Genomic DNA, 72,089 nt, shown 5'->3' with positions numbered 1-72,089 from the left:
GTGACATATGGAAACAACTCCAACTCTCAAATTCGTGGTTACAGAATTCTCACCAATGGAAATTTCTCTATCTCAAATGTGGCTTATGTAGCTGATCTGAAACATAATTTGATAAGTGTTGCTCAGCTCACTGATTCAAATCGACGTGTCGAGTTTTGTAAGAAGCACAGCTATGTAATGACTAAAGACCGAAAAGAGTGTTTAATCAAGTCCAACCGTAACAAGAACATGTACCCACTCGACATCAACATGATTGTTGGTAAACCACAACTCTGCCTCCTCTCCAAATCCGTTCCTGACGTCATTTGGTTATGGCACCGAAGGCTTGCTCATTTGAACTTTCGGTACATGAATGATCTCGTATCTGGTGAAATGGTGAGAGGTTTACCTCTTCTCAAATTCGAAAATGATCATTTATGTGCTGCATGTGAGTATGGAAAACAATCAAAGAAGGGTCATCCTGTTATCATCGAAAAATCAATCTCAGAACCAATGGAGCTCCTGCACATGGATCTTTGTGGACCATCCACTGTAAAGAGTCTTCATCATAAGAAATACATTTTTGTGATTGTTGACGACTTTACAAGGTTCACTTGGGTTTTCTTCCTCAGACTAAAGTCCGAAACAACCTCTGAACTCATCAACTTCATTAAAGGAATTGAAGTCCTTATCAAACTTCCTGTTAGGCGTATCCAAAGTGATAATGGTTCATAATTCACCAATCGAACCATTGAGAAATTCATCACCGAGAAAGGAATTGACCATAACTTCTCAGTACCGTACACTCCACAACAGAACGGTGTAGTTGAAAGACGCAATAGAACTCTTGTTGAAGCTGCTCGATCCATGCTTAACTTCGCAAATCTACCACTCTATCTCTGGGCTGAAGCCGTATCAACTGCGTGCTTCACTCAAAATCGGAGTATCATCAATCGACGTCTGACCCCATTTGAAGCAATGAAAGGTCGGAAGCCAACGAGCTCGTTCCTTCACGTTTTCGGATGCAGGTGCATCATAAAGAACAATCGTGATCAGCTTACCAAGTTCCAACCTAAAGCTGATGAATCCATCTTCCTCGGTTACTCCTCTAAATCAAAGGCTTATAGAGTTCTTAATCGAAGAACTCGTGTTTTGGAAGAAAGTTTTGATGTTACATTCGATGATAATTTCGTTCGGAATTCTGGCCCAACTCATGTTACAACTCACATTATGGAGTCTGATGCTCCAGCGCCACGATGTCCGAACCAGCAAACCATCCTTGAATTCGACTTTGAAACTCTCTTTGGACCTTCCGAAACCGCCTTTGATTCGGAATCTCGAACAAGGCAAAATTCAACTTCGGAAGCTCCTGTTTCTCAACCTATTTCCGGTCCTCTTCCCTCTCTTTCTCCATTTGATTTCGAACCGTTTCAACCTTCTCAGGTTGAGGGGTAGATTGGTCAACCCTCTCTTGAATCAAATGTGGATGGTTTCAAAGATGCAGCTGCTCATTTCGATGACTCCAATCCTATCAACATTGATGACAATGAAAATTTCTTTGAGTTCCCTTCTGATGATGATGTCAACCTTTCTGGTTCAGAAGTTCAGGGGGAGCATCATCCTCATGTTCAAACCATTCAGGGAGAGCAACTCAATCCTATTGTAGATATTGGATTGTCCGCTGCTCAAGAACTTCCAAGGTTACATGCCTGGACCAAGGATCATCCTCCGAATCAAGTAATCGGAAACCCAAACGTTGGTGTACAAACTCGCTCTGCCACAAGTGTTCAAAACAAATGTCATTTTTCGGCATTTATCTCCATGGTTGAACCAAAATCCATCAAGGAAGCATTAGATCAAGCTGACTGGATTACAGCCATGCAGGAAGAACTGGCAGAATTTGATAGAAATGAAGTTTGGTCTATCGTGCCTCCTCCTCAGAATCATCCCATTGTACAGTACTAGATGGGTGTTTCGCAACAAGTTAGATGATGCAGGAGTTATCATTAGAAACAAAGCAAGATTGGTGGCTAAAGGATTTACACAGATTGAAGGGCTCGACTACGATGAGACCTTTGCTCCTGTTGCACGTCTTGAAGCCATCAAAATTTTTCTTGCTTATGCTGCTCACAAGGGATTCAAAGTTTACCAAATGGACGTTAAGAGTTTTTTTCTTAATGGTGAACTTAACACTGAAGTATATCTTCAACAGCCTCCCGGTTTTGTCAATCTTTCATATCCAAACTACTGCTACAAGCTCCGAAAAGTTGTCTACGGCCTAAAGCAAGCTCCTCGCACATGGTACGAGACCCTCACAGATTTTCTCAAGCGTTCAGGTTTTCAAGGAGGAATTTTAGATCCCACTTTATTCCGAAGATCAAATGAAAAGCATCTCATGTTGGTCCAAATTTATGTTGACGACATCATTTTTGGATCTACGGATTCATCAATGGTTGCTGACTTTGCTAAACTAATGATCAATCGATTCCAAATGAGCATGAATAGAGAGTTAAGCTTCTTTCTTGGCCTCCAAGTCAAACAGACTAACAGAGGAATTTTCATTCACCAAGAGAAGTACATTTCGGAACTCCTCAAAAAGTACTCAATGGACACCTGTGCCTCAGCCAAGGTACCAATGGGCTTCGGACACAAAATCTTTGCCGACCCTTCAGGTGTAGCAGTTGATGAAAATAAGTACAGAGGAATGATTTGATCCTTGCTCTATCTCACAGCAAGTCCTCCGGATATCATGTTTTCCACATGTTTGTGTGCCAGATTTCAAGTCAACCCAAAGATGTCTCATCTCTTGGCTGTGAAACAAATTTTCCGATACCTCATAGGTACAAAGAGTCTCGGAATCTGGTACCCAGCAAACGAGAGCTTCCTACTTCAAGCATATTCAGATTCAAACTATGGTGGTCTTCAACTTGATAGAAAAAGCACATCAGGTGGCTGTCAATTCTTAGGTGATCGTTTGGTTAGTTGGTCATCTAAGAAACAGAACTGCATTGCACTCTCTACAGCCGAAGCCGAATACATTGTTGCTGCGAGCTGTACCTCTGAAGTTCTATGGATGAAATATCAACTTTTAGATTATGGTTACCGCTTTCAACGCATTCCTATCTATTGTGATTCTCAAAGTGACATTGCGATTTCACACAATCCAATTCAGCACTCCATGACTAAGCACATTGATATAAGGTACCATTTTATAAAAGATCATGTTTTAAATGGTAACACTGAAGTCATTTTTGTTCCATCTGACGATGAGATTGCTGATGTCTTTACTAAGGCATTAGATGAAACCAAATTCAATGGTTTTCTGAACAAGATGGGCATAATGATGCCAGATCCTCAGTTCTTTCAAGAGACTTGCTCTCTTTGATGGAATTATTCGGAAGAAAATTGGTTCCGATCTCAAAAGAACTTTTCATCTCGGAACTATTCTCTCCCGGGATACATAGGATCATTCTACTTGTCTTTATTTCTGACCATCACATGAGTTTAAGCTGTACAGTTCATCTGATCATTTGTTGTTCTAAGTCCACATAGTCATCTTGATCACATTTTGCATCTTGGAATATACCTCATAATGGCATCCCGGAATTCTACTCCGGAAAGGTATTGTATTCTATACTTCAGAATTTTCAAAATTCACTCCGGAAGTTTTCTCAAATTTTGTTCCGGAATGTCTTACAAATCCTTGTCCAGAAATTCTTTCAATCTTTCACTCCGAAACTTAAATCATCCCTTCGGAATTTTACTCCGGAATCACAAACAATTTTTGACTCCGGAATCGCAAACTCTTTTTGACTCCGAAAATTTTAAGCTTCACTCCGGACTGATCCTATTCCGGACCATTTCTTAAACTCTTCATAATCCGGAACTCAACCTTTTACCCTCCAGATCTCAAACTGTCCGGAATCGATCATTCGGAAACCCAAGAGTCAATAAGGTGAAACGTTTTCTTTGTAACGGTAACTTATAAGGATCCTTATCTTCCTTGAAATTCGTGCCATGATCGCACGTCTCCAAAAAAGCAACCATCAAATCGTTGTTTGGGTTTTCCATTTCTAGCTACAAACCACCCTACCTTTCCTTTCCCACGTCAATTCACCCCCAATAAACGGTTACTCATTTAATGCTACCCGGTTTGGCTTCGGATCCTCATCGTTACCTTTTCTAACCCGACCCGTTTCACTTACCTATATAAACCTTTCTAAAACCCCATTTACCTCTTTACGCGCTCAAACCCTCAAAAAATTCAAAATCTCTGTGTGTTCATCTTGTTCTTGAAGCTCTCATAACAACTTATCAATGGCATCCCAATCTTCAACTCAACAACCTCCTGCCACTGATTCATCACCAAAGAAGGCTGTCACCAAGAAGAAATCATCCAAAGGATCATCATCTTATCAATCTGCTGAACCATTTCATAGGGATACAACCTAACTGTTTTCGATTGATCCCATGGATTTTGACGATCCAATTCGAGTGATGATCGAGTTCATCGCTCATCATCCCATTGCCATTCCACTTACCAAAGTTCCAGAACCACCACTTCCACTTCATCTTTTGCATACTGCTTTCTCGAGGATCAAGATTGAAAATGGTATTTTAGAAACAAAGCTGACTGGTGATAGGATTGTGCCCATTCACAAATCGACTTTTTTTAGGGCTATTGGAGTGAAAGAAAACCCCAAGGGTTTCAAGGTTCAAAAACCAACTCCAGAGGAATTCTAGCTAATTTTGAACCACATTGGGTATAACCAAGACTATAGGAAAAAGGATTTCAAGAATTTGGCTGTCTCCGGCTTATGGACTGTGTTGATGCACTTCATTATTCGTGGGTTATCCGGCAAGCATGGAGGGACGGATACTCTCAGTAAGGACTGGTTGTATGTTGTATACAGCATCTATGCCGGACGCGACAATGTTGTTGATCTTCCGGAGGTGCTATGGCAGGACTTCCGAAAATTCGCAATCAAAAGGAAGACCAACGAGATTTCAAGCCCTAGGTTTTGGGCTCTGACGATTCAGGAACTCTAAAAAGAAAGATCTGAACCCATTCCGGTTTCAACCATTCTGAAAGAGGTATATGTTCCTTTTCGCGCAATCAAACACTATCGCATTCCGGACCAATCATCTTTTCGTCCTGTTAGAAGACTTCTGGACCATATGTTGGCCCTCATTCCTTCCGGATCTATTCACTTAAAAAATCATTTAGAGACTTCGGTTGTGTTTGACCCAACACAACCTGGCCTAGTCTCTGTTGAGCCCACTCCGGAAGAGGCCCATCCTTCCGTGTCCGGACCCAAAACCAAAAAGTCTGCCAAAAGGAAGACTTCTCCTTCGAAGCCAGAGCCTAAAAAGAAAATCAAAGTCAGTTCCTCCTCTCAACAGGAAGGAACACATGACATTCAGGCTGATTCTGGCCTTCCGCACACCCCTCCCATCCACTCTTCCGAGGCACCCTTCGATGTTTCAAAAACACATACACACACTCACGGTGAGTCCGCACATAATCCACCCTCACCTTCTCAAAAAGGTGATGCCGGTGTTGAACAAAGTTCCTTGCCCCCCCCCCCCCCGGAACAAACCCACGTGTCAAATTTGATATCCCACTCTTTTCATCATGCACACACTCTGGAACCCCTATTTCGGACCCTAAGCTTTCCGAGGCTGGAGTTGTCCCTCCAACCTCTGGTGCCTCAACTGGTCTGATACCCGGAAAGGGTACAGGACGACCAGGTATAAATGATCCTTTGTGGGAAGATTTTGTAAACAGGGCACACTCACGGCATCCGGAACTTACAAGATCCCAATTGCAAGCCACTCTCATCTCCATGCGGAACCGGGCCATTCAAAGCAACCTTCCTTATGTTGCTACTACTGATGCGCTTGCTGATCTTGAATTCACATCCGGACAAACTCCAAGGTCTGATCCTCATACCTCCAATCCTCAAGCTTCGGATGATGAAATTTCGGAAGAAGTGCTGCTGACAACAGATGATGCACACGTTGCTGACGCTAACGTGCTTTCCTCAGTTCAACTTCATCTTAAGCCATCTTCGTCAAAGCCAACATTTGATTTTGGATCCTCCTCCTCTACTCAACATGAATCCGAATCAACACAAAAGCTTCATGATGATGCCACCAACAAACCCGGGCCTTCTGTCATTCCAATCACTCCGGAATCTCCAAAACACACTCCTCAACCTTCCAGCTCAGACAACGGATCCTCAGCCGGAAATAATATTGATCTGTTTGCTCTGTTGGATATCCAATCAAATGTTTCGGACACAATGAAGAAGGCTACCACTCTTGAAACCTCAGTGGCTGAACTCAACACCAAACTTGATACAAAGGTGTCCTGACTGGACTCCAATCTTGACGCCATTCTCCAGTCCTTATCAAATAATTTTGGACTCTCCATTGCTGAAAGAGAAGCTCAATTAGATCAACTGATCTCCATCCGGCTCAAGCATTCGATCGAAGAAGTTGAAGCGAAGTATGATACTTCAGTTGAGCACTATCTTGACACCATCACCACAATGCTCAAAGTCCATGACGACTTGGTTGCTGCTACCAATGATCTTATCAAGCAGACCCATGTTCGCCATGAGAAACAGATTCAAAGGTTGGAGAAGGAAATCAAGAAAAAGGATGAAATGAATCTGATCATCCATCAAGTCCTCATCAAACTGCTCTGCTCCACTTGGAACATTGTTGACGTTCCGAATCGCAAGTTTGATGATATGCTTGCCATCCTTGGACACCTGTTTGATCATCTTTCCTCTCAAGCGCCCACTTCCGAAGCTTATGATGCGCTCACTCGTCAAGTCAACACCAGTCTTCAAAAGGTGTTTGACAAATTTGATGATCTGAAGGACTCATTGCTACTTGCAGCGGTTCCGAAAGCCACCGATGCAAGAGGGGGAGAAGGACCAAGTCAACCATGGAATCCTACCTCGGTTTTTCAACTCCGAGATGAAGATCTTAATTCCGATGATGAAGTACAAGTTGTTTCCGGACTTCTAGGAAACAACTCTGATGATGATGAAGACAGTGATGAAGATAAATATGTCACCAAGGGAGTTCTGGCTATTGGAGCTCCTTGGAAGCTTTTTCCTAAGCAAATGACTGAGGAAGAGAAAAGAATTGGGTCAGCAGTTTCGTGGCCATCTTCTTTACCGGACGTTCTTCAAAGAGGTATTCAAATGGCTAAGTCCAAATCCTTCCTCACTGCTCAAGCCTTTCGAGCCACACCTTCCATGTTACCACCTATTTCGGAACCAAAAATCACTCCAATTGATGAAGGTTCTCCTTTCTGGACTCCAGATGACATTCCGGAAGAACGTCTTCCATCCTCCCCTCCCAAGATCACTGTGGATAAGAACATGTTGCATGTAATCTCAGTCCTAAACAAAAGCAAAGATAAAGGCAAGAAGCCTATCACGAACTCCAAACCTTCACCAAAGCAAAAACTTGGATGGTCTCAGGAGGAAATTAACAAGGCTTTAGAGGACAGCATCCGGATCCAAGCACTCAAAGACAATCCTGATCTGATGCGTGGCATTTCTCCTCTCTTCCGTGAAGGCATTCTTAAGGATGTCGATTTAGTACCCTTTATGTACTACGACATCCCTTCCGATGATTTCGAACAGCTTGATCTTCCTCTCTCCCCCTTCAACAAATTTTACATCAAGTTTGCTCCTCTCCATCCCAATGACAATCTGGAGGTCACCATCCGGACAGAGCGTGAAAGGCTTAAAACCTTCTATGACAAGAATGCACTTCCTCTTAAGGAAGTATGGACGAGGAAGAAGATTACCAAAATTTCTGGGTACGGAAGAAAGGTCCTCACCAAGTTTGATCTTAACTGTCCACTCTTTCGATACCATGTTATCAGAAACAAACCATCTTATCAAACCATCACTGATGCTGACTTCCCGACGATAAATCCGAACGACATTCTTACTTTAGCTGCTCACTTTCGAGGACTTCAAAAAGATGATATCAGTATGGGTGCTTACCATGCTGCTATGAGCTTCCTCAAAGACTATTTTGCGGAATTCTGTAGACAAGACTACGAGTTGGCTAATCTATTCGAAACCGAAGATTTTTTTCCAAGATAAAGTATGTGCTTCCGGAAGCTGAACTTCTTGCTGAAGGCCCTATTGATGATCCGGTTCTAGGTTTTGTGTACAAGACCAAGAAGACAAACAAGAAGGACTTTTTCCGATTCCTTGACAAACACCTGGTTCCTACAAAAGCTCTTAAAAAGTTCATCAGCCGTGCGTCCAAGTCTGATGCTCCGGAACATGTAAAAGCAAAGTTTGTGAGTTAGCTGACCTGGTACATTGAAGTCCGAGAATGGTTGTTCAGAGCCTACTCATTCATCAAGGAAGAAGCTATCTAGATGACTTGATTGCTAAGTTCACTTAGGGGGAGATTGTTGGAACCTGAAAGTGAACCTCTAGCAATCTTAAGTCCCAATGTCATTCCGAAGTCAGATGGTGATCCAAAGTAAAGATTGGTCTGGAATATGTTTATGTCCGGACTTGAAGATATGTTGGTGATAAGGAGATCGAGAGTGAAGGCATTCCGGAATCGATGTTTATGTCTGGAATGTTTGCTGTTCCGAGATCAATATTTTGTCTTAGTGTATTTAATGTAATTTGTTTTTTGTTTGATTTAACATGTCATAGGATTTAGTTTTATTTTTCAAACACGGATATTCAGAGTGTCAGATGTGTAACTCTTTTATCCAGTCCTTTGATTGTAATTGGTTAGTACCATGTTTCATGCACTCCTATTTATAGGACCTTTCAATGTTAAATCAACGACGGATCATTTCTCACACACTTTTAGCAATTTCCAAGATACTTCATCTTTCTGAATATTCTCTCAAACATTCTTCTTGTTCTTCATTTATTATCTTTACCTTGATCTTTATTCTCATTCTTCATTTATGGCTTGATTATTTGTTGAATGCCTTAACTCAGACTTGACTGGTCTATCCAGGTTTGACTAGAACATTTATTAGTAAGTAGACATTGATCTTAAGCATTCACTCAAGGTTTGAGTTTTCAAACCGTGTCCCTGCGCATCAGATCATTTTGTTCTCTCACACACCCACTGGCAAGGTTGTAAAACTCGTTACTCGGTACCTGTTCGGCCGACTACCGAGTAGCGAGTACTCGGGAGTAATCGGGGAGTACTCGGATTCGGTAAGTCATGTATAAATATTTTTAGGGAAATTATATATGTCAGAATCATAAGTTAAAATCAAAAGTTGATTGAAATATGTAACAAAATTAGATACATGTGAATACAAAAAAACAGAAAAACGCATAATGGTCTCACTTCGTGAATAATTGTTGAAAATTTAAGATATATATGTAGTAATAATCACATGTGTGTGTGTTAAATAATAAATCATTAAGTATATTATACATATTAATAACCGATTTGACCGGGTTTTACAAGACCGCTTAGTTCAGTAAGGGGCCGATCGGGGAGTACTCGGGATTCTACAACTTGCCTCGGCAAGGTGGCGAGTAGCGAGTACTCGGAGGAGTAATCGGACAACTCGGCGAGTTTTACAACATTACCCGCTGGTATCCTTGGTTGCCACCGGGGTTGGTACTGCTGGCACCGCCCCTGTTTCCGTTTGTGTTGTTAGCGCTAAGTTGTACCATGATGGCTGTCACGGCGGCTGTTATGTGGCTTGAAATGTAGTGAGGTCCATTTGTAGAACTGGTGTTTCGCCGGTAGGCTGGTTACTTCCTTGTTGCGGCATGATTATGTCGTATGGTACGAAACGAGTTCGTAAGTAACTATGGTCATTGCTATTGGTATCTCATCTATATATATATATATATATATATATATATATATATATATATATATATATATATATATATATATATATATATATATATATATATATATATATATATATATATATATATATATATATATATGCACGCATATAAATTACATGTTTTGTTGTATGGTTCCCAAATGTTTCGACCACATCATCAAAATGTACTTATGGTGGTAAGTAGTAGTAGGTATTGTATGAACATTAAGTTATCAAAATAGAACATAGCCGTCAATACATTTAGTAGATTCGGGTTACATGAGTTCTTGGAGTGCGTACCTCTCTTGATTTACTACCACCAGTTGTGATGTAAGATGCAATAAACCTAAGACATAGTGTGAGTAGTGTAGTCACTAACTCACTCGGCTAGACTAGTCTATCATTTGCCAAATGGCGCACAAGGTGCCCAGCCATTTCACTCATTTCGCGAGTGGCCTCCTCCGCTCTCTGTTCTGCTAAGGCTGCCCTAGTCTCAGCTGCAGGGATTTGTTGTCCCATGGTGGCCACTTCCTCCTCTAAGGAGTGTAGACGATCCATAATGTTTTCCTGCTCCGCTTGTTGGTTCAGTAGATCTCCTGAATGGTGTTCTTGTTCTTCACGGAGGAGTCGAATTCGCATTGTCGCCTTTCGGGCTTCGCCTCCAATCTTCATTTCCTCGTGATGGAGGGCCTGAACTTGAGTGTCTAAACGGGATACTTGGGGTACACTCGGAGGTAGTGCTTGATTTGTGAGGATGCTGGGGCCCGGAGCATGGTGTAGTGAGTGCATGGCGAATGCGGATCGTCGTTCGTCTTCTCTAGCCCAGGCATGTAGCTGGGTAGCCCCTTGTGGATGTGCATCCTGGACAGAGGTAGATGTCAGCAATGAAGCTTGCCCTTGCATGGGCGATATTTTCTTACTAGGAATGTTCATCCAAAGAGGACCCCTATTGGGTGCTTACGTACCTGGAAGGAAGGAGGTGAAAGGGTCTCTTGTCTGTTCTCGATAGGGTAAGGTTCGCTACTGATCTCTCCAGCGCCTTCCTCCTCATCTGACTTCTCATCAGAATGCTCCCCCTCGTAATCCACCTTTTGGTATTCTTCAGGACCCTCTTCTGGGTTCTCCTCATGAGCCTCTTCTGGCTACCCTTCGATCCATCCGTTGGCTGCCATAGCACAGTAGTAGGGGTCTTCGTGGTGAAATTCAGCCATGTCGTATGTGCGAGAACAGAGGTATAAGAACTACATAGAGGGTTTAAATGTATGCTTTTATGGTATCCCAAAATACTCCCTTAGTATTTAAATGTTACGTTTGATTCTTGGTATGTTAGTGTTGGTAAGTGTTAGACTTGTCGTTTACTACGACTATTTCCCAGCATATGCTAGTTACACGTCAGATGAATATAGTTGATCAGGCTATATTTATTCAAGGTCTAATTACATATCCTAAGGCCTACCCGTAGTTTTCAACTCATCATACTTCTTTTATTATGCTCTAGTTATGACACTACCCTAACTTGTATGTACTTATTTTTTACTTAAAATATTATTATATTTTTAAAAGTATACTTGTAGTCAGAGCGTTTTAGCCCCATTGTATTTATAGTTGTATATCTTGTATGGTTTGATATACTAGTTCACTATAAACAATGCTCTGATACCAATCTGTCACACCCCCGAACCGGAACGGCGGAAACGTCGGGGGGCAGATGACGTCATTGTACAATATCATAGCAATTGAATATGAATGAAACATAGCGACTCAAACATCATACATTGAGATTAAAATTTTATATAGTTTACAAACGTTGTTTGTTCAAAAGCAAATACAAATAATTGATAAGTAGAAAACATATTGCAGCATCTCCTGCTCTCATAATGGTTTGGATACCTGTTTATGGGTTTCTTCAAAATACAAGTGATTTTGAAAAGTGTCAACAATTAAGTTGGTGAGTTCATAAACATTTTTGTAAGAAAAGGATTTGTAACTATTTTGCGTAAAAATGGTTTTGTGTACTTCCAGAAAATCCAATATTTTCCTTTAAAACGAGTTGTAAGTCTTATACCCCAGACTAATTGAAAGTGTATGTATTTCCTTTGTATCTTTTCTGTGTAAGATGATAATGTATGTTTCCAAAAAATCCAATATTTTCTTATATATGAACTGTAGTCTTAAAACCCTAAGACCAGATGATAATGTATGTAATGTTGTATTGAAGGATAGTATGTAGTTATATCTTTTGATAAAACTAATGAAGTGTAAGTTACCCCGTAAATCAAATGTTTTGTTAATCCCTATGTGAGTTATTATAAACATGATTGATATGATTGATATTCATGAACGACGTTCTTCAGGCGTCGGATTCGGTAGACTTTTGTCACCCTAGACTTGTCGGTCTAACTGTAGCGAACAGCTGAGGTGTGGGGTTGTCAATCCCGTATAGATCTATACACAACTATCTCGCTCTCCCTGCAGAAGACTCTGGTTATAATGCAGGACTTAAAGTATACACTAGGTAGGTACGGTGAAGAGAATGTCTCACAAGAGCATCAACATATTTACGTGAACTATGACTCCTTTTTCTTGTAAAACGAAATAATTATACCATTGAATAATTATATAGTTCTTCTGAAATGATAGTGTGGTTTTGTGACTCCCAAACTATACCAATTATAGTTTATTATGAATGTTTTGTTAAGTCCATTTATATAATCAAATATGTAAATACATGTAGGTTATCTTGTCTAGATGATTTAAAAGATTATGACATATAAACTTATATCCAAACACAAGTATAAAAAAATTTAGTATGTTGAAGACATATTCTAGTTTTTGACTTTTCTATCCATGATTTTAGAAAAATTATAGAAAAATCATCGCAAGTCGAAATATGGATCCGTAAACTCTCAAAGTTTAGAACATGAGTCTACTTTGTCCTTAATATTGGCCTTAAGTGGTTCCTAACCAGAGTTAAAATGTTCATTTTTACAGTCTGGTCCGAAAATATTTTGAAATGATAGGCAGTTTTGTAAAAATCACCATAAATTGTAGAAAAATCGTATGAATGCGTGGGAGTAGTCCTTAAAAAGGTATAGACCTGAACTAATTGCATATTAAACAGTTTTGAAATATATGAAGTTTAAGTAGGGAAAAACAGTCGGTGAACAGACCACAACTTTTCTGTAGAATGCTAATTTTTAAGCTTAAATATGTTTTAGTGACATAACTTGTATTTTTAGTTTGCAAAGCCTTTAGATCATCCAAATAAAATTTGTTTACTTGTATTCTCTCCCTAAAAACTTGGAAAAACTCGAAAATGAAGGGGTATGAACCCAGCTTAGCAAATTTCGTGTGTGGTTTGAAGGAAAATGATGAGGATTTTCGAGCCTAGCTTTTGGTATGAACTTGAAGAGCTTATTGGGGGTGTTAGTATCCTAGTAATTTAACACACGAAAATGTGTGTAAAAATTTTGGAACCAACATAATATTTCATAGGAGAAGCTAGAGTTTCATGTATTATCTTACCTAAAACTCGAAAATTTCAAGATGGAGAAGAAACTCTTAGAGACTCTAACTTGTCTTTGGGAGAGAGGTGGAGAATGAAAGAATTTTAAGCCTTTGGGGTGTGGCAAAAATGGCCTCTCGGCCATGGTATTTATGGAGGGAGGAAAATATGAGGTATGGATGTATGGGGGATATTAGGATGTGTAGGGTGGAGATTTGTTGGTTAATTAAGTGTCATGTATGGAAACTTGTTGTGTATTGGTGTGGATGGCATGGAAGTTCGGTGGTTAAAGAAAGGTAAAGAGAAGATGCCAATTTGCAAGGTCAATGTCTTGGATGCTACATCCAATTGAGATCTCCTAGCCAAGGAGGAGGGTTTTCGGTTTTTGGCCTAGATGCACTTGTGTTTTTGGCCTTATTGGGCTATCCCTAGGGTTTTCGGTCTTTAAGGTCTCCATTAGAAGGGTTTTCGATCAAGAGGTTTTATTGGCCGAAAACCTTAAAGAAAAGGCCCACTTTCGATTTATGTTTAACTATGTGATCTACTTTGGACTTCTAAGAGTTTATTACGAACATGATTCTTAGTGTATGCAGATATATGTACTCTTATAAAATTGTCATTTTTGATTTACAGCATCAATTGCAACAAGGTTACATTGTGTATTCATTGGTACATGGTCACAATCTAGACTTTACTCGACCCTAAATTTACGAGTGGTCACATGTAATTCACATATGAATCATATCTAATTGATCTGGAAATATTTGTGAATTTAATTGTTCAATCACTCTTTTTATTCTTGAAGGCTCAACGAACCATTCGATAAATTGCAAATGGAGGATTTTAGGTGATTTGCTTTGTATTATACCTCTTCATTGACATTTCCATTTTCGTTTATGAATCTATTATTCATGTTATGAACATGAATTACAGAGAAGGAGTATATGTTTGTGTTGATGAACACTTGAGAAGTTATAGATGTGAAAGGCATGTTTCGGTCGTTTTTGTTAAGTATGTCTTTTTTAATCTTAATGCAATTCTGATCTCATTAACATGATATAATGAATGCTTGCAATTGAAATAAAAACTTCAGTTTTCAGAATTCACATTCATGAGTTTTTTTTCCATAAATTTTGATGAAAATGAATTTACATGTAAATCACATATGAATCATATGTGATTCACATGTAAATTACAAGTCAATCTGTAACATTCTATTTATTTAATAAATAAATAAATAAAAATTGATGAACGAATAGTCTCCCTAAATCTATATTATTTAATGGATTGTTGGTTTTGGGGAGCCGAATGTTATAAATTGGATTATTCGGGGGTTAAAGTGTAAGTTCAGGACTTGTTTCGCAAAGGATTTTAGAAGTCAGGGGGTGTTTGGTATTATTGGGACTTATTATGTAAGGATTTATGGAGACAGGGGCTGATTGGTAACATTTTGGACTTGATTTGTAAAGGGTTTTAGGAGGCAGGGTTAAAAGGGTAAAATATGGACTTATTTTAAAAGAAATGAGGGAAGGGAGGGGCTAAACTTGTCATTATGGGGCAGAGTTTCATGAGTCGGGTATATAACCCCAACATCACCGGGTACCAAACCCTAACCCTAAAAATGATGTCGGCCATCACCCCACTCCCTTTCATCCTCCAGCCGCCAACCTTATGACTCCCACCGACGCCACCATCCTTCCTCCACCACCGCCATGAGAGGCTTCGTCCATCACCCGCCACTTCGCAGACCGGAGCGCCACCACTGTCGCATCTTCCTCAGCAGTTGATGTGTGGTCTGTGTGGGAGTTGTGTCCGCTAGGAAGTCGGGATTAGGCGACCGGAGCTGCCGCCGCTGTTGCTACCGAGCTGTTTTTCGCCACAGGTGTGATCGGGTTAACTGCACGAGCAAAGGACGTGTTCGTGTGTCTCTGTGTGCTTCTCCTACTACTGGGTATATCGTGTATTGTGGGTGTGTTTGATAGCCGACAACCGCGAAGAACCCCCATGGCCGCCGTTCCTGTCATGTCGTTGCCGCCACCAACCACCGTGAAAGGTGGCTGTGGGCGTGTTGTGGTGTTTGTCCCCGTATGTTGTGATGGTTTGAGGCTACAGGAGCGTTGTGTCGCCGGAGATCCGAAGAATACCCACATATGTTGTCTGTTATGACTTGGTTTATGAATTTGTGAATCACATGCTAGTTAGGGCTTGGGAGATGTTTGTATATGTTGTATGAGCAGGTAGACTTGCATGCTAGTGCTGAGTAGTCAGCAATAGATTGGCCTGATATGTGGTGCTTGTAGCCTTGGGATTATTTGATGTCATGCTGGAATGTGAATGATAATTGGTATTTGTAACTGCTATGTGTATGCTTTCAAAATTGTATGAAGGGCTCGGATTGATCGCAGTGCACACACCTATGATTTCCGCAATGAATGATTGTGGGACGAACTCTGATAAATGGTTTACTTAAGGATGATTTGAAATGTTTGAAATAAATGGAATCAATGTTTTAGCTATATTTAAAATGAAATTTTTACCCTTGATTTTTGGGTCGTTACAAGTTGGTATCAGAGCCTTGGTTTGAGAGATTCGGGTATACCTTCGGGTATGCCTGAACTCAAACTGAGGATCTGTAAAGTTTTCAAAAGAAAAAAATGTTTTAAATAAAGAGTTTATAAGCAAGAAAGGGTGCGGTGCATGCAATCAGCCGAGCTCAAGTAAGTTTCCCAGAATACCCACATATGTTGTCTGTTATGACTTGGTTTATGAATTTGTGAATCACATGCTAGTTAGGGCTAGGGAGATGTTTGTATATGTTGTATGAGCAGGTAGACTTGCATGTTAGTGCTGAGTAGTCAGCAATAGATTGGTCTGATATGTGGTGCTTGTAGCCTTGGGATTATTTGATGTCATGCTGGAATGTGAATGATAATTGGTATTTGTAACTGCTATGTGTATGCTTTCAAAATTGTATAAAGTTAGGATCTTATAGCTTTAGAATAATTGATTTGGCCTTATTTCCTGTTCCTTGTCTGGTTGTGGTCTTAGGGTAGAGTCTATTATTCGACAGTCTATAGAATATCATGTGATGTGTATAATTTGCATGCATAAGGCAGCCGGCATTGAGGATGGATGGATGTGGATAGCACGAGTTGTGGTATATGGGTTGAATGTCCTACGATAGTCCTGTGGATCGGAGTGCTACTGCATGAATGCTGCTTGCTTTGTGCTTTGTGGAACTCTTGAGTGATGGGAGTCAGCTACTAAGTGGATATGACGATATCCAGGAGGTGGATGGCTGGCATCATGGGGATTTCTTCAGCAGCTGATGGCAAGGCGAGGTTGGGAACCTAGGAAAGCCTAGGATATGCTCCAGTTAGTTTAGTGGGCGGTTCGTTGAGTTTGGGAACCTAGGGGGAGCCTAGGAGTTGCTTTGGTAGGTATTGTGTTGCTGTTTAGCGGATATTTGGTGCACAAGTAGAGTAGGTGACTTAGAGGATTCGGGATGATTCCGGAGGAAAGTATGGATAGGTGTGGAAGGTAGTATTGGGCCCGTACTACTGAAAGCACAGGATCCATACTCGAATCGGGGAAAGTCTTGGAGAATCTAAGAAGCCTGGGAAGGAGAGTTCTTAGTTATGATTTGAAAGTGGGGATAGCTTCTATACAGAATGCGGATGAGCACGCAAGGGGAAGGACCAGGGTTTAGTCCCGGCTCCGGTGGAGAGCCAGTTAGCAGAAGGACTGTCGGGATTTTGAGTCCGCCTTGGATCTCTTGTATCAGGCTACAAGGTGGCGAGTAGCGAGTACTCGGAAGAGTAATCGGAGAACTCGGCGAGTTTTACAACATTACCCGCTGGTATCCTTGGTTGCCACCGGGGTTGGTACTGCTGGCACCGCCCCTGTTTCCGTTTGTGTTGTTAGCGCTAAGTTGTACCATGATGGCTGTCACGGCGGCTGTTATGTGGCTTGAAATGTAGTGAGGTCCATTTGTAGAACTGGTGTTTCGCCGGTAGGCTGGTTACTTCCTTGTTGCGGCATGATTATGTCGTATGGTACGAAACGAGTTCGTAAGTAACTATGGTCATTGCTATTGGTATCTCATCTATATATATATATATATATATATATATATATATATATATATATATATATATATATATATATATATATATATATATATATATATATATATATATATATATATATGCACGCATATAAATTACATGTTTTGTTGTATGGTTCCCAAATGTTTCGACCACATCATCAAAATGTACTTATGGTGGTAAGTAGTAGTAGGTATTGTATGAACATTAAGTTATCAAAATAGAACATAGCCGTCAATACATTTAGTTGATTCGGGTTACATGAGTTCATGGAGTGCGTACCTCTCTTGATTTACTACTACCAGTTGTGATGTAAGATGCAATAAACCTAAGACATAGTGTGAGTAGTGTAGTCACTAACTCACTCGGCTAGACTAGTCTATCATTTGCCAAATGGCGCACAAGGTGCCCAGCTATTTCACTCATTTCGCGAGTGGCCTCCTCCGCTCTCTGTTCTGCTAAGGCTGCCCTAGTCTCAGCTGCAGGGATTTGTTGTCCCATGGTGGCCACTTCCTCCTCTAAGGAGTGTAGACGATCCATAATGTTTTCCTGCTCCGCTTGTTGGTTCAGTAGATCTCCTGAATGGTGTTCTTGTTCTTCACGGAGGAGTCGAATTCGCATTGTCGCCTTTCGGGCTTCGCCTCCAATCTTCATTTCCTCGTGATGGAGGGCCTGAACTTGAGTGTCTAAACGGGATACTTGGGGTACACTCGGAGGTAGTGCTCGATTTGTGAGGATGCTGGGGCCCGGAGCATGGTGTAGTGGGTGCATGGCGAATACGGATCGTCGTTCGTCTTCTCTAGCCCAGGCATGTAGCTGGGTAGCCCCTTGTGGATGTGCATCCTGGACAGAGGTAGATGTCAGCAATGAAGCTTGCCCTTGCATGGGCGATATTTTCTTACTAGGAATGTTCATCCAAAGAGGACCCCTATTGGGTGCTTACGTACCTGGAAGGAAGGAGGTGAAAGGGTCTCTTGTCTGTTCTCGATAGGGTAAGGTTCGCTAATGATCTCTCCAGCGCCTTCCTCCTCATCTGACTTCTCATCAGAATCCTCCCCCTCGTAATCCACCTTTTGGTATTCTTCAGGACCCTCTTCTGGGTTCTCCTCATGAGCCTCTTCTGGCTACCCTTCGATCCATCCGTTGGCTGCCATAGCACAGTAGTAGGGGTCTTCGTGGTGAAATTCAGCCATGTCGTATGTGCGAGAACAGAGGTATAAGAACTACATAGAGGGTTTAAATGTATGCTTTTATGGTATCCCAAAATACTCCCTTAGTATTTAAATGTTACGTTTGATTCTTGGTATGTTAGTGTTGGTAAGTGTTAGACTTGTCGTTTACTACGACTATTTCCCAGCATATGCTAGTTACACGTCAGATGAATATAGTTGATCAGGCTATATTTATTCAAGGTCTAATTACATATCCTAAGGCCTACCCGTAGTTTTCAACTCATCATACTTCTTTTATTATGCTCTAGTTATGACACTGCCCTAACTTGTATGTACTTATTTTTTACTTAAAATATTATTATATTTTTAAAAGTATACTTGTAGTCAGAGCGTTTTAGCCCCATTGTATTTATAGTTGTATATCTTGTATGGTTTGATATACTAGTTCACTATAAATAATGCTCTGATATCAATCTGTCACACCCCCGAACCGGAACGGCGGAAACGTCCGGGGGCAGATGACGTCATTGTACAATATCATAGCAATTGAATATGAATGAAACATAGCGACTCAAACATCATACATTGAGATTAAAATTTTACATAGTTTACAAACGTTGTTTGTTCAAAAGCAAATACAAATAATTGATAAGTAGAAAACATATTGCAGCATCTCCTGCTCTCATAATGGTTTGGATACCTGTTTATGGGTTTCTTCAAAATACAAGTGATTTTGAAAAGTGTCAACAATTAAGTTGGTGAGTTCATAAGCAGTTTTGTAAGAAAAGGATCTGTAACTGTTTTGCATAAAAATGGTTTTGTGTACTTCCAGAAAATCCAATATTTTCCTTTAAAACGAGTTGTAAGTCATATACCCCAGACTAATTGAAAGTGTATGTATTTCCTTTGTATCTTTTCTGTGTAAGATGATAATGTATGTTTCCAAAAAATCCAATATTTTCTTATATATGAACTGTAGTCTTAAAACCCTAAGACCAGATGATAATGTATGTAATGTTGTACTGAAGGATAGTATGTAGTTATATCTTTTGATAAAACTAATGAAGTGTAAGTTACCCTGTAAATCAAATGTTTTGTTAATCCTTATGTGAGTTATTATAAACATGATTGATATGATTGATATTCATGAACGACGTTCTTCAGGCGTCGGATTCGGTAGACTTTTGTCACCCTAGACTTGTCGGTCTAACTGTAGCGAACAGCTGAGGTGTGGGGTTGTCAATCCCGTATAGATCTATACACAACTATCTCGCTCTCCCTGCAGAAGACTCTGGTTATAATGCAGGACTTAAAGTATACACTAGGTAGGTACGGTGAAGAGAATGTCTCACAAGAGCATCAACATATTTACGTGAACTATGACTCCTTTTTCTTGTAAAACGAAATAATTATACCATTGAATAATTGTATAGTTCTTCTGAAATGATAGTGTGGTTTTGTGACTCCCAAACTATACCAATTATAGTTTATTATGAATGTTTTGTTAAGTCCATTTATATAATCAAATATGTAAATACATGTAGGTTATCTTGTCTAGATGATTTAAAAGATTATGACATATAAACTTATATCCAAACACAAGTATAAAAAAATTTAGTATGTTGAAGACATATTCTGGTTTTTGACTTTTCTATCCATGATTTTAGAAAAATTATAGAAAAATCATCGCAAGTCGAAATATGGATCCGTAAACTCTCAAAGTTTAGAACATGAGTCTACTTTGTCCTTAATATTTTTCCCTGGCCTTAAGTGGTTCCTAACCAGAGTTAAAATGTTCATTTTTACAGTCTGGTCCGAAAATATTTTGAAATGATAGGCAGTTTTGTAAAAATCACCATAAATTGTAGAAAAATCGTATGAATGCGTGGGAGTAGTCCTTAAAAAGGTATAGACCTGAACTAATTGCATATTAAACAGTTTTGAAATATATGAAGTTTAAGTAGGGAAAAACAGTCGGTGAACAGACCACAACTTTTCTGTAGAATGCTAATTTTTAAGCTTAAATATGTTTTAGTGACATAACTTGTATTTTTAGTTTGCAAAGCCTTTAGATCATCCAAATAAAATTTGTTTACTTGTATTCTCTCCCTAAAAACTTGGAAAAACTCGAAAATGAAGGGATATGAACCCAGCTTAGCAAATTTCGTGTGTGGTTTGAAGGAAAATGATGAGGATTTTCGAGCCTAGCTTTTGGTATGAACTTGAAGAGCTTATTGGGGGTGTTAGTATCCTAGTAATTTAACACACGAAAATGTGTGTAAAAATTTTGGAACCAACATAATATTTCATAGGAGAAGCTAGAGTTTCATGTATTATCTTACCTAAAACTCGAAAATTTCAAGATGGAGAAGAAACTCTTAGAGACTCTAACTTGTCTTTGAGAGAGAGGTGGAGAATGAAAGAATTTTAAGCCTTTGGGGTGTGGCAAAAATGGCCTCTCGGCCATGGTATTTATGGAGGAAGGAAAATATGAGGTATGGATGTATGGGGGATATTAGGATGTATAGGGTGGAGATTTGTTGGTTAATTAAGTGTCATGTATGGAAACTTGTTGTGTATTGGTGTAGATGGCATGGAAGTTCGGTGGTTAAAGAAAGGTAAAAAGAAGATGCCAATTTGCAAGGTCAATGCCTTGGATGCTACATCCAATTGAGATCTCCTAGCCAAGAAGGAGGGTTGTCGGTTTTTGGCCTAGATGCACTTGTGTTTTTGGCCTTATTGGGCTATCCCTAGGGTTTTCGGTCTTTAAGGTCTCCATTAGAAGGGTTTTCGATCAAGAGGTTTTATTGGCCGAAAACCTTAAAGAAAAGGCCCACTTTCGATTTATGTTTAACTATGTGATCTACTTTGGACTTCTAAGAGTTTATTACGAACATGATTCTTAGTGTATGCAGATATATGTACTCCTATAAAATTGTCATTTTTGATTTACAGCATCAATTGCAACAAGGTTACATTGTGTATTCATTGGTACATGGTCACAATCTACACTTTACTCGACCCTAAATTTACGAGTGGTCACATGTAATTCACATATGAATCATATCTAATTGATCTGGAAATATTTGTGAATTTAATTGTTCAATCACTCTTTTTATTCTTGAAGGCTCAACGAACCATTCGATAAATTGCAAATGGAGGATTTTAGGTGATTTGCTTTGTATTATACCTCTTCATTGACATTTCCATTTTCGTTTATGAATCTATTATTCATGTTATGAACATGAATTACAGAGAAGGAGTATATGTTTGTGTTGATGAACACTTGAGAAGTTATAGATGTGAAAGGCATGTTTCGGTCGTTTTTGTTAAGTATGTCTTTTTTAATCTTAATGTAATTCTGATCTCATTAACATGATAAAATGAATGCTTGCAATTGAAATAAAAACTTCAGTTTTCAGAATTCACATTCATGAGTTTTTTTTCCATAAATTTTGATGAAAATGAATTTACATGTAAATCACATATGAATCATATGTGATTCACATGTAAATTACAAGTCAATCTGTAACATTCTATTTATTTAATAAATAATTAAATAAAAATTGATGAACGAATAGTCTCCCTAAATCTATATTATTTAATGGATTGTTGGTTTTGGGGAGCCGAATGTTATAAATTGGATTATTCGGGGGTTAAAGTGTAAGTTCAGGACTTGTTTCGCAAAGGATTTTAGAAGTCAGGGGGTGTTTGGTATTATTGGGACTTATTATGTAAGGATTTATGGAGACAGGGGCTGATTGGTAACATTTTGGACTTGATTTGTAAAGGGTTTTAGAAGGCAGGGTTAAAAGGGTAAAATATGGACTTATTTTGAAAGAAATGAGGGAAGGGAGGGGCTAAACTTGTCATTATGGGGCAGAGTTTCATGAGTCGGGTATATAACCCCAACATCACCGGGTACCAAACCCTAACCCTAAAAATGATGTCGGCCATCACCCCACTCCCTTTCATCCTCCAGCCGCCAACCTTATGACTCCCACCGACGCCACCATCCTTCCTCCACCACCGCCATGAGAGGCTTCGTCCATCACCCGCCACTTCGCAGACCGGAGCGCCACCACTGTCGCATCTTCCTCAGCAGTTGATGTGTGCTCTGTGTGGGAGTTGTGTCCGCTAGGAAGTCGGGATTAGGCGACCGGAGCTGCCGCCGTTGTTGCTACCGAGCTGTTTTTCGCCACAGGTGTGATCGGGTTAACTGCACGAGCAAAGGACGTGTTCGTGTGTCTCTGTTTGCTTCTCCTACTACTGGGTATATCGTGTATTGTGGGTGTGTTTGATAGCCGACAACCGCGAAGAACCCCCATGGCCGCCGTTCCTGTCATGTCGTTGCCGCCACCAACCACCGTGAAAGGTGGCTGTGGGCGTGTTGTGGTGTTTGTCCCCGTATGTTGTGATGGTTTGAGGCTACAGGAGCGTTGTGTGGCCGGAGATCCGAAGAAAGACCCCACTACCACCACCGTGAGGTGGTGGTTGCCGCTCTCTACTGCCGACTGCCGCCACAAGGTGGTTGTGTGTGTGTGTTAGATTAGTGTGTGTGTGTGTGTGTGTTAATTGAGAGTAGCATTGTAATTGTAATTAGCAAAAGATTAATGAAAAGAAACTCAAACCACCACCGTGAGCCGCCGTTGACCACCAATACCCGAGGTGGTAGTGGGTGGTGCCTGACTAGCGAAACCCTAATGGGCCTAGTGAAACCCTAATGGGCCTAATGAACCCTAATTGATCAAAAGACCTAGCTATTGGGCCTATTGGGCTATGATTGGGTTGGAAACCCTAATTAGGGTTTGGAAAACCCTAATTTTGGGATTATTGGTTTGGACTTATCGGGACCCACATTTTGGACCATTAGAGTGAAGTGATGACTCAAGCCCGATTCCATTGTATGTTTGGACTTAATGGATTAATTCCTTAATGGATTAAGTCCTTAATGTGTTAAGTAGGAACACTTAACCCTAATCGTCATTTTATGTGAAAAACCCTAATTGGGTATGGATGCTTGTTGGGCCACTTATTGGACGAAGTTGTTGTGGGCCTTTGTGGGCCAATTGGGAACACATTTATGGACTAAGGGATATTATTGGGCTTCAGGATAATACCCATTAGAGAGGCTTGGGCCCAATTTGGAAAATTGGGCTATATGTTGGGCCTTGGTTGACAATTGGGCTTTTGGGCCTTCAGGGTGTGAGCTTGGGCCCTGGTTTGAACCAAGCTATGGTAGGGGTAAAATGGTCCAATTACCCCAAGTGTAGATTATGGTTGTGTATTGGAACCCAATTATTAATTGGTTGTCGTTTTGATGATTGACAGTTCGGGAACCTGTCAACCAGCAGCTAGAGTTTATCCGCGGGACTTCAGCAGTGCGAGGTGAGTCTTCTCATCATACTAATGGGTCTAAGGCACCAAGGCGGGCCCATTTTATGATATGTGGTACACTAGCTGTAGTAGAGATATGTGGTATGATAGTTAGCTTTATGTTAGGTTGTATGCAAGTGATTATGTTTTGTTTGCATTAAAGACCATGGGGGAGCCCATGGCACTTGGATGTAAGACGGTGTGGGGGAGCCCATGGATGTTCGGCAGGGAATGACCATGGGGGAGCCCATGGCACTTAGGTGTAAGACCATGTGGGGGAGCCCATGGCATCCTTATGCAGGGATATGTGGTAGAGATAGCTTTATAGCTAATGATATGCGGTAGAGATAGCTTTTATAGCTAATGTTATGTGGTAGAGATAGATTTTATAGCTTATATGATATGTGGCATGTGATAGAGATAACTTGTATAGCTATTATGGTATGCGATATGTGGTAGAGATAGCTTGTACAGCTAATATGATATGTGGTACGTGGTAGAGATAGCTTTAACAGCTAATGTGATTTATGATATGTGGTAGAGATAGCTTTTATAGCTAATATGATATGTGTTATGTGGATTGTGTGTGGGCTATGCTCTGGGGGACTCACTAAGCTTCGTGCTTACGGTTTACAGTTTTGGTTTCAGGTATCATCGATTTGGAAATGAAGGGCTCGGATTGATCGCAGTGCACACACCTATGATTTCCGCAATGAATGATTGTGGGACGAACTCTGATAAATGGTTTACTTAAGGATGATTTGAAATGTTTGAAATAAATGGAATCAATGTTTTAGCTATATTTAAAATGAAATTTTTACCCTTGATTTTTGGGTCGTTACAAGTTGGTATCAGAGCCTTGGTTTGAGAGATTCGGGTATACCTTCGGGTATGCCTGAACTCAAACTGAGGATCTGTAAAGTTTTCAAAAGAAAAAAATGTTTTAAATAAAGAGTTTATAAGCAAGAAAGGGTGCGGTGCATGCAATCAGCCGAGCTCAAGTAAGTTTCCCAGAATACCCACATATGTTGTCTGTTATGACTTGGTTTATGAATTTGTGAATCACATGCTAGTTAGGGCTTGGGAGATGTTTGTATATGTTGTATGAGCAGGTAGACTTGCATGCTAGTGCTGAGTAGTCAGCAATAGATTGGCCTGATATGTGGTGCTTGTAGCCTTGGGATTATTTGATGTCATGCTGGAATGTGAATGATAATTGGTATTTGTAACTGCTATGTGTATGCTTTCAAAACTGTATGAAGGGCTCGGATTGATCGCAGTGCACACACCTATGATTTCCGCAATGAATGATTGTGGGACGAACTCTGATAAATGGTTTACTTAAGGATGATTTGAAATGTTTGAAATAAATGGAATCAATGTTTTAGCTATATTTAAAATGAAATTTTTACCCTTGATTTTTGGGTCGTTACAAGTTGGTATCAGAGCCTTGGTTTGAGAGATTCGGGTATACCTTCGGGTATGCCTGAACTCAAACTGAGGATCTGTAAAGTTTTCAAAAGAAAAAAATGTTTTAAATAAAGAGTTTATAAGCAAGAAAGGGTGCGGTGCATGCAATCAGCCGAGCTCAAGTAAGTTTCCCAGAATACCCACATATGTTGTCTGTTATGACTTGGTTTATGAATTTGTGAATCACATGCTAGTTAGGGCTAGGGAGATGTTTGTATATGTTGTATGAGCAGGTAGACTTGCATGTTAGTGCTGAGTAGTCAGCAATAGATTGGTCTGATATGTGGTGCTTGTAGCCTTGGGATTATTTGATGTCATGCTGGAATGTGAATGATAATTGGTATTTGTAACTGCTATGTGTATGCTTTCAAAATTGTATAAAGTTAGGATCTTATAGCTTTAGAATAATTGATTTGGCCTTATTTCCTGTTCCTTGTCTGGTTGTGGTCTTAGGGTAGAGTCTATTATTCGACAGTCTATAGAATATCATGTGATGTGTATAATTTGCATGCATAAGGCAGCCGGCATTGAGGATGGATGGATGTGGATAGCACGAGTTGTGGTATATGGGTTGAATGTCCTACGATAGTCCTATGGATCGGAGTGCTACTGCATGAATGCTGTTTGCTTTGTGCTTTGTGGAACTCTTGAGTGATGGGAGTCAGCTACTAAGTGGATATGACGATATCCAGGAGGTGGATGGCTGGCATCATGGGGATTTCTTCAGCAGCTGATGGCAAGGCGAGGTTGGGAACCTAGGAAAGCCTAGGATATGCTCCAGTGAGTTTAGTGGGCGGTTCGTTGAGTTTGGGAACCTAGGGGGAGCCTAGGAGTTGCTTTGGTAGGTATTGTGTTGCTGTTTAGCGGATATTTGGTGCACAAGTAGAGTAGGTGACTTAGAGGATTCGGGATGATTCCGGAGGAAAGTATGGATAGGTGTGGAAGGTAGTATTGGGCCCGTACTACTGAAAGCACAGGATCCATACTCGAATCGGGGAAAGTCTTGGAGAATCTAAGAAGCATGGGAAGGAGAGTTCTTAGTTATGATTTGAAAGTGGGGATAGCTTCTATACAGAATGCGGATGAGCACGCAAGGGGAAGGACCAGGGTTTAGTCCCGGCTCCGGTGGAGAGCCAGTTAGCAGAAGGACTGTCGGGATTTTGAGTCCGCCTTGGATCTCTTGTATCAGGCTACAAGGATTGATTGTGCGATCTATTGCACTTTCGAGATTAGAGACTATGTCTTGGGGGTAGTTTGTATCCCGTTTTAGGGCAAAGGTTGCTTCAGCTACTACAGTTCAGCCATGGATGACTGAGCTGGTGAGTGTGCCAGGGTGCGAGACCCTGAGTGATATGATTTCTAGAGCTCGAGAGCAGAGATTGATTTGGGGCGCATTGGGAAAAAGGGACCAGACCAGGTACATACATTGGAGGGTCTCGGGAAGGGACCCAAGAGTTCGTTTCAGTTTTGAGAGGCCAGCAGGGCCGAATTTAGTGCGGTACTTGCGGGAAACTGCACGAGGGAGTTTTCGTTTTGAGGGTTTTACTAAATGTATCTCTGGGTTTGTTGCCCTGCTTGTGTTTGGACTATACATTCAAACATTTTTCATATGCCATTTGCATACCGTAAGTTACGGGGTGGTTAGTGAAAAGAGGTTGCCCTCTTTGCTGGTTTGGAGCGTTCAATGTTATCTGGGTCTAGGGTCGAGATCGGTTCAGGGAAATGATGCGGAAGGTCTACGGATAGGATTGGTGACTCAGCCATTATGCTCGAGTTGGCTTTTGGAAGCACTAGGGGAAGTGGGTTACTGTTGAGGCTTGGCCTGGACATCGGTTATTTGAACTTAAAGATATAGGTGGGGCATCATTTTAAGGCGTCTGAGATTATTAGTCTCGCTGGGATTCGAGAAGTGTTTGACTTATCTTTTGGAGTTGTGTGGTTCTTGGGGTTGGGCCAGTAATAGAGCACTCGCACAGACAAGAAACAGGTTGTCAGCAGTTGGTTATTAAAGAGTAAAAAGGATCGGGAATCCTTCAAATCTCATGTATTGCGAAGACTTAGTCGAAACTAAGTGGGGGAGAATCGCGCATGTATTCAGGATAGGGACAGGTATGAGACCGGGATGGGATTCTCGTACTCATCGAGGGAAAATGGCAGCCCAAGTGGCAATTTGGTTTGAGGGTTGTGCGAGTTTGGAGTTCGGTGAAACTCACCAGCGTGTGAACCGCATCTTCTTGGGGACTTGATAACGGAATTTGGGGAGGCAGGTTGGGACTCCAGTCAGGAATTGATTTCAGTTCGGGTGATCGGTCAAGTGTGTGATTGACTCCGCATGCGTTTTGAATCGATAGATTAGGGGTAAGGTATTGGGATACGGTTGTGTTAGGATGAAAGTGTTGTAAGACTACGGGGGAGCCGAAGCATTCACTAATGGCCGGTTGGTATGGAAGTGTTGTAAGACTACGGGGGAGTCGTAGCATTCACTAATGGTTAGTCAGGATGAAAGTGTTGTAAGACTACGGGGGAGCCGTAGCATTCACTAATGGTCAGTTGGTATGGAAGTGTTGTAAGACTACGGGGGAGCTGTAGCATTCACTCATGGTCAGTAGGGTGAAAGTGTTGTAAGACTACGGGGGAGTCGTAGCATTCACTAGTAGTCAGATAGTGTGGAAAGTGTTGTAAGACTACGGGGGAGCCGTAGCATTCACAACGGCCAGATAGTGTAGGAGATACTGACAAACTGCAGGGTAGCTGTGACATTCACGAATTCGTTCAAGATGACTTCGGCCAGAGTGGGCCAGTTCGCAAGGTTGTGAGTAGATCACAAAATAATTGAATCAGGAAACGGTAGATCGAAGGAAACCGGGTATGATGTAAGACTACAGTTATTCCGGTAGCATTCACCTTTTGCGTTGGATTCAGTGGCGACAGGTTGTCAGCCCAATCATGATCGGATGGATCAAATGGATGGAAGGATCCATGAGTGGTTGTATAGGTAGGGCAGTTATTGTCAGACGAGGTATCCTTTGGGGATCATGTGGGACTGTTGTACATGTGTTTCTGGATCAGTGCTTGGGTAGGTGTCCGGTGGTTCGGGCAGTTGGCAGACAAGTTGGGACCAGGGAGGTCCCGGTTGTTCTTCAGGAAAGCAGTTATGTGGCAGCAATAGGAGTTGGAGTGACTTTAGTGATTTGGGGTCCGTATATGGAGTTGCTTGTTATTCGGTAGCCGCAGTTGACCGGTGATTTTGCTCTTTAAGAAGCCTCAAGGTATTACGGGTGGGAAGTATTCTAGCTAGGCTGGTTCTTGTGGAATCAGTTCGATGATGATTCGATGTGGGCAGTCTGTCAGGGAGACAGACCATCTCGAGACTACGAATCTCAGACGTAGTAGAAGCGACCATGCTGCAAGGAATTTGTTCATCTTTGGGTTTTAGAACCATGTGGGGTCGGTTTGGGTTGCCCTGGGAAGGCTCGGGTGTGCCAAGGATTGTGACCATGTCGCCCAAGTTGTCGGGCATGTAAGGGATGGTAAGGAATGATTTCGAGGACGAATCTAATTTAAGTGGGGGAGAGTTGTAACATTCTGTTTATTTAATAAATAAATAAATAAAAATTGATGAACGAATAGTCTCCCTAAATCTATATTATTTAATGGATTGTTGGTTTTGGGGAGCCGAATGTTATAAATTGGATTATTCGGGGGTTAAAGTGTAAGTTCAGGACTTGTTTCGCAAAGGATTTTAGAAGTCAGGGGGTGTTTGGTATTATTGGGACTTATTATGTAAGGATTTATGGAGACAGGGGCTGATTGGTAACATTTTGGACTTGATTTGTAAAGGGTTTCAGGAGGCAGGGTTAAAAGGGTAAAATATGGACTTATTTTGAAAGAAATGAGGGAAAGGAGGGGCTAAACTTGTCATTATGGGGCAGAGTTTCATGAGTCGGGTATATAACCCCAACATCACCGGGTACCAAACCCTAACCCTAAAAATGATGTCGGCCATCACCCCACTCCCTTTCATCCTCCAGCCGCCAACCTTATGACTCCCACCGACGCCACCATCCTTCCTCCACCACCGCCATGAGAGGCTTCGTCCATCACCCGCCACTTCGCAAACCGGAGCACCACCACTGTCGCATCTTCCTCAGCAGTCGGTGTGTGCTCTGTGTGGGAGTTGTGTCTGGTAGGAAGTCGGGATTAGGCGACCGGAGTTGTCGCCGCTGTTGCTGCCGAGCCGTTGTGCACCACAGGTGTGATCGGGTTAATTGCACGAGCAAAGGATGTGTCCGTGTGTGTGTGTGTGCTTCTCCTACTGTTGCGTATATCGTGTATTGTGGGTGTGTTTGATGGCCGACAACCGCAAAGAACCCCCATGGTCGTCGTTCCTGTCACGTCGTTGCCGCCACCAACCACCGTGAAAGGTGGCTGGGGGCGTGTTGTGGTGTTTGTGCCCATATGTTGTGATGGTTTGAGGCTACAGGAGCGTTGTGTGGACAGAGATCCGAAGAAAGACCTCACGGTGGTGGCTGCCGCTCTCTACCGCCGACTGCCACCACAAGGTGGTTGTGTGTGTGTTAGATTTGTGTATGTGTGTGTGTTAACTGAGAGTAGCATTGTAATTGTAAATAGGAAAAGATTAATGAAAAGAAACTCAATCCACCACCGTGAGCCGCCGTTGACCACCACTACCCGAGGTGGTAGTGGGTGGTGCCCGACTAGCGAAACCCTAATGGGCCTAGTGAAACCCTAATGGGCCTAATGAACCTTAATTGATCAAAAGACCGAGCTATTGGGCCTATTGGGATATGATTGGGTTGGAAACCCTAATTAGGGTTTGGAAAACCCTAATTTTGGGATTATTGGTTTAGACTTATCGGGACCCACATTTTTGACCATTGGAGTGAAGTGATGACTCAAGCCCGATTCCATTGTATGTTTGGACTTAATGGATTAAGTCCTTAATGGGTTAAGTAGGAACACTTAACCCTAATCGTCATTTTATGTGAAAACCCCTAATTGGGTATAGATGGTTGTTGGGCCACTTATTGGACTAAGTTGTTGTGGGCCTTTGTGGGCCAATTCGGAACACATTTATGGACTAAGGGAAATTATTGGGCTTCAGGATAATACCCATTAGAGAGGCTTGGGCCCAATTTGAAAAAACTGGGCCATATGTTGGGCCTTGGTTAACTATTGGGCTTTTGGGCCTTCAGGGTGTGAGCTTGGGCCTTGGTTTGAACCAAGCTAGGGTAGGGTTAAAATGGTCCAATTACCTCAAGTGTAGATTATGGTTGTGTATTGGAACCCAACTATTAATTCGGTGTCGTTTTGATGATTGACAGTTCGGGAACCTGTCAACCAACAGCTAGAGTTTATCCGCGGGACTTCAGCAGTGCGAGGTGAGTATTCTCATCATACCAATGGGTCTAAGGCACCAAGGCCGGCCTATTTTATGATATGTGGTACACTAGTTGTAGTAGAGATATGTGGGATGATAGTTAACTTTACGCTACGTAGTATGCTAGTGATTATGTTATGTTTTCATGAAAGACCATGGGGGGAGCCCATGGCACTTGGATGTAAGACCATGTGGGGGAGCCCATGGATGTCCGGCAGGGAAAGACCATGGGGAGAGCCCATGGCACTTAGGGGTAAGACCATGTGGGGGAGCCCATGGCATCCTTATGCAGGGATATGTGGTAGAGATAGCTTTATAGCTAATGAGATGCGGTAGAGATAGCTTTTATAGCTAATGTTCTGTGGTAGAGATAGCTTTTATAGCTTATATGATATGTGGCATATGATAGAGATAGCTTGTATAGCTAATATGGTATGCGATATGTGATAGAGATAGCTTGTACAGCTAATATGATATGTGGTACGTGGTAGAGATAACTTTAACAGCTAATGTGATTTATGATATGTGGTAAAGATAGCTTTTATAGCTAATATGATATGTGTTATGTGGATTGTGTGTGGGGTATGCTCTGGGGGACTCACTAAGCTTCATGCTTACGGCTTACAGTTTTGGTTTCAGGTATCATCGATTTGGAAATGAATGGCTCGGATTGTTCGCAGTGCACACACACCTATGATTTACGCAATGAATGATTTTGGAACGAACTCTGATAAATGTTTTACTTAAGGATGATTTGAAATGTTTGAAATAAATGGTATCAATGTTTTAGCTATATTAAAAATGAAATTTTTAGCCTTGATTTTTGGGTCGTTACAGAATCACGTATGAATTACATGCAATTCACATGTAAATTACAAATGAATTACATGTGATTCACATGTAAATCATAAATAAATCACATACGAATTACATGTGATTCACATGTAAATTACAAATGAATTACATGTGAATGACATGTGATTCACATGTAAATCACAAGTGAATCACATATGAATTACATGTGATTTACATGTAAATTACAAATGAATTACATGTGATTTACATGTAAACACAAGTGAATCACATATAAATTATATGTGATTCACATGTAAATTACAAATGAATTACATCTGATTCATATGTAAATCACAAGTGAATCACATATGAATTACATGTGATTCACATATAAATCACAAGTGAATCACATATGAATAAAGTCTATTTGGAAACTTGCATTTTGTGTGAGTGTTCTTCGTTAATTATTTTTCTTTTTTTAATTTTATTGTGAATTGCACATTTGAATCATAAAAGATACAATCACATGTGAATATCACATTATACAATCATATGTGAATCTTGCATGATATACACATATGCATTTTTACGAGTGTTCTTGCATTAATCAATTTTTTTTAAATTTCTTGTAGATTTGGAAAATTTTGTGGAAAATATTGAAGATGTGAAAAATGATCAATTGAAGAAAATATGGAAATCTTGACACGAAGACATGAAAACTCTTTGAAATTTTGTTGAATTTTTTGTTTTTTATAATTTATTTCGTATCAAACAAAATACTTGTATTATTGTATTTATAGATTAGTAAATAAAAATGAGTTTTTTTTACATATGAATATTATAGTATAAAAAATATGAATAGATGCACTTGAAAAAATATGCATATATGCACCTAAAACGTCAACTTTTTTGGTTAAAAAATTATGTTTTTTTTTAATATTCTAGTTTTTGTTAAAAGTTTATAGATTTTTAAAAATTTACTATTTTTTAAAAAAAATGCAGATTTTTTAAAAAAATTATTTTTTTTCATTTTTTTTAAATTCATGTTCTATAAAAAATTATAAAAACCTTGCATTTAAAAAAAATCGAAAATTAATATATATTTTATTAAAATCTGAAATTTTGATTTATTATGTTAATTTTGAGACATTTTTATTAATATTTCAATAACACAAAAAAAAACATTAAATGAGATTGTTAAGAAGACGATCATGTCCTTAATGAGTTAATTTTGATCTAACGTTTCACCTTTAGTTTTCGGGTTCTCGAGAAACTATGAGTTCTCAACGAATCTCACCTATATATATATATATATATATATATATATATATATATATATATATATATATATATATATATATATATATATATATATATATATATATATATATAGATCAAATAAGAAGTGAATTATTTGTAGGAAGGTAGGAAGACATATATATGGAAGTTATCCTACAGTTAAATAATGAAATATGACTTCAGCTTTTCCATCTTTGTTCAACTCTTTTACTTTCTCTCTATATAACTTCAGCTTTTCCATATTAGAAACCAGCCGATCAACACAATAATCAACTGAAAAGTATATGTCCCGGATCATTGCTTTAAAATCTTCATTTTCATCATTTGTAGGAAACTGACACGTATTATATCCGCTTGCTGATCTCGGCACCACATCCTTTGTGCATCTTCTTGAAACATATTTTTTAGGGAAATGTTCCACACCCGACATCCTTAATACATAAAAGCAGTGTCTACATAGACACCCAGTTAATTCGAATTGTAAACACGAGCAACTAACAGTGCAATCAGATTTCATGAATGAAACCTGTCAATATTACAAAATAATAATATCAGTTTTTTTAAACCAATACTAGATACAACGGACTAGATTATACATAACTCAAAATCACCAAAATGTTTTACATCTTTGTCGGTATCCTTGATGCTGAATTTAGTAATTCCATCATATTCTTCTACTTTAATTGAGTAGCATGTAAGCATCGATGCCATTATCTCTGTTTGAACTTTAAAGAACACAGTCCGTGTGAATGTTTGAGCTGCCTCCTCTTAAATCAGCAGTTTAGTTATAATTTCAGGATTCGTGTAACGCGAGTCATGATTGTTTTTACGTTGAACAAAACGTTGTGCTTCCATTGCCGTTTCAAAATGACTGACAAACTCAATTAAGTGCAAATCTGCATTTGTCATCAACCCGTAGAAGTAATTCTCACCTTCTGATCTTGATGTCGTTCGCATTAACCCTAATAAGTGGCAATCCTGAAAATAAGCAGGAATCCATTTATCTGGTATTGCAAACATTTCGTTAAACCAATTGTTACTATTTAAATCGTATTCATCCATTATTGATTGCCATTCTATATCAAAGTCGCTTGCACTGATTCGTTCATTCCATATCAGACTGTTTAAACTTTTCAACACCCCCGTCTTCGACATATGTGAACCCAACTGAGAAATCAACAAGTAATCATCATTAGATAAAAATATGTCATTTCAGGTTTACTAACTTAGTAGTTCAAGTTTACCGATTCAACAGAAGTTACTACTGACTGTTACCTCATTTTCAAATGAACTACATTAATACTCACACATACATACGATTCTAATTGGTGATGAATATCTTAGTGATTCAACATGACAAGATCAGTTTTCCAACATATATGAATTTGGTTTTAACTAATTATTCAACTTTCAAAAAAAATTTCCCCTTATTTTACAATTCCACTCTGATAAAATATAATAGATACCAATAATAATGATCCACACAAATAATGCATACAATGTATTATGTGGGTATATTCTTTACCTTGTCGGTGAACTTCTGTGATATGTGCCACATACACAATCGATGCCTACATGATGGTGAGAAAATAGTTGGAATCGCTTGCTTAATAGTCGGGTCTTGATATGTCATCAACACTGTTGGTTCCCGTCCGAAAGTACTTTTAAAAGCCATTAACAACCATTTATATGATTCTATTGACTCACTAGCAAGTAAGCCAGCTGCAAAAGTGGCACATTTTTTGTGATTGTCGATACCGGTAAATGGCACGAAAATCATGAAGTACCTGTACAACAAATAATACGATATGAATTAAACTTGTTATTACTCACTATAAGTTCATATGACACGACCAAACCGAAACATGATAAGTTTTTAATAAGTTAAGCTACTGCATACTTGTTTGTTCGGTAAGTAGCATCGAATACGACAACATCTCCAAATACAGAATAATTACGTTTTGCTTCTTCATCTGCCCAAAATAACCCACATAGCTTCCCCTCACTATCCACACAATATTCAAAAGTAAAGTCGTGTAAATACTCCTTTTTTAGTAAGCTTCTCAATTACCATGTCCGCATCACTCTCACCAATATATGTTATCATATCCCTTTTCAAATTCTTGCATTCAACTTCCGTTGCCCCTACATTGACAAATCCACCTTGTGTTTGCTTCAATATTTTGAATGCTCTAACTGGACCAATATTTATATCTGAAACATCATGTACAAGTTGTTTATGATGATATGTAAGCCTCCTGTTACTTTTCAAAAAAAACAAAATCTTCTGGATTAACTAGTTCATGTGTGTGTTTCTCCTCAAAATATTTGACCACCCAAAGATTTTCATCATTAACCTTCAATCGGATACAAGCTTTACATCGTGTTCGGTGACTTGGCCGATTACGACGATGTTTGCTCCGGTCTTTCAAACTATCAAATGAACGTTTTTTTTCTCTCCCTCCCTATTACATACTATGTACCTACGTGAATAACCATCTCCCTTTTTCGACTGCTGTGTAGTTGCCTTTCGTATTTCAAACCCACTATTGCGTGCATATTCTCTGTAAAACGCCATAGCTTCATCATACGAAGGAAACACTTGCCCTACATATGGTTTCAACTCCACTTCTGGTGTCCAACCTTTTTCCACAAGTTGTAGACATTGAAACCCATCAGACTGAATACTTGTTGGCTGCGATTCAGACATATCTGTAACACATAAAAAGATTTATGTCAGATTCATTTAAAACACAATTAATAAAGATTACCAACTTCAAGCTATCTCCTGATGGGTTTATTGGAAATGTAGTCTAGAAAACAACATAAAATGATGCAGACAACATCTTTAATCTAAAAAATGATTCATTTATAAACTGATTCACATAATTTAAATCTTACGTTATTTGATTTTTATACATATTATATGCGCTGTAAAATCATTGTTTTTATACTTACTGATTCAAGTGATTCAAGTGGTTCAATTCAAGTGCTTCAGTAAAATAATGAAATATGATAAATACGTTACAACTTGCAACAAATAATAACTTTCATTTAAATGATGAATTAAGATAAGATAAATACGTTAAAACTTATCTCTTTGCTATCCCTAATATGATCACATGTCTTTATGTCTTCCATGCCCTAATTTCCGCCCAAAAACGAAGTCGGCATCGGTGATTGATAAAGAAAAATCAATAGTTTAAATGAAAACAATCAAATTGAAGATCATGCTCTACGATATTGAATTTCTACTCGCAGGGTTTATACCAAACTTCAATATTCCTCTACGAATCCGGTTATACACAACCATAATTTTCGCCTAAAAAAATCATTCATATTTGCAAATTGAAAAAGAAGAATCGATGGTTTATTATTGGAGATTGGATACCATTAAATTGGAGATATTTTACTACGGATTTTTCCGTTATGATGGTTTTACAAAGATTGAATGTCTGGTAAAGCTATATAAAGATTGGATGGTCGAAGGCTTCATACCGAAATTCAGCAACCAGATACAATTTCGTGTGGGTTTTGAGCTAGTGTTAGAATTTTTTTGACTAATGGAGTATCCTGGTGAAGCACAACCTCATACAGACTCGATGGGTAAGTACTATTTGATAATCTTATTAGTATTCACTTGTTGTGAACAGGACATCAGTGCTTGACATTATTTATGCAAGTTATATACATTTGTTCTTAATGATAGTAGTGGTTAAGTGTTTAAGTGAATCAGGTGTTTTTTATTACTGTATATGATGTGAATTTAGAGTCCTGGTAATAAAACCTAGGTAGCAAAGTGATTATGTTAGTAGAAATGATTCTGGTTACCAATGCTTATCTGTCAAATGAATCTTGTTAAACATGTTTTTGGTATTAGGGTTGTATAAGTTATATTGATAGATCTTTAACTGATTCAAAATACTGTAACATATATTCATTTTTTTGTCATTAATTTTGCATTAATAATCGTTTAAGTGATTTATTTTTATATATTTGGTTCTAAAGTGATTACATCAGATACTTATTCTCGAAAGTGTCCAAGTGATGATGATGACGATTTTGTAAACCCGCCACCCGTTACAATGCCGATACAAAAGATTGTGAAAAAGCAAACCAGTATAGAAAAGCCAAGAAACATGGAAGATTCATTAAGATGTTTGAATACCAGGTTCCCTCCGGAACACATAACCAAAACCATGGCCTTGCTGAACGAAGATCAACAATCTATTGGATTTGGATCAGCTCTAAATATGCAGTTAGAAAAGCTACCTTGTAGGATATGTTACTGGGTCGTTGACAACTACAACCCAACTAGTAATTCCATTCATGTACAAGACCAAAGACTTTTAGTGACAAGGGAAAGAGTACACAAGATATATGGCATTCCAATGGGTGACATATCAAAGCAAATTCTGAAAATAAGGTTGTCAAACTTTGGAAATCCCAATTTCCAAAAACAATAAAAAGAATACGGCTAACACATGTTATTGACATGATAGTAAAGGATACAAATGCTAGTCCATTTTTTATCATGAATTTTCTTGTGTTGTTTGTATCGGTGATAATTGAGTACTTAACGATGGGGACTGTCAATCAAGGGTTCTTGGAAAATATTCTGTGTGATATGGATATCAAACAACTAGATTGGTGCGGATTTGTTGTATCATGCTTGAAATCAAGCAGAATGATGTGGAAACCCTTGGACGATAAGTGCGTTTACACCGGTCCCATTGTATTTCTTCTGGTAAACAAATTTCCTGAAAATCAAAACATTATTGAAGATGCTTATATATTCTTCATCAACATATTCTTTGCAGTTGTTTTACCTTAATTTTACAAAAGTTGAAGATGACACAATGCAAAGTCCAACTGCTGGAATGATTCACTGGACAACAGACATGTTGAAAAGGAGGGAATTAAAAGAGCTATCTAAAGGAGGTTTCGGAAATGTAACCATATCATTACAACACATGAACATGAACCACACTAAACAAGGTATATTCGAGCATTTTCAAACTATTTTTGTGGTATCAAACAAATAAAATGTACAAAATATTAATTCACAGACGATAATTACAAAACAGAATATGGCGAGGATGATGATGTTGTTGGATCTGAAAGATATTGCATATCTCCTGATGGGTTTATTGGAAATGTAGTTCAAGAAACATCAGAAAATGATGCAGACAACAACTTCTTGAAGGTAAAAAGCATTCTTTTTATAATTATTGATTCACGTGCTTCATTTATAAACTGATTCAAGTTACGATGCCATTTTGTTTGTCAATATAGCATTAAACATGGTAAACATTGTGATTATAGTGCTTCATTTATAAACTGACTCACATAATTTTTATTTTATGTTCTTTAATTTTTAAGCTGATTCACCTAATTAGTGATTCAAGTGCTTCACTTTTTGTGACACTTGTGAAAATTATGCTTTTTAGTGATTCATTATAAAACCAAAATGCATCAAGTGCTTCATCACATTTTGTTTTACTGATGCAAGTGCTTTTTATTGAAAATTATGCCATTTGCTTTACTAATTCAAGTGCTTCACTTTGTGGGATACTTGTGAAAATTATGCTTTGCAGTGATTCATTATAAAACCAAAATGAATCAAGTGCTTCATCACATATGTTTTACTGATTCCAGTTCATATATTGTCACAATACTAATTTTATAACATTCTACTTATGTTATGCTTATTCCTAGGAAATTATGAGGGAAATAAACTTCAACTTCAATGCATATCACAATGCAAAGAGAGCTATAGATAAGTTGTTGATGCGAGGTATAAAGAAGTTTCCCGATTCTGTCGAAATGTGCATGCTAGTAACAAAAATAAACTACGAATTCAATCTGGCATGGCCAGATTTTTCAACTTCCGATGATTCTGATGATGGTACAACTTCCAATGGCACCACCACACCTGTTATGCATTATCAACAAAATACAAACGCAACTAAAGATGATCAATTTCAGGAATCAACAATGGTGGATGATGATGATGCAGTTCCTGATGTTGTGTGTACACCTTTTACTCAAATTCTAAACGAAGATACTTTTGACATGCTGTTGGACATCAGGTATTCTTCCCGGTGCTTGAAAACGATCATTACTACCTTACTGTCTTTGATTTCAAAAAATCAGAATGCGTAATAATAGACAACATTTACTCTGAAGAGTCGATTGAAGTAATTTATGGAAATGTGCCTAACGATCTGGTAAGGAAATTTCATTTTAATTTAACTTACCCATGATCATATATTATATTGTAATCACCTATCATATTTATTCCAGAAAATATTGTTTACTCTGTACATCGACGCTTTGAATCATCCAAAAAGAAATTCAATTAAGCGTGCAGTCAAAGTTCGATTGTCCATGGGATGGATGACAAAAATGAACTACATAGATTGTGGAGTATTCATTATGAGGCACATGGAAACATATAAAGGTGAGGATTTGGATAAATGGAATGTTGGTTTGGAGCCTGAGTTCCCAGACAACGATGACCAACAGATGCACTTAAATGAATTGAGAAAAAAGTATGTTACAAAAATTTTGACATCTGATTTAAACCTTATCAAACCATCTCTGCACAAAAAGTTGGCATCATACGATAAGTTATCTGATGTGGAAAAGGAAAACTTCAACACCGAAGAACATCTCCAACGGATTGAGAGCAGAATCAGTTTGTTTTATTAGATTTTCATTAAGCTTTCAAGCATGTTTTATGCTCTATTTTATTTGCCTTTGTTTTTGATGTGACAATGATTCAGTGTTTTGTTATCTGTTTTAAGTGAAAATGATTCAATGTTATGTTATCTGTTTTAAGTGACCAATCTTTCCTTGTTACCGTTTTCATTAATTTATTATGCGTTTTTTATGATTACTGTAATTTCCCCTATCAATATCGTTTATGATATTTTTTATATCAAATTCGAAACGAAGTTACAGTCTTTGATATTTACTGCACTTACCCGTTCAATAACATTTCTGTGATGTATGTATTAATCACATGGATTATTAAAATAAAATTAAACCTTAAGACTCAACTTGATTCCTTTTATTACTTAGGTTGTCATGAATTTCATGTAAGGAATACTTCTTACCACTTTCATCAGTTTCTAATTCATGCCATTAAACTACATATGCCACATAAAGTAATTCTCAAGTTTTTTAAGGCATCACTTATCATATAAGCATTAGAGCTACTATAACATGTGATTTAGACATATTCACTTACTGTCTTAATACATTAAAGCTATTATAGCATGTGAATACATTAACTAAACTTATCATGTAAGAATTAGAGCTAGTATAGCATGTGATTTACACAAATGCACTTACTGTCTCAATACATTAAGTAAACAAAATTAGCTTCATGTCTTACTACTTAGTGTGTTATATGGACAGAATGAAATATTGGATTCATCCAAAAAAGTTGGCTTAATTTATCAACACTCTTACCATTTACAAATATCGCTACCATGTCAGATTGAGTTTACTTATTTTTTGACCAATCCTTTTAAGCAATAATTAATATAGTTAAATCATTTTTTAATTCATGCCATTTAACTAACTTATGCCACATAAACAGATGCTCCATGTAGTTACGACATCACGTATCATCTAAGCATTAACGATACCATAACATGGATTCAGGCATAGATACTAATTTATTAAAAATAACACTTCTCCAACTATCTGCATTTATTCTTGCAAGTACATTGCATGAATGTAGAACTCAAAGATTCATTTTTATTTGTAAAATAACATTTTTTTTCTTGAAAACTTAATAAATAAGAAGGAAAAACCAAACTATTTTAAGCAGAAACATTAGCTTTTTTCTGGCAAGTACGAGCATTATGATCATTTCTTAGTGAATCTTAATTCTATATATATATATATATATATATATATATATATATATATATATATATATATATATATATATTATTGTTATTATACAAACCTTATTATTTTTAAAAATAGATTTAAGACGTTCAAAACTTTAAGCTGAATGTACAATAAAGTGATACATATCTTTACCTCTCTCTCACTCATCTGTTTCCCTAATTATCTACTTTCGTTCTATTTGACCTGACTTTTTCTCTCCTTAATCATGATAACCAATTCAAAGCATAAATCAAGGAACTATAGTTACAGTCCCTCTCAATGGTTTCTCTTAAAAATCGAACGCTCCATCCTCCTTCATCTCCTTGATCCGTTAACAACCACCACATCATCTTCTGCCCTAATGATGACACCCAAGATATGTACCTTCATTTCCTCGGATCTCTAGCAATTCGGTTTTCCCCATCACCCCATCATTCTCATTTTGAATTTGAAAGCCAAATATGTTCCTCTTCGTTCTTCGCCAAACCTATCACCCCATCATTCTCATTTTGAATTTGACACCTGATTCACTCTCCCTCTATTTCTCTGCTAAAAACCATCACGACACCTCCTTCGCCAAATCCTAACACAGGTCTATGAAAAAAGTATAAATTTTTTTATTTGGTATTTCTTTCGTGTTCTTACTTTCTTTTTTGATTTTGTGATTTATTATTCTTTATGAATTTGCTTTAGTTGGACTTGCATGTAAGACCGAAAGAAAAAGGGGAAGAAATCGATCAGGTTCTGTAGATCCGTTTTAACGATAACTCATTTTGTGAAGGTTTTGGAGTATTAGAATCAGGTAATAACAATCTCACTTCTTTTTGTTTCAGATTTTTCCCTCATTACCGTCAATATCTCTCCTTTACTTTTCTCTACCCTTAATCCAGCTTTTCCCCATCTCGAACCGTCACCATCGTTAGAGGACCATAGCATCAAAGGCCGCCTTCTTTTACGACACCATTTTCCACCCCTGCTACAACCGCATTACCAACATCGCACATTATAGGTTCATCTCTCTCTCTCTCTCTCTCTCTCTCTCTCTCTCTAAACCACTTTACAACCACGACCACGCAACTTTATTTGAATACCCTAGAAAGTGTTTCAATTGACGGTAAGAGTGCATCATACTCCCATTACAATTGCGTGCTCCTTTTGAGTTATTTATTGTGTGGATTTATATACATATCTCTATGTATATGTGTATGTACATATGTGTCTATTTGCGTTTGTATCTTTGTATCTATCCATCCATGTGTGTATTCGTGTGTACAACACTTAATGTGAAAAACAAGCCCTTAATTTGCATTTTTTTTTCAGATGCTAAAAAAAATGAGAGCTTGGAAGCGAATTAGAGATGGTTGGAAACGGATCCCTTGGTTTGATTGACATCTTTAATGTTAGAAGGGCCTTCTAATACCTTTTCAAGTTTACGCTTTCAGGAAATGCTTGGATCATCACTGTTTATCTCAAAAATCTGTTCTTTTGTGTCACACCCCCAAACCAGAAGGCGAAAACGTCCGGGGGTGGATGACTTCATTTGTAGTATCACAACACATGCATCATAGTAATCAAAGTACAAACAACCATTGCATTAATAAGTATAAGTTTTTACATGTGTTCAAACATTGTATATTGACACCAAAATAGTTATAGCAAAATATAGAAGAGACGACTCAAAAACAGCTCCGTCTTCTCAAAAGCTCGGGGAGTACCTGTCTACTGATTCCCTGAGAATACAAGTAATTTGAAAAAGAGAGTATCAACATAAAGTTGAGTGAGTGCATAAGTATTTATGTTTGAAAGCTTGTTTTCTGTTCTTTGAATATGTAAACTGATCCAAAAAATCCTATATTTTATGATGTAAATGAAATGTAGTTTTAAACCATAAAATCGTTCCGTGTAAGCATTGTTGTACTTGTATACAATAGTATAACATAGTTTTAAATCCTATTAAAACTATAAGATGAATGTTTTCTGTATTGTACGCTCTCTGTTTGTAAACTAGTGTTCTATGTTTGTATTCCTTTGTGAAAACTGGTACTTTGAAATTTGTACTCATGTTTAGTTAATTATACACTAACCGTATTGTTAATATCTTTTTAATGAGTTATTATAACCATACTATGACTAGATGGCCTGAAACAACGCTTTGAAGGCGTCAGAACTGTTGATAACAATTGTCACTCTTAGGCGTGTATGTCCGGCTGTAGCTAGCAGTCTGAGTGTAGGATTGTCAATCCCATATATATCTATACACACTTGTTTCGATCCCTGACTGGAGATTCTGGTTATAATATCAGGACTTTAACTATGTTGTTTAAATAAATAAACAACTTGAACATTGTCTCATAAAAAACATATAGACGTTACGTGTATAATAGTAATGAAAACCCAATCATCTTGAAATAAATGATTGATAGTATGCTCCTTCTTTAGTATACTTGAAATGTATTTATAAGTTGTATACACTTTTTTAGTTTTGAATCAAATCCTTTTTCTTGTAAAATAGCGTACTCTTGTATACTTGACTAGTGAGTTAGTGTTCTTGAATCATAAATTATACCTATTATAATTTATGTGTACTTTCTGTATTGATACTAACTGTTCATGAATGCAACCCTTTGCTCGACATGTTACAAAAGGGTATTGAAACTGAATGAAATAACTTTTATATTTATATACATATATAAATATATATAACTAAAATTTAAACGACAGACGGACAATTAACCGATACCCTAAGTCCACATCCAAACAAGGAAAAGGAAATAAAGCGAGCTATCAGTCCTAAGCCTTTTAAATCTTATTTATATAAATAAATAAATAAATAATATATATATATATATATATATATATATATATATATATATATAGATGATTTTTGAGGAAAATATAAGTTTATAAACTATTTTAAAGAGTTTAACAATTTTGAATGACATTTGATGACTTGATGTCATTTTAACAATAAATTTGAAACCATTTGTTTGTAACACAAAATCCTTGTGTTAGACTTGTATTCCCCCCCCCCCCCCCTAAAAACTGTAAAAACTGTGAAAATACGGGGGTATGAACTCACATTTTTAGAGGGTGATTCGATTGATGATTCGATATAGGACGTTTATTTCCACAAGTGAAATCTCGTAGTAAAACAAGTCCTATATAGCAATTTGTATAGTATATATGCAACCAATTAGTGAATATAATCATATGAATGATTGAAAATTGGACTAATTTGTAAGTATAACTTACAAATAGGAGTGTTAGAAGCTAAGATGGAGACTGCAAGGAGTTCACGGCCAAGAGGGGTGTTCACGGCCCAAGAACACTCGATGTTCTTGAGTTCACGGCCCAATAATCTTGAAGATCTTGCAGATTTGAAGGTGAAACAAGTGTATTCGGTCTAGAATTCCCTAGTATGTTGATGAAATGATGAACACTTGAAGATCCAAGCAACAATCTAAGAAGATTTGAAGGTTTGGAAGATGATACTTGAGAGAGAAATCCTTGGATTCACGGCCAGAAAAGGAAAGAATGAGAAATAATCAACCGATTTTATATATATAGGGAGGAGTTCACGGCCGAGGGGTTCACGGTCCGAAGGCAGTAAACAGTTCACGGCCCGAAGTCAGCAAACAGTTCACGGTCCCTGCGAGGTTTGCGGTCCGAAGAGAAGAAAGAAGGAAAGAGGATGCGAAGTTTCTCAAATTTTCAAGTGTTTTCCTTCTAAATTCTACCACAAATATTCTAAGGTTTTCAACATGTAAAAAGTATTATTCTAACCTTAATAGAAATCCAAACAATAAAGTGGAATTTAGTTGATCCAAGTTTGACTTTGGTTGACTTTACAAGTAGAAAATAATGGGATGTTACATTTTGGCATAACCATGGGTGGTAATGGCAATTTTTGTGGATTTATGAAGTACTTGACACCTGCAGGTAATGTACACCAACCTAATACATTGTAATTAAGTGGTTACAAGTAATTTTAAATAAAAATTTCCTCAACTCTGTAGTTTTCTTCATACAACATGTTTCAGACCAGCACCTATTATGATTTGAACCTGCCCCTGATCTTGATTGAGATTGGCTAATTGAAGTATACAAGCAATAGGTATGAAAATGAATTAATCTGATCCAAGAGTCGTCCACAATTTCTTGCATTACATGACAATTTGATGTTTTTCTCTTTATTAAATTTAGTTAATAGTAATTAAGGTTTGTCGTTACCCCACCCCTAATACACACATATCAAGTATACCGTTTCTAGGGCAAATCTCTCCAAAACTTTGGTGATGCCTCTATTAATTGCATGATGCATCTTTAATTTGGATCAGTCAAATATGTTCCCTATTGATGGTTTTATTGATTATTTTATTTTATTTTTGCCATTACTTCAAAGTAAATTCTTTTAGTTACTTTGAGAATGCATTTCCTTCATCTATGGTGATGATTATGTGATAAATCTCATAAATTTGCCAATATTAGTGAGACAGTTTTTAATGCATCTTCAATGTTTAGGAGAAAATCAGTCCAAATTCCAAAACATTGATGATAGGCATATAATAATAGCATGTATGAAGTGTTCTGTTTATACTTCAAGTGCAAATCTGTCAACATTGTTTAACATTTTATTGCCACTTTATACTATAAGAAATTACTCTCGTTTAAATTTTACTTACCAAATATAAATATTCAACTTGCTTCAAACTTGGATCAATCTAAATAGAACTTCCACTGCCTATGAATTTCATATTGAGTAATTTACAAAATGGTCCCTGTGATTTAAGATATCTACATTTTAGTTGAAAATTAAAACATTTTCTAAATTTGATCATTTTTCCAGGTGTCATCTCGTTTTGTTGTTAGCAACGTATTTCTCTTACCAATAGCTTTTTCAAATATAAAATACAACAAATGCTATAAAAAAACATACTAAAACGTACTAACTAAAAAAAAACTTATATAGCAATATATAAATAAATCCATGACAATTAAGAAATTAAATATAAATATATAAAAGGGATATTTTATTTTTTAATAACGACCATGTTATCCATAAAAATATTATTTGTCAGTGTGTTTACTATATTGAATTCGTGAACAAACATTTTTGTTTAAAAGTGTTCGATTTATCATTACGAACCAATTTCTAAACTATAATCATGAAGTGCGCTACAAGCTGATAAACGACGTCTACATCTATAATAATGGAAATTTAAAAAAAAATAAACAAACAAATATTCCTTCCATGTTTTCTATTTTTTTTCTAATTCATTATCGGTAATCCCTTCGAGTGGTTTTCTAAAGAAACAATATGTCAAAAATTTAAACAGAAAAATATAGTAATTTTTATGGAAATGAGTTTTTAAACAATAAAACAAATCCAAACAGAAGAGAAAATATTTTCTTATTTGATTATGTTTTGCGATAACAATCAATAAAGCTTAAGAACAAACAAGTATGTATCTACCAAAATCAGTATTCTCACGCGGACAACTTTATAGAGGAACATCACATGACAATACAAGGTATTAGCGAATCATGAAAAAAGTTCAACCATGATGAAGTTTATATACTTTAAATGTGTTGTATAAAGAAGTGTTGCGTGATTAATATTGTACAATCAACCATTATTAATTACATTTACATTTTTTGAGTTTGTTTTTTAGTTATTATAATATGATGATTAAAATTAACAAATTTTTTATTAAAAATCTTAATAAGTTTTAGAAAAAATTACATAAATGGTCTGTGTGGTTTCTCATATTCTTGCTTTTCGTCTTTAACTTTTTTTTTCGTTACAGTCCACGTAGTTTTCGTCCCGAAAAGAAACTAATCGTCGAAAAAAACTATTCGCCGCAGCCGCTTTGCGCGGGTAACGTCTAGTCTAGTGTGTGTGTATATATATATATATATATATATATATATATATATATATATATATATATATATATATATATATATATATATATTGGCGTGTGTTTTTAGAGTAAGGTTTTTAGTAGCGATCATATTCATTTGTATACTGGAGCCATCACATTGTATTCTTGTTCTACAATCATTCAATGCGCTTATCGTTTTATTTAAGTTGTGTTATTTGTTCATTCCGAATTACAATAACACAATTCGTTATCACTTTCTTGTTTAGTAACTTTTTTTACTTCTTATTCTTTCACAATTTAGTGAATGTATCTTCTCTTTATATGTTTCATTTGTTATATTTTTTTTAGAAGGACAACTATAAAACTAAAAGAAATTTTTTTTTTAAAAAAAAAAAAAAAAAAAAGTAGCTAGCAAGAGTATAGAATAAGTTACATTGACAAAGAAGAAATAGGATTAATACACCAATTATCCCGTCATAATTTACTCTTGTTAAACCTGTTCTTGAGAAAGATTGGATATCATCAATTACTTTTTCTTGGTGACAGTAGACCTTGCCGAAAACCCAAGAATTATGTGCGAACCACAACACCCAAATCAAAGTATAACATAAAGCCTCCAACAAATTTAACTTCAAACTTCGCCGGAAAATGTACATCAGTAACTTCTTCTGATATATATATATATATATATATATATATATATATATATATATATATATATATATATATATATATATATATATATATATATATATATATATATATATATATATATATATATATATATATATATATATATAGTGAAGTTCAATAGAAAATCATTATTAACAAAGAACCAAGGAACCAACCGTGAGTGTCGGAAATCATATTTATCAACGGCCAAGGGAATGGTTGTAAATAATGGTTTTCAATGTACAAGTGTACATCCATCCCTTGGCCGTTGATAAATACGATTTCCGACACTCACGGTTGGTTCCTTGTTAATAATGGTTTTCTATTGAACGTCACTATATATATATACACACACACACACACACACACACACACATGTAGGTTCATGCGAAAATGCGAAAACAGATTTTATTGTAACATCCATAAAAATTCAATCCAATTTAAAACTTTTTCAACCAATTAAAATCATTAATTATTACAAAGTGTTTTTAAAATAGTTTCATGTCAGAGTATCCCATAAATCAAAATCATAAAATATGAGGAGTTGTACGATCACGCATGCGCCTTCCCGCGATCATCTGAAGTACCTGAAACAAAATCTAAAACTTTAAGCCCGAACACTAGTGAGTTCCCCCCAAAATACTCATACACACAATAAGACATATAATCAAAAACAGCATATTATGGGTCCAATCAACCATTAGGTTGGAATACCCCAGGCCCTCAACCATCGGGTTGGAATGCAAACATACTATGGGTCTAGTCATCCTCGGATGGAATACCCCAGGCCCACAAACATCGAGTTGGAATGCCCACATACTACGAGTCCAATCATCCTCGGAATGGAATACCTACGGCCCACAACCATCGGGTTGGAATGCCCAGGTCTGTTGGCTCTCGCACAAAGCAGATAAGCCTCAACCACCAATCAAACATGTGCACATATATCAGATAATCACATAACAGTCTATAGACAAACAAACCGATCTAACAGATCATAACAGCATAATAACATCCTATCTACCAGGATACCGATCTAATAGATCATACTAGCATAACATCATCCTATATACCAGGATACTGATCTAATAGATCATGATAGCATAATACCATCCAATCTACCAGGATACTGATCTAACATATCATACTAGCATAACATATCAGGATAACAATCCAAAGGGTCGGCCTTGGTACCTTAGACCCTTGAGTATAGTAAGGAAAACTCACCTCACAAATGTCGAACTGTAGTGATAAGGTCAAACTCTCGAATCACAGCCACGAACTCCACCACCTATATTCAGCATAGAACCACTTCCATAAATTCCCAATTTAATAAAATACCCCCAGAAGTCAAACTGGTCAACCCTTGGTCAAAATAAAAGTCAACGGTCAAGGTCAACAGTCCATGTTGACCCAAGTCGTCGAGTGCAGCTCACTGACTCCTCGAGTCCTTCCAGAACTCGAGAAATCGCGAAAACCCAAGTTGACTCGCCGAGTTTCCAGACAACTCGTTGGGTCCATGCGTGTCCAAAAGTCGGGAAAAACCATAACTGACTCATCGAGTCGTCTCACTGACTCGCCGAGTCCATGCAAAAACTAACAACGGTCAATCTTCATCGGACTCGTCGAGTTGACCATGCAACTCGTCGAGTCGTTTCAGTCCATTTCTCATACAGATGCTTTTTCGTGAAACCAAAGCTCCAAACTGTAGATCTAGGCTACTACGGTGTGATTATCACGTAAAGTTGCTAACTTTACGTGCATGCAAAGCTCCATGAAGCCAAAACACTCATAACTAGCCTTAAAAGAAGGTTTTGGACATGAAGGAGAGCCAAAGCCTCTTAAAGCTTGAGGTTTTAAGTCCATAAAGGCCTAGAGGAGTCCAGATCTGAAACTATGCCCTTGTGACAAGCTCAAATCCGAAAGTAACTCCATTTTTTGCACCAAAATGCCCATATTCTCACTAAGAAGGGATGTAACAAATGGAAGACCAAGGTAAAGGCTTTTTACCTTTAAATGCAAGCCAAGACAATGTAGATACTGGATCTACCCTCTTATTCTCGTTCCAAGCTTCTTCAATTAAAAGCACCAAAAGCACACTTTAGCCTCTCAAACACTCAAGAACAAGGTTTAGACTGATTAGGGTTTCTTCTGGCCGTCAAAAGGTGGTAAGTGGGCTGGAGGAAAGGACTTAAGGTCCTTTAAATAGGGGCAAACCCTAAAAATTAGGGTTTCCATTCACAGCCTCTACGCGTCGAGTCGGGGTCCTCCGACGCGTCGAGTAGTAGTCAAAAACCACGCAGGATGACTAGGTTCGACACGACGAGTTGGGGCCTCCAACTCGTTGAGTTCCCTCAATAAAATGAATAAAAAGCTTTTAAAATATACCTGTGAGTCGGGGTGTTACAATTCTCCCCCACTTGAACTAGACTTCTTCCTCGAAGTCTGTTGCGGTAAATAACTCGGGTAATGCTCCCGCATCTCTGCCTCCAGCTCCCAAGTACACTCAGATCCCCGCTGGTGCTGCCACTGTGCATTTAGCAACGGTACTTCCTTGTTCCGTAGAACCTTCACCTTCCTCTCAAGAACGACCACTGGCCTCTCAACGTATTCAGTCGCTCGTCGACCTGTATATCGTCTAATGATACCACTGTCTCCTCATCTGATATGCACTTTCACAATCGTGACACATGGAAAGTGATGTGGACCTGACTAAGCTCCTCCGGGAGATCCAGTCTATATGCCACATTACCAACCCTGCAAATGATCCTGAATGGCCCAATGTATCGGGGACCCAATTTCCCTTCTTCCTGAAGCGAATCACACCCTTCGAGGGTGAGACCTTCAGTAGTACCATGTCTCCCACCTGAAACTCCAGCTCAGATCGACACCTATCGGCATAACTCTTCTGCCGACTCTGAGCGGTCTGCAGCCGTTGTCTGATCTGCTGAATCCTCTCGGTGGTCTGCAGGACTACCTCTGTCCATCCCATCATCCTGTGACCGATTTCACCCCAACAGACTGGGGTGCGATATCTCCGTCCATACAACAGCTCATATGGTGGGGCACCAATACTGGAATGAAAGCTGTTGTTGTAGGAGAACTTTGCAAGGGGTAGGTAGGAGTCCCACCTCCCACCGAAGTCAATAACGCAGTCTCTTAGCATATCCTCGAGAGTCTGAATGGTTCGCTCACTCTGGTCGTCCGTCTGCGGATGATAGGCTGTACTGAAGTGCAGCCGCGTGCCCAGTTCCTTGTGGAACTTCTGCCAAAAACGGTAGGCGAACCGAACATCACGGTCTGAGACAATAGAGACCGGCACCCCATGGTGGGAAACGATCTCGCGGATATACAAGTCGGCCAGCTTCTCGGCCGATGAACTCTCTCGTATCGCTAAAAAGCGGGCGCTCTTGGTCAACCGATCCACGATGACCCAAATAGGATCGAAGCCCTTTGCCGTCCTCGGCAGCTTGGTGATAAAATCCATCGTGATCTGTTCCCACTTCCACATGGGAATCTCCAGGGGTTGTAGCTGGACATGCGGCCTCTGGTGCTTGGCCTTGACCATCCTGCAGGTCAAGCACCTCTCCACGTACCAAGCGATTTCTCGCTTCATGCACGGCCATCAATAACTCAATCGCAAATCCCGATACATCTTGGTGGCCCCCGGGTGAATAGAGAAGCGAGACTTATGAGCCTCCTCCAGAACAATCTGTCTGACCCCACCAGACATCGGAACCCAGACCCGACCGCAACGGGTCAATAATCCCCGACTATCCTGCACAAACCAAGTGTTCTCACCCCTAATCTGCTCAAGCTTCCAATTCTCCTGCCGCATACCCTCAGCATGAGCTTCCCTAATCAAACTCACTAGTGGAGAGTCCACTGATATCCTCGTACATGTCACTGGAGTAGAAGATCCAGCTGACTTGCGGCTCAGAGCGTCCGTAACCACGTTCGCTTTACCTGGGTGGTAAAGGATCTCACAGTCGTAGTCCTTGACTACATCCAGCCACCTGCGCTGTCTCATGTTCAGGTTCGGCTGATCCATGATGTCTCTCAGGCTCTTGTGGTCCGTGTATATGGTACAGCGGACCCCATAGAGGTAATGTCTCCAAATCTTGAGAGCGAATACCACCGCTCCCAACTCCAGATCATGAGTAGGGTATCTCATCTCGTTCGGCTTCAACTCCCGCGATGCGTAGGATATCACCCATCCTCTCTGCATGAGGACCACTCCCAGTCCTGTGATGGATGCATCACAGAACACTACAAAATCCTCAATTCCCTCTGGGAGAGTCAATACTGGAGCCTCGCAAAGTCGTTGTCGGAGGGTCTCAAATGCCCTCTGCTGCTCAGGGCCCCACCGGAAATCCACCCCTTCCTCGTGAGACGAGTGAGGGGTATTGCAATCTTGTAGAAATCATGTATGAATCTTCGGTAGTACCCAACTAATCCTAAGAAGCTCCTGATATTTGAGGGAGATTTCAGAACCTCCCACTGCATAACCGCCTCGATTTTGGCCGGATCGACCAAAATCTCCTCCTGGTTAACGAGGTGTCCAAGGAACTGAACCTCTCGTAACCAAAACTCGCACTTCGAGAACTTGGCATAATGCCGTTCTCGTCTCAAAACTCCCAATAGCTCTCGTAGATGCTCCTCATGCTGCTATCGGGTCTTGGAGTACACCAAGATATCGTCTATGAGCACGATGACCGAGCGATCGAGTATCGGTCTGCAGACCCAATTCATCAGGTCCATACATACTTCAGGCGTGTTGGTGAGCCTAAACGGCATCACCACGAACTCGTAATGTCCATAACGAGTCCGGAACGCGGTCTTCTCCACATCCTTATCTCTAACCCTGACCTGATGGTACCCGGACCTTAGGTCTATCTTGGAGAACCAAGATGCTCCCTGCAACTGATCGAAAAGATCATCTATCCTCGGGAGTGGATAACGGTTCTTCACCGTCAATTTTTTTAACTCCCGGTAGTCAATGCACATCTGGTGTGAACCATCCTTCTTCCTGACGAAGAGGATCGACGCTCCCCACAGTGAACTGATCGGACGAATAAACTGCTTGCCCAACAGTTCCTGCAGCTGTGATGTCAGCTCCTGCATCTTTGGTGGTGCCAACCGGTACGTCGCCTTGGCGATAGGGGCCGCACCTGGACTAGGTCGATCCTAAACTCGACCTGCCTCTCCGGAGGCACTCCGGGTAACTCCTCTAGGAACACGTCCGCAAACTCCCTGACTACTGGAACCTCTGAAACTGGAATCTGATCCCTAACCCGTGTATCCACCACATACGCTAGATAACCCGCACACCCGTGCTGAATGTACTGCCGAGCCCTGGCAGCTGAACAAAACCCTAATCCCAATCTGTTGCCCTCGCCATAGACAATCAGTTTTCCCCCACTTGGGGTTCGAACTACCACTCGTTGACCCTCGCAGTCGATCATGGCACCGAAACGACTAAGCCAGTCCATACCCACGATCACACACACATCCACCATGGGAATCGGAATCAAGTCTATCGGGAAAGATACCCCGAAGATCTCCAACACGTAACCCCGATAAACTAAAGAATCAGAAAACCCATGTTCGTTGGCGATAGAGACTCGCAACGGACACTCTAGCTCTCCTACTGGAAAACCGAACTCCCTACTGAATGACTGAGAGACAAAAGACCGACTCGCCCCCGAGTCAAATAATACCAAACCAGGTAAGGAGTTCACTAAATACGTACCAGCAACCACGTCCGGTGCTGCCCTGGCCTCCTCTACTATAAGATGGAAGGCGTATCCCTGAGACCTCGGGGGCGCTGCTCTACGCTGACTCCCGTCAATAACCCTCAGTGTAGCCGGCGCTGGAGCCTGCGTCGGCTTGGCGGCTAGTAGGGGACAATGGGCCTTCATATGGCCCACCTGCTCATAATGGTAACAGAGTCTAACTCTGGGAGCTGGAGTCTGCTGCCTGCAATCCCTGGCAAGATGGCGCTGCATGCCACATTTGTGGCACCCGCTCCCCGATCGACAAACCCCCCGAATGAGCTTTCTGCACTTCCCACAAGTGTGAATGGCTGACCTCCATACCTAGTATCAGTGGTCTTAGACTGTTTCGGGGCCTGCCTCTGCTCCCGCAACTGTAACTCAATCTCCAGCTCACGCTGCCTAGTGTCCTCCTGTAACTCCAATAGTGTATCACATCGCTGGGTAGCAACAAACTGACGGATATCAGTTTTGAGCATGCTCAGATAACGTGTCATCTGAGCCTGCTCAAAAGAAAACTCCGGGCAAAACATCGCCCTCTCAGTGAACATGCGGGTGATCTCCGTCACCGTCTTCGTACCCTGTCTCAGATCCAAAAACTCTTGTGACAGTCGCTTGCGCTCGACTCGTGGAATGTAGGGAGCGCGAAACATATCCCTGAACTGCTCCCAAGTAACTACAGCTCTCTGATCATCAGTATACGACCCAATCATCAACCTCCACCAGTCCTTTGCCTTGGACCTCAACAAGTTCAGGGCACATCTGACCTTCTGGTCAGAAGGACATGAGCACGTGAAGAAACATCCCTCCACGTCAGACAGCCACCTCATGGCTATGATCGGATCCTGAGTCCCATCAAAATTCAGGGGTTTTGTGTTATCGAAGTCCCAGTACTGAAAGCCCCGACTGGCTCCTCCCATGCCGTTGTTACAGCTGTTGTAGCTGTTGCGGCAGCCGTCTCAGCAAGAGCTGCATATCTGTCATCAAAATACTCCATCATGGCGGTCTTAATAGACCCGAACATCTCCAGAATCTGACTCCAGACAATCTCGACCACCTCCTCGCGGATGATCTGCATGACACGATCCTCTGTCAAAACTGGCCCACCCTGGCCGCTAGTCTCGGGCTCTGTCGGGCCGTCCTGACCGCCCTACCCTGACCCCGATCCGGATCCAGTCACAAAACGTCTCGTAACCACCATACTAAAAATACACTTGGAAGATATCAGATAATCCGCACAAATAACAGGGAACCAACTCCCAACTAAACCTAGGGGTTGTGACTTCCTTGCTACGCATATGGATCCTGTGCTTTCAGTAGTACGGGCCCATACTACCTTTCACACCCACCCATATTTGTCTCAAATATCATCACAACAACCTAAAAATATACATATACATGGTGATCGCTCAATCCTCACTCCTAGAGGAGGGCTAACTATCTCATAACTGGCCTACTGACCCCGCATAACTCAACCATCCATGAAACTTCCACCAACCCTGCAGCACTAGTGTACGCTAGCCATATATAACTAGGGGTGACAATTGATGACATGACACAACAAAAATACACGACACGAAACGAAATTGAGACGAAACTGAAATTTGAATTCGTGTTCATGTCGTGTTCGTGTCAAGTGTAAAAAACACGACGTCGTGTCGTGTCGTGTTCGTGTTCAAAATTTGACATGAAATTGACATGATTTAACATTTTTTGTCGTGTTTTTCGTGTTATGTATGAATAAATATTAATTAAATACATTAATTGTCATTTCATGTTATATTTATCATGTCGTGTCGTGTTTGTCGTTTTTTAATTGGTTCGTTTTCGTGTTAGTTAAAAACAACCCGAGATCGTGTCGTGTCGTGTTCGTGTTACATAAAACCTTGTCGTGTCATGTCGTGTTAGACAAAAACACGACACGATGGACCGATTTGCCACCCCTATACATAACGCTGGACCCTATAGACATTTGAATACTCGGTCCTACTCTAAGCCCACAACCAAACAAGGAACAGGAAATAAAGCTAAACCAAATATTCTCAGGCTATAAGATCTTAATTATGTACAACCTATGATACATACACTGAGCAACTACAGTAATGATGTCAATTTCATATAAGGAAAACCCTAGGCTATCAGGCATCATATAATCAGGAAATTCTATCATGCAATTCCTGAAGATCCTTAGCTTAGTACTAGCATGTTGTTCTAACATATCTCAATATCAAATAACAGCATGGTATTTTGGGGTCTACTTACTGGCTCCGGCTGATCGTACACTCTGCATTCTCCTTTAGTTATTTTGAAAACCATTTTGAAAATCTTTTCCTTAGTTTGAGACCGGATTCACACGAGTGTTCCTCCAATTCACTCAAACTAAGGCTCTGATACCAAAGCTCCATGTGTTTGAAAGGTATTTTTTGATTTCAATCCATTTCTCATACATATGCTTTTTTGTGAAACCAAAGCTCCAAAGTGTATATCTAGGCTCCTAGGGTGTGATTATCACGTAAAGTTGCTAACTTTACGTGCATGTAAAGCTCCATGAAGCCAAAACACTCATAACTAGCCTTAGAAGAAGGTTTTGGACATGAAGGAGAGCCAAATCCTCATAAAACTTGAGCCTTTATGTCCATAAGGGCCTAGAGAAGTCCAGATCTGAAACTATGCCCTTGTGACAAGCTCAAATCCGAAAGTAACTCCATTTTTGCACCAAAATTCCCATATTCTCACTTACGAAGGGATCTAACAAATGTAAGACCAAGGTAAAGGCTTTTTACCTTTAAATGCAAGCCAAGACAATGTAGATACTGGATCTACCCTCTTTTTCTCGTTCCAAGCTTCTAAAACTCCAAGCTTCTTTAATCAAAAGCACCAAAAGCACACTTTAGCCTCTTAAACACTCAAGAACAAGGTTTAGACTGATAAGGGTTACTTCTGGCTGTCAAAAGGTGGTAAGGGGGTTGGAGGAAAGAACTTAAGGTCCTTTAAATAGAGGGAAAACCCTAAAAATTAGGGTTTCCACGTACAACCACTACTCGTCGAGTTGGGGTCCTCCGACTCGTCGAGTAGGAGTCAAAAACCACGCGGGATGACTAGGTTTGACACGACAAGTTGGGGCCTCCAACTCGTCGAGTTCCCTCAATAAAATGAAAAAAAAGCTTTTAAAATATACCTGGGAGTCGGGGTGTTACATTTGTCTTATAAAAATTAAACACATGTACTTTAGAAATTAAATTTATTAGCAAGATAATGAGTTTACATGGGAGGGTGTTATGGTAATATAGATTTAAATGAGGTTTTGACAACCATTTCTCTTTTTTTTCATGTCCTTAAACACTTTTAATTTCAAGTTTTCATAATAAAAAAGTCAAAAACATGTTTTGCTAATATTAAACAATTTCTCATGTATCATCGATTATTATCATGCAGTTCAAATTTTGGATGGATTATTGTCCAAAATATAAGGTTGATGTGACACAATCTCCTAGGTTTTCCTTATTTTCGCGTTTTCACAAAATATTTGTATTTTCGCATGAGCCCTCCCATATATATATATATATATATATATATATATATATATATATATATATATATATATATATATATATATATATATATTAGAATTTTATTTTTTTGTTATATGCATTTACATTTTCAAAGTTGTTGATATTAAACTAATTTTGAAACAATGATGTATTTAATATAGTAGAATTTTTTACAATGCCAAAACTCCATGTGTTTGAAAGGTATTTTTTGATTTCAATGTAATAATAATAATAATAATAATAATAATAATAATAATAATAATAGTCTTTTAAATTGGAGGTCTCGAGTTCTAATCCAGGCATTAACGATTTCGTAATATTATATGTGATCATGATACTAACTGCTAACCATTAACCCCGTCATTCAAAAAACTTAAATAAATGGAAATATATAAACAAATAAGTAAATAAATAATAATAATAATAATTATTATTATTATTATTATTATTATTATTATATATATATATATATATATATATATATATATATATATATATATATATATATATTTAAGTTATGAAAGATTTTAACAGTAAAGTGGTACCTTTTTTGTCAATTTTGGTCCTCCAACTTACAACATTGACCATTCATCTTTATGCTTTTGTTCACAAACAACCCTTTCACTTTGGTTTGAATTTTTCATAACCTTGCCTTTTATTACATATTATTAGTATTTAGTCTTTTGGCAGAAATGGTCCCTCCTCATTATTATAATTATTGTTAGACAAAATTACACGATTGGTCCCTGTGATTTACAGATTTAACATTCTCTTTTTGGTTTTAAATTAATGTTTTATTTATTAGAAAATACTCACCCAATACCATAAACTCACCCACCATCTGCCATCACCACCACCACCGCCAAAATTACATAAATGGTTCATATGGTTTACCCATGGTGACAAATTCAGTCCCTACTACCTGAAAAGACCAAATTACCCTCACATTAACGGACAAAAAGCAACCAACATGCTACTTTACTTTACAAAGCAATACCTTCCGACCCCGGCAACGCCGGGGAATCTTTTCTAGTTATTATTATTATTATTGTCTTAGTTATTTACTTAGTATAGTTAGATTTGTTCAAAATTAATAAGCCGGTTTAAACAAGAAGAATTATGAAATTGAAAACGCCATCATCATCGGTTAATATTCAAATGGAACTAGGTTCAAACGAGAACAATTATAATATTGAAAACGCATGAATAAATCTTGATCATCCATTTTAGAATGCTTTTTTTATCGAATAACTTTGATATATATATATATATATATATATATATATATATATATATATATATATATATATATATATATATGAGTTCTTTAATTTTATAATAATTTTTTTTATTATATACAAGGTTGTAGAACTCGTTACTCGGTACCTGTTCGGCCGACTACCGAGTAGCGAGTACTCAGGAGTACTCGGGGAGTACTCCGATTTGGTAATTCATGTAGAAATATTTTTAGGGAAATTATATATGTCAAAATCATAAGTTAAAATCACAAGTTAATTGAAATATATAAAAAAATTAGATACACGTGAATGCACAAAAACTAAAAAAAACACATAATGGTCTCACTTCGTGAATAATTACTGAAAATTTAAGATATATATGTAGTAATAATCACATGTGTGTGTGTTAAATAATAAATCATTAAGTATATTATACATATTAATCACCGAGTTGACCGAGTTTTACAACACTGCTCAGTTCACTAAGGGGCCGATCGGGTAGTACTGGGATTCTGTAACTCGTCTCGATAATGGGTCGAGTAGCGAGTACTCGGAGGAGTAATCGGCCAACTCGGCGAGTTTTACAACACTGATTATATATATTAATTATATGTGATTAAACTATTCATATATGATTAAAGCTTGTTATTTATATGCGATTAAGCTATTTACATGTAATTAAACTCTGTTATTCGCATATGATTAAACTATTCACATGTGATTAAATTGTGTTCTTGTGTTCTAGGTTTCCTAATTGTTTTCATTTGAACCTCCCCTATTGAAATAATGAAAGTGATAAATTTTTATGGCGAAGTATTATCTATATATATAATTCCTTACATAAAATTTATATAATGATAGAAATTTAATGAGTTAATCATTATTTGCGGAATGAAACCCTAATCGCTAATTTTTGCCCTTGCTTGCAACGTTGGTGTATGGTGCATATGTAATAATGGTTGTTTATGCTCATGTTCTTAAGGTTAAATCTAGCGAGGCTAGTGGTCTGGTGTGAGATTGGATTCTCGGCGTCACATTTGCGATATGCATCCCTAGTCACTTCTGCGACATCGTTGTTAGAAAGTTCGCCGGTGAAGTTAAAGATAAGCACGTCATGGGGTTTGAAGGTATGATGATTTGACCACTTATCATAAAATCTATGATTTTGAGGCACACCCCAACCGAAGGGACCGCCCACGATGAACTGTTTTGCCGATGAGCCATGAAACTCCATGGATGCAATCATCACGCATGCCATAAGCACAACCAAACTTGACTCTACTTTCCTCATTCTATGTGCAGATCACCAAAACCCTTTTCTATGCCATTTGAGAATAAGTTTTGAGAATATTTATAGGAAGATATAGTTGATGGCATTTATTGCAGAGATTAATGGTAAATAATTTTAGTATTCATAGTTTGACTTTCAACAGTTTTTGTAGTTGGAGTTATTTATTGCATGATAATGATTTGGTTGTAATATTTTCCATTCACATTTAACCATAAATTTACATAAAGTGTTTAAAAATACCATATCCATGAAGATTGCACCCTCATTGCCAGAGTAAGAAATAACATGTAACACCTGACAATTAATACAAAATTTTCACATTTTTTAATTTATATTTCAAAACAACCGGTGTATTTTAATATTAACACAACATACTAAACGTAGTATTAATATATACAACATAGTTATAACTAGGACCCGATGTGGGTATTATAAATGTAACATCCCAAAAATCATGACCAAAAATTTCATTTTAAAACCATAATAAAACCATAGTTGTCAAACCATTCATTCAAAACATATTCAATCAGAGTATCATGTCTAAACAAATCATATCAGAGTAAACATCCCAGGCTAAAAACTTCTTGGTGTGTGCCATGCGATCATCCCGAGCTCTTCCATCCGCTACCGGAAGTACCTGAAACCAAAACTGAAAACTGTAAGCACAAAGCTTAGTGAGTTCCCCATACTACCACATACCAGACATATAACCACATACTGGGCCCCCGCCAACTGCGTTGGGACTTACCCGACATTGGACTCACTCCAGCATCGAGCCCCGCCTGGCATCAGACCCCGCCCGGCATCGAGCCCCGCTCGGTATACAGATCTATCTCTCTTAGGCCCCGCCTTTCTCTGGGCCTCGCCCGCTATACACATACAATCATATAAACATGCTAACACATAAGCAAACATACTCTACTGTATTCCTATCCTAAGGCCTCGCCTAACTTGGGCCTCGCCCATGTCCTGCTACTGATGAGTCATGGGACCCCGTCCACACTCCTGCTGATAGTGAGGTACGGGTCCCCGCCCACACTCACTTCTCTCCTATCTTGGGCCCCGCCCCTGCTCTACTACTAATGAGATACGGAACCCTGTCCATACTCAGCTAGTGATGATATGCGGGACCTCGCCCACACTCACCTCCCTACCAGGCACATACAAGTATCACAAAGACAACAAGTATAACTAACATACTAACATTCCTCGGGCTTGCCCTGACATGTCATACCTTGGTCCGGAATAACATACATATACACTTTCCTCGGGCCTCGCCCGGCATCGGACCGTGGTCCGAAAACATACTATCATACAATTCTTAGGGCTAACCCCCCCCCCCCCCCAGGTCTTCTTACTATACACAAACATAATGGGTCGGCATTGTGGCCGTAGACCCATGCACAAAGTGAGGAGACTCACCTCGCACTGCTGAAACCTGCTGCAAATTCCTCTAGCTGCTAACTGGAACTTCCCGAACTGCTGATCCTTCGGCTCCACAAGCTATCAATACCAAAATATCACTTAGTCTAATTCAATAATTCTCTTTAGGGTAAAATGTCCACTTTACCCCTAGCCCATCCCGGTCCATAACCAAGGCCCAAACCATAGCATAAATGACCCAACACTAGGTGAGCTTCCTAAGCCCACTAGTATCCCACTAATGGCCCAATTTGCTACATTGGTCCTAATTCCTTAATGGGCCTTACCCTAAGCCCAAAGTATATTCCTTGGCCCATATTATCTGACTTCTGATGGCCCATTGAAACCCAACTACCCAAGCATGGCCCAAATCTGAGGCCCAATAACACGAAGCCCAAACTGACAGAGTACGCGGGGCGTACTCCTATGTACGCTAAGCGTACTAGCCAAGTGGTGTGTACGCTGGGCGTACCTGCATGTACGCTCAACGTACTCCCCCTGTTAAGTCACTTTCCCATTAAGTGCTTAATACGCTACTCAAGAAGCTACAAACACAGATCCAAGTCCTTTTCCATGTCTTAATCCATAAAGTCACTGACTTGGTGACTTTACATGGCCCAAACAAGCCCAAACTCGCAAAATGATATTCCACTTCCATAAAGAGGGCTAGATCTCATGCATAAACCCCTTAAGACATTCAAGATGGAGACTTTACTGGTTATGGGACCTTTTTAGCTCTGAGGGTGGCAACCCTAAGCTCAAATACGAGATTTCATCAAAAGATCCATTCTTTGGGCTAAAAGAGTCCATAAACTCCTTCTAATAGAGATCTAAGAGAACAATCATCAAGCTCAGAACTTTGTACCTTGAAAGGGTCTAGAAAGAGGCAAAAGTCCCAGATCTACAATTCCTCCTTTGATCTACGAGCTTGCTTTGCTCCTTCCTTGCTTAGAAAATGGTTTTATAACACCAAAATGCTCACTAATGGCCACCAAAGCTTCAAGAACACTCAAGGGAGGATTAGGGTTTCGTGGTAGCTGTTCAAGGGTGAAATGGAGGCTGACCCTTGAGGCTTATCATTCTTTTTATAGTGGCATGCCCTAAATTTTAGGGTTTCTGGACTCTGGACGTACGCTGGGCGTACGCCTAAATCACCCGCGATCCTTCTCCTTTATACGCTGAGCGTAACCCAACCTTACGCTGGGCGTACTCGCGCTCTTATCACCTTGCATGCATGGTCATTTCTTTCCATCTTTCTCCATTAAGGACAAATATTGCCAATAACTTCAAAGTGTCATAACTCCTTCGTTCCAAGTCCGTTTCCGACGAACTTTATATCCATGAAAAGGTGGCAAGAAGCCCTACGCTTCTAGAGACACCCTTAGCCAAAAACCTCTTGAATAAAAACTCAAAACCCATAAAAGACCAAAACGCCCTTAGCCTTGGCCTTTAAAATCCATAAACGGATACTTTCAGAACAGGGTGTTACAACTCTCCCCCACTTAAACTAGACTTTATCCTCGAAGTCTCTCCTTACTAACACCCATCTCCCTACAACTGATATGTGGAACGCAACCGATGATTCTATGCGCGAAACAACATTCCCAAGACACTGAAAGCCAACTCGGTCTTCCATTCTGAAAAAGACGAACTTTAAACTTCTGCAAACCCTAAGCTACTTCGCACACAAGAACCCTCCAGATAGACACTTCTGCCCGAACACCATGCTGCCTCTTGCCTTCTTTCCAAAAGAACGGGGACCTCCCAAGTCCGAACCTTTCTATCCACCACCCGGAATACCGGATTCCCTCCGGTCACCGAACCCAAGCTCAAACCCTCAGTCGCACCCAGCGACCTCCGAAGAAACTTTGGCTTGCTAAAACTACTCTATCTACCTTGCCACTCTGGCTCCCTAAGCCATGGGATCCTCGATCCCCTAACTTGGTCCTACGGTCTCAACCAGGTCCCACCTGCGCTGCTATAATCATACGGGCCTCGCCCACGGGTCTCACCCAACTACATCTCGGAGTGGCCCCTCCCACAGGTCTCACCTATCTTGGGCTATGCAGGCCCCACTCCATCCTAAAACTCAACGAACTACTCTCTCTATCGATCTTCATCATGCTAACTAGGAGATACGAGCCCTCGCCCACACTCCTCTAACTAGCTGCTAACGAAATGCTACGGCCATCCCACAGCCTTACTACTCTTACCGCTCCGTCTAGCTGTTGGAGATTGCTACGACGACCCCGTAGTCTTACATCCTGACTAAACTCGTATTCTGCCGAGGAAATCTCCGACCTGGTTCCCACCCAAGTATCATCTACCGTGAATACACGAACTAAATGTTGGGATGTTTCCCAAACTCCCAACCCGCGCGCTCCTCTATCCCAACAACTACTGGGGATGCTTTCCTTCTCAACAAGTTGCGAACTCATCCCAATATGCACTTACTCCTGCTCCTAACCTCTGAGATAGTTCTCCCCCACTTCGATTCAACTAGATCCCTATAGTTCCCAACTTGGGAAGAATTCCCAATCCTTCTCTCCCTCTAAAGGGTCGATCTGCTGACATCCAACGCTTACCACTACAAGCGCTCCAACCAACCAATACCAAATCTGAACCACTCTTGAAGACTAATAGAACACTTCCCGAACCCCACTCACACCTGCTACAGTAACTGCATCCCGAGAACCGGTTCAAAAGGGGTACCACTATGAACTACCGCCCAAAAATCCATGGTATGCAGATGGCATATGATCCGAACACGAACAAAAATAAAATTCTAACATACATTCACTAACATAGATGCAGTACCATAACAATATAATCATGAATAAAAATTGACATGAAGGAAAAAGATACACACCGGCAACGTCTGGTGCTGCTCGCGCCTCCACTGTAGACAACTGAAAAGCCCCGCTCCCCACCGCAGGCGCCTCTGCTCGGCCCTGACGGCCGTCGGTGATCCTCATGGTTGCAGGGGCAGATGTCATCACCTGTCCTGCTAGAAACAAACTTGGACACTGGGCCTTCTTGTGGCCCCTCTGACTGCAGTGGAAACATGTCAGGTCTGATCCCTGAGTGGTGGTAGCAGTACAATCCCTGCTGAAATGACCAGTCCGGCCGCACTTGAAGCAGCCATAATCACCACCACTACCACCCCTGCACGCACCCTCGTGCGTCCTGCCACACTTGCCACAACGACTGCGGCCCTGGTAATCCTTCGATCTCCCATCCGACCCCTTGGGTCTCTTGCCTGAACCTGCAGCTACCTGAACCTCCTCCGTCTTCCTCTTCCTGATGTGCTCCAGATCGATCTCCCTCTCCCTAGCCCGAGCAATCATATCCTCCAGCGTCTTGCAGCTGGACCTGCTCACAAACTCCCTGATGTCACTCCTCAACATCTCGTGATATCATGCCTTCTTTATTTCCTCGTCCGCGAAATACTGCGGAACAAGAAGAGCCCTCTCCCTGAACTTGGCGGTGATTTCTGCGACTGTCTCTGTAGTCTGCCGCAAATCATGAAACTCTTGTGCTAACTGTTGCACCTCAATCACTGGTGCAAACTTGGCCCTGAACCTGGTCGAGAAATCACCCCATGTCATCGCGTCCAACGCGGCATCACCCCCAATGGCATGACCAACCTCCTCCCACCAATTCTGTGCTTTGTCCTTCAGAAGACAGGAGGCAAGTCGGACCTTGTCCCCCTCAGGGCACCGACTCGTACGGAAAGCGTTGGCGACATCTGCCAACCACTTGCCACTAGCAATGGGGTCCCTAGCCCCATGATAATCTGGAGCTCCACAAGCTCTGAACTCTCAGAATGTCAACGAACGTGCCCCCATCATGGCCATTATCTCAGTATGAAAAACTCCCAGCTTCTCATTCAGAAGCTCCAAAATACCTTCCTTGACAGAACCAAAGATCACAGGAGTCTGGTCTAGAACACTGCGCGTAACCTCAGCTGAAATAAACTCCCTCATCCGCTCCTCGAGCTACTCGACTCCTGAACCCGAGCCTGATCCCTCTCCGGTGCCTGATCCGCCCACTGGTCTCTCACGCAACGTCACCATGCTGAAAACATGCCATAACAACCATCAGAATACACATCACTACCGAGGGATCACACACGCACTACAAGTTCCCTGGTTTTATCTCGGCCCCTCTTGAATCGAGTATGGATCCTTTGCTTTTATTAGTACGGCCCCATACTACCTTCCACATCTATCCGTACTTTCCTCAAGAGTTGCCTCGACTCCACCAAGTCCCTTTCACTACTACCTCTGCTCCCAGCACTAACTCATCATAGGCCTACCCTAGGGAATTCTCCGACCCCAAACCAATCCTTAGCTGCCGAAGGTCTCCTCGTAATTCCAATTAGCCACTACCTGAATACCATCACATGTGTTGAGGCTCAGATAATCCTTCAAGTAGAGGGCTCATCCCTACAACGGTTAGACTCAGACAAGAGTTGCGTAATAGGGTCAAATCAAGCACTCTGAGATTATTCAACCCTGGCCACATGTGACTTAACGTATTCACCTAGTAGCTAACTCCCATCACTCAGAGTCCCGCAAAGCACAAAGCAAGAAGCATTCAGACAAATGGAAAATCTAACCCACACATAATCAAGCAATTGCATTCACATATCAAGATCCTGCACTAGCATACGATTCTAAGCTCATATAATCAGGCATAACCTAAACAGGCTATCCTACCACTGACTAATCAATACTAGCATGCAGCTTAATCAACGCAAACTTCTTGGTGTGTGCCATGCGATCATCCCGAGCTCTTCCCTCCGCTACCGGAAGTACCTAAAACCAAAACTGAAAACCGTAAGCTCGAAGCTTAGTGAGTTCCCCATACTACCACATACTGGGCCCCCACCCACTGCATCGAGACTTGCCCGACATCAGACTCGCTCCGGCATCGGGCCCCGCCCGACATCAGGCCCCGCCCGGCATCGAGCCCCGCTCCGTATACAGATCTGTCTCTCTTAGGCCCCGCCTGTCTCTGGACCTCGCCCGCTATACACATACAATCATATAAACATGCTATCACATAAGCAAACATACTCTACTGTATTCCTATCCTAAGGCCTCGCCTAACTTGGGCTCGCCCATGTCCTGCTACTGATGAGTCATGGGACCCCGTCCACACTCCAGCTGATAGTGAGGTACGGGCCACCACCCATACTCACTTCTCTCCTATCTCGGGCCCCGCCCCTGCTTTGCTACTAATGAGATACGGAACCCCGTCCATACTCAGCTAGTGATGATGTAACGCCCGTAGATCCGGGCTAGTCAATTTAGAGATAATAGGGGTCGAAAACGACTTTTCGACAAAGACTATTTAGAATAAATAATCTTAACCAAGTTGTAGAATATGTCTCAAGGGTTCCGTACATATAAAGAACGCCGAAATCCGAGTTATAACGAAGAAGTTATGGCCCGTAGAAGTTTTTCGGCAAAACCGGCACGGCACCGGGAGACGTAAATAGTGAATTTACAATAGAGGACTTTTTAGCCTTAGTGCTCTAAACAAAAGTTGTAGTATATGTTAAACCGAGAACATCCATAAAAAGAACGCCCAAATCTGACTTCGTATGAGGAAGTTATGAATTTTCTAAGATTTGGCATAGCAGTGCACGACCCGAAACTCGAATTTTAGTTCGAGCGGTTTTTGGCTTACGCAACCTAAATGAGAGTTGAAGATCTCATTAATAGGAACTCAACGGTAAAAAGACAGACGAAAAAGGAGTCCGAATGAAGGAGTTACGAATTCTTCGTGGTCATTTAACAATCTAATCTCCTCCTACTGTTAAATTAAAGATCGGTCAAGAATTAGCCGACGGAGTCTAAATGAAAGTTGTAGATCTTGTGTTTACCTACGCGTGGAAAAAAAGAACGTCGAAAACGGAGCTCGTATACGAAAGTTACGGGGTTTAGAAGTCGGTAGGGTGCTGTGCAAAATCGGGTGACGTGGCTGATTATGGGCCAAGGCTTTCTCCCCAAGGCAAGCCACCAGAAGGTGACATGTGGCATGGACTCGACGAGTAGGAGGACCTACTCGACGAGTAGAGCTGTTTTCCAGCCTATAAATAGAGGTGTCGGGTTCCCTCGTTCTTCACACCTTTCCAAACCATTCTTTCTCTCTCTAGACTCTCTCTCTCTCTCTCTAGCCCCCAAACCCCCCCCCCCTAAAGTCTAGGTAAACCCTCTAGCACCCGAAGGAAGCCCCGAGCCTCCCGGAGTCCAGAGAAAAGAGCCTTTCAGCTCAGAAACGCTGCTCCAGCGAAGCCCGGTTTTGAGAAAAACCCGCTGTAAGTGCGCTACGCCTAACCTATCTTTAGTATAGCTTATGTTTTAATATAGTAATGTTATTAGGACCTTATAATAATTATTTGGTAATGATACTAGGTTTTGTCGAGGGAAATTGTTTTAAAAAGTAACGAAGCGATGTCCGAATTCAGAATCACCACCTTATCAGGTGAGTTCATAGTTACTTTCATCTTACACATAGATATGAAGTATTTTATTTAAATTACGTGCTATGTGTGCATATTGTCTGAATACTTGTTGTCTATGTTGGGTGAAAGATTTTTATACATGTTTTAAATGATTTAAACTGTATATGTATTTTATATCTACAAATATGTTGGGTATAACATGGGTAGATGAATGATGAGAGATAAAAGATGGTGTGAGTAAACATTGGCAGCTATAAACTTAGTGCCTATTGGACAATCGATGGTAGCTATGGACTTAGTACCTATTAGGTAAACATAGGTAGCTATGGACTTAGTACTTGTTAGGTGTTGGTAGCTATGGACTTAGTACCTGGTGGCTATGGACTTAGTACCTGTTAGATAAACGTTGGTAGCTATGGACTTAGTACCTACGCTGATAGATATGGATTTAGTACCCGATGAATGAACTTTTGCAGCTATGGAATTAGTGCATTGGCAGCTATGGACTTAGTGTCGGTCTTATAACCCTGGAAGCAAGGGACTTCGGAATAAACGAATAGATGACTCTTAGGGTAGACCCTTGAGAGTAAGGAAGATAATGGGTATGGGTATATGGGGTTGATTGTTTGTTGTTTAAACATAATACTTATATTATTGTGGGTTGAATACCCTATGTACTCACCAGGTTTCCCAACCTGACCCACTCAAGCTTATTTGTATCACAGGTGTCGATACGAAGCTACTTTATACTGAGAGATTTAAAAGAGATGTAGATCACTAGTGTAAATAAATGTAAGTTCTGTTTATGCTTATGTTTCTGTATTGATGATGACATCCCAATGTTTTGAAAATGAATAAAAATACATTTCCTCGGAAATGCTTTGATAACCTATTTATCATGTTTTCTGGGAACAAATTCCGCAACATTTTTATTAAAATAGGTACTCTGATTTTTATAAAGCATAAACAAAATCGGTCTTTTCTGGCCCTGAAAATGGGGATGTCACAGTTGGTATCAGAGCATTAGTTTAAGCGAACTAGGAATTTGTAGGAAACTTCTAGACTTAAACTTAGAGTGCTAAGCGATGATTATGAGATGAGTGTCTGCTATATTTTAGACACGAGCACTAGTTTATTTTAGGAAAGATGCCTAAAATGTTTTATGTGCTAAATGTTTTATGTTATAGCTATAAAGATGCCTTATATGCTATTATTTGTTCGGATCTATGGTTTATTGCCGACCGGATCTGGAAATTTTATGTGTTCAGATTTCTAAACGTTTAATTACGATATTAGAACTGGCATGTAACTTTTCGGAGTAATAGGGAGATTTATACGTCTATCTTAAATAAAACTTTCTTATCTTAAATTCTCGCCTCGGTACATCGAATGTCTGCTTTGGTGTACAAAATGTCATGGTGAAGACAGACTAGGAAATATCCGAGGAAGATGACAACCTGAGCCAAAGAATGTGATGGGTCATGCATCGGTCGTTGCGCCTGCACCCGAACCTATCACAATGGCAGAAGTTCAGGAAGTGATGCGAACCATGATAGACTGATAAAATAGAGGAAATAATAAGGCTTACGATAGTGAATGATACCTATGAGAAGATATCGTAAGAGAGGTATCTTGCCTTTAGAATGCGTCTAATAAATAATACGTCTAGTACGGCAGAAGTACGCTTTCGATTGGCAGAAAGAAAGAATTTTTGGTATAATCCATAAAGTTATCCCATGGTCTGGAATTTCCAATACAAACCGAGTTGAAGCAGAATTAATGATTGAAGATGTACATGGAAGAAGTCCTAGTAGAGTCTAGGGAAAAAAAATTATGATTATTTGGACACAGTCGTATGTGTTAAATTGTTTTGTGATTTTAGGACTTGGGGACTGCGAGACAATACTTAGGACGAGTATGAGTAGGTGTGAAAGGTAGTAGATGCATATACTACCAGAAGCATATGACTCGCACTTGGATCAGGGAAAGTCACAAGGTTACCAAGGAGCTAGTAATTGAATTCGTTTTATTCAAGTATGTCGTTACCATTGTTTCGGTAACGATTAAGAAGATGATTGTTTTTTCGACCCTAGTGGTCATACCAAATTGAGTCCGACTACGACGAGTATGTTACGTGGTTTCGAGAACCAAGTTCGATGTAGCACCTGACTTAAGCTGGAAGAATGAATCAAAGCGATCAATAGAGGTATCACGACGGTTGTTTGTAGCTAGAAATGCGACCTTTTAAGATGAGATTAGAACTTGAAGGAAGGTATAGTCTGTTCTGGAATTTGACTCTAAGAGACCTGAGTCTAAGCGTTGCAACATACGATGATAGGTCATTAGAATATGAAACATCGGTCCATTGTAGTAATAAAAGAACTTATCTTAAGTTCGTATCCAGTGAGGTTTGAGATTGTGACTTGAAGGTCATAATTTGGAGTATAACATGAGATAGGGAGCAAGTGCAAGATCGAGCACCACCTGCAGACAAGGAGTCCAAGAGTTAGATACTCATTCGAAGGAACATAGAAGTTACGATTATTACCTAGGATGAAGAGATGACGTATGGAGTCATTATACAGCCCTGTTTTGTTGATGATTCATGGACGTAATCATCCTAAGGGGGAGATAATTGTAACGCCCGTAGATCCGGGCTAGTTAATTTAGAGATAATAGGGGTCGAAAATGACTTTTCGACAAAAGATTATTTAGAATAAATAATCTTAACCAAGTTGTAGAATATGTCTCAAGGGTTCCGTACATATAAAGAACGCCGAAATCCGAGTTACAACGAAGAAGTTATGGCCCGTCGAAGTTTTTCGGCAAAACCGGCACGGCACCGGGAGACGTAAATAGTGAATTTACAATAGAGGACTTTTTAGCCTTAGTGATCTAAACAAAAGTTGTAGTATATGTTAAACCGAGAACATCCATAAAAAGAACGCCCAAATCTGACTTCGTATGAGGAAGTTATGAATTTTCTAAGATTTTGCATAGTAGTGCACGGCCCGAAACTCGAATTTTAGTTCGAGCGGTTTTTGGCTTACGCAACCCAAATGAGAGTTGAAGATCTCATTAATAGGAACTCAACGGTAAAAAGACAGACGAAAACGGAGTTCGTATGAAGGAGTTACGAATTCTTCGTGGTCATTTAACAGTCTAATCTCCTCCTACTGTTAAATTTAAGATCGGTCAAGAATTAGCCGACGGAGTCTAGATGAAAGTTGTAGATCTTATTTTTACCTACGCGTGGAAAAAAACAACGTCGAAAACGGAGCTCGTATGCGAAAGTTACGGGGTTTAGAAGTCGGCAGGGTGCTATGCGAAATCGGGTGATGTGGCTGATTATGGGCCAAGGCTTTCTCCCCAAGGCAAGCCACCAGAAGGTGACATGTGGCATGGACTCGACGAGTAGGAGGACCTACTCGATGAGTAGAGCTGTTTTCCAGCCTATAAATAGAGGTGTCGGGTTCCCTCATTCTTCACACCTTTCCAAACCATTCTTTCTCTCTCTAGACTCTCTCTCTAGCCCCCAAACCCCCCCTAAAGTCTAGGTAAACCCCCTAGCACCCGAAGGAAGCCCCGAGGCTCCCGGAGTCCCGAGAAAAGAGCCTTTCGGCTCAGAAACGCTGCTCCAGCGAAGCCCGGTTTTGAGAAAAACCCGCTGTAAGTGTGCTACGCCTAACCTATCTTTAGTATAGCTTATGTTTTAATATAGTAATGTTATTAGGACCTTATAATAATTATTTGGACTATTATTATGAGTTATATAGTGTTGTTTAACGCTTATATAATAATAATAATAGCTAGACTATTAATTAGTCTCGGTGAATATTGAGCTAAACCCTAGTGGTAATGATACTAGGTATTGTCGAGGGAAATTGTTTTAAGAAGTAACGAAGCGTTGTCCGAATTCAGAATCACCACCTTATCAGGTGAGTGCATAGTTACTTTCATCTTACACATAGATATGAAGTATTTTATTTAAATTACGTGCTATGTGTGCATATTGTCTGAATACTTGTTGTCTATGTTGGGTGAAAGATTTTTATACATGTTTTAAATGATTTAAACTGTATATGTATTTTATATCTACAAATATGTTGGCTATAACATGGGTAGATGAATGATGAGAGATAAAATATGATGTGAGTAAGCATTGGCAGCTATAAACTTAGTGTCTATTGGACAATCGATGGTAGCTATGGACTTAGTACCTATTAGGTAAACATAGGTAGCTATGGACTTAGTACTTGTTAGGTGTTGGTAGCTATGGACTTAGTACCTGGTGGCTATGGACTTAGTACCTGTTAGAAAAACGTTGGTAGCTATGGACTTAGTACCTACACTGGTAGCTATGGATTTAGTACCCGATGAAAGAACTTTTGCAGCTATGGAATTAGTGCATTGGCAGCTATGGACTTAGTGCCGGTCTTATAACCCTGGAAGCAAGGGACTTCGGAATAAACGAATAGATGACTTTTAGGGTAGACCCTTGAGAGTAAGGAAAATAATGGGAATGGGTAAATGGGGTTGATTGTTTTTTGTTTAAACATAATAATTATATTATTGTGGGTTGAAAACCCTATGTACTCACCAGGTCTCCCAACCTGACCCACTCAAGCTTATTTGTATCACAAGTGTCGATACGAAGCTACTTTACACTGAGAGATTTAAAAGAGATGTAGATCACTAGTGTAAATAAATGTAAGTTCTGTTTATGCTTATGTTTCTGTATTGACGATGACATCCCAATGTTTTGAAAATAAATAAAAATACATTTCCTCAGAAATGCTTTGATAACCTATTTATCATGTTTTCTGGGAACAAATTCCGCAACATTTTTATTAAAATAGCTACTCTGATTTTTATAAAGCATAAACAAAATCGGTCTTTTTT

The 72,089-nt window shown here is 39.5% G+C and overlaps 1 protein-coding gene across 1 annotated transcript; it reads right to left on the bottom strand.

Moving 5' to 3' along the window:
* Positions 1-33,119: 33,119 nt before the first annotated feature.
* Positions 33,120-36,467, bottom strand: LOC145131027 (protein FAR1-RELATED SEQUENCE 5-like). Its single transcript, XM_079065763.1, has 9 exons — positions 36,414-36,467; positions 36,242-36,293; positions 35,455-35,683; positions 35,043-35,229; positions 34,872-34,972; positions 34,497-34,758; positions 33,802-34,138; positions 33,596-33,738; positions 33,120-33,497 (listed from the first exon to the last, which is right to left on the bottom strand). The coding sequence occupies exons 1-9, from the start codon at positions 36,465-36,467 to the stop codon at positions 33,120-33,122; spliced, it is 1,743 nt and encodes a 580-aa protein (XP_078921889.1).
* Positions 36,468-72,089: the final 35,622 nt, after the last annotated feature.

The sequence above is a fragment of the Lactuca virosa genome, chromosome 8 (assembly GCF_052849685.1).
Source record: "Lactuca virosa cultivar CGN04683 chromosome 8, Lactuca_virosa_CGN04683_v6, whole genome shotgun sequence".
Classification (NCBI taxonomy): Eukaryota; Viridiplantae; Streptophyta; class Magnoliopsida; order Asterales; family Asteraceae; genus Lactuca; species Lactuca virosa.
The sequence above is the reverse complement of the archived record's forward strand: the minus strand, read 5'-3'. Positions and strand labels throughout refer to the sequence as shown.

Bases quoted from the DNA above. Each gene is read 5' to 3' on its own strand.
- LOC145131027 (XM_079065763.1), bottom strand. From the start codon at position 36,467: ATGAAGCCTTCGACCATCCAATCTTTATATAGCTTTACCAGACATTCA. The intron at 35,684-36,241 runs GTATAAACCCTG...TATGTGTTACAG, and splicing joins TAGAGGAATATTGAAGTTTG to ATATGTCTGAATCGCAGCCA. The intron at 34,973-35,042 runs GTAATTGAGAAG...GTGGATAGTGAG, and splicing joins GTGAGAGTGATGCGGACATG to GGGAAGCTATGTGGGTTATT.